Genomic DNA, 62,732 nt, shown 5'->3' on the forward strand with positions numbered 1-62,732 from the left:
GAAAAAACACTGGAAAACAGGATCGACCTGATGAGGAACCCCATGAGATGATGAACAGGTCCTACCTGTTAGAACAACATTTTTAGACTTCATCTTCACCTGCGGACACGTGATAAGACCTAAACATATACATTGATCTACTACCATTAAACCACTAAACTAGTTTTCATGTAATGTTAATGTCGTTACAAAAGGCTATGGCAGTTCGTATTAATACTTTATTAGTTTAACTGAATAGCTATTTCTGATATCTGAAATAAATTGTTTTCTTGGCGAAATGACCATTTTAAATGAAATGACATTCTTCAAATGTAGAATAAATCTTCTGCATGTCTAGAAATTAATTTCAGATCTCGATTTTACTATCGTTAGTGGTCAACATTTGTATTATTTTGACCATGAAGAAGTTTATTTCAGGATATCATAAATAGATTTTCAGTCAAACTGATAAATGTCAGTTATTTTCAGTTTCTTAAATTCAGTTTCTGCTGCAAAACATCTAATTCGGGAAATCAGTTATTGTAGTTCAGTCTATAAAAGTAAGGATCTTATTTTAGTGATCTACAAATGGAACAATTCAATTCTATTCAGTTTATTTCTATAGCTCCAATTCACATCATGTCATCTCAGGTCACTTTCCAGTTCACCAGATCATCCAGTCAGATTGATTCAAAGTTTTCTATCTAAGGAAAACCAGCTGATTGCATCGACTCATTGACTCTTCAGCAATCCCTCACACTAAGCATGCTTGTAGCGACAGTGGAGAGGAAAAACTCCCTTTGAACAGGAAGAAACCTCTAGCAGAACCAGGCTCAGTGTGAGCGGCCATCTGCTGAGGCCCACTGGGGTTCAAGGAGACAGAAGCAGACATACATAGTAGTTGGTTCCACAGAAGAGGAGCCTGATAACTAAAAGATCTGATTCCCATTCTACTTTTAGAAAATCAACTGATGCTGCAATCTGTAATCTGACACTAATATTCTGGGGAATATTCTCAGTCATCCAGGTCATAGTCATTCCGTAAAAGTTTAAAAAACAATCCACTGGACTTTGTTTCCAAGGTTTGAAGATGTTTTGCTTCCCCTCAAGGAAGCTTTCTCAATTAATTTTGAATTGAGAAAGCTTCCTGGAGGGGAAGATCAACATCTTTTTAAACTTTTACGGACACTAATATTCCATGAAGTTCCCCTTTAATGTTTTTAGAAATTATTCTGGGCTCTCTTGTTTCTGATTAATATCTGCAGCTGAAGTTAGATGAACATCAGGCGGTTTGGAGATGGTCTGTTAGCCTTTACTTGTAATATTCAAGTTATATCTGTGACCAAGGTGGGATTTTCTTTCATAGAACGGAAAAGGAAAAGCAATCCAGAAGGAAAGACACATGGCATTCCACAAGGGTCCACCTTAGGGCCCCTCATATTCATTATCTATGTGCATCTACACTCAGACTTTAATACCATCAGTTACCATAGAGACCGATGGACTAAGACCTGAACCTTCAGAGGCTCATAAAGACGAGGTGGACTTTCTATCACCTGAAGAACATCTGCAGGATTAAAGGAATAATGATGGAAAAACTACTTCCTGCTTCGTTCATCTTTAGTAGAATTGATCCCTGCAGCGCCTCCACAGCTCTGCCTCACTAGAACTATAGAAAGTAGATCAGACAGCTGATCCAGACGCTGCTGCCTTCATGGATGGATGATGGATGGATGATTGATGGATGATTGATTGATGGATGATGGATGGATGATGGATGATTGATGGATGGATGATGGATGGATGGATGGATGATGGTTGGATGATTGATGGATGATTAATTGATGGATGATGGATGGATGGATGATGGATGGATGGATGGATGATGGATGGATGATGGATGGATGATGGATGATTGATGGATGGATGATGGATGGATGATGGATGATTGATGGATGGATGATGGATGGATGGATGATGGATGGATGATTGATGGATGGATGATGGTTGGATGATTGATGGATGATTGATTGATGGATGATGGATGGATGGATGGATGGATGATGGATGGATGGATGGATGGATGATTGATGGATGGATGATGGATGGATGGATGATGGATGTTAAGGGTCTAATTAAAGGAGCTCTCAGACACTTGGGAACAGTTTAATAATCCTTTAATCTGCAGTTGGATTAATTAACATAAAAACCGATTAAACATGAATATAAGAAAACATCACAGTTTGCTTTATGAGATGAATAAATGTAATTGTTGCCGCCGGAGATCACTTAAAAATATGTGAATAGAATAGATGTTAGTCAAGGTTAGTATGAAGGCAAAGAATCAATAACTAACAGATTATGATCAATCATGATCAATTCCAGGAGTTAAAACTAGAAAAGAATATTTGGTTACATTATTTTTAGCATTTATGACCAATTTGAGTATAAATGCCCTGATTATAATTAAAGATCCATAATAACAGCATAAAACAATAAAAAGGCAAATCCTGGAAGCATAAACATCTTGTTTTCCTCTCTATGTTTTGTACTCAGCTGACTTTTCATGCTGTCTCTAAAGGAATGAAAGATTTTTTCCAAGCACTAAGCTCACTTAGCTGATTGCTCCTTCCTGTGTTTCCAAAAAGGCCAAAGTAAATAACCCAGTCCTTCTTTTCACTGTAGACAAGCCATGATCTGCTTATCTGTTCTCCATTTTTCATTTGGATGAAATAATAGCTGCATGAATCATGACAGCAGACAAGATAGAGGAGAGCAGGAGGCGGGGTTACCAATCTACTCGCTCTGGAGAGCAGAGTTCGCTGCTTTTAGATGTTGTCTCCAAAGTCTCCAGCAGCAGAAAAAAGTCTCTAGATTTGGCGCTAGGAGCTTTTTAGAAATCAAAGTGCTAGAGGGGTCTGAAAAGTGGCTAAATATAGCGACTAAAGCGCTAAGTTGGCAACACTGCTCTTTGCATGGTTTGTTTTCAAATGGTTTGCTGCTGTCTGTTTGGACCTTTCTGAACATGTGCAGCAAATGGACTGATCCAATATGGTGGACACTGAGGGGGGGGCTGAGACACACTTAATATTATCAGCGTTCTGATGGCATTTTAGCCAAAGCATTTTTATCAAAAACATAATTATATAAGGAATACTTGTATAAACCATACATGTAAACAGAGTTTTATTGGGCCCCAGGGAACTTAACTGTTTTTCATTTTTTATTTAAATGTCTGGGTTTGTGTTGGTGTGCAGGGTTATGTGTCCTGTGTTGGACAGGAGACATAAAACCCAAGTTCATTAGTCTCATTAAGCCCCGCCCCCTGAAAGCCTGCACGGATTAGCGGATCTAGATAAAAATTTCCAGATGATCTGCTTCCCTTTCTGTCATCATGGACTCTGATAATTCACATTAAAGATCAGAATAAAACAAGCTGGAGTTTGAAGGAAAAACAAACAATTAGTGGATTTCTTTTTTCTATCAGTCATCATGTCTGACTGCGGTCCTACAGCGCCCCCTGTGGTCAGGTCAGTGCAGGTGTTACTGCAGCAGGCAGTTACACTTGACGCCCTTCTCTGGAGGCATGTTTTTGAAGACCTGCACAGCCTGTTTGTTGATCAGCGTCCAGACGTCTTCGAAGGAGATGTTCTCGCTGCTCGTGACGCCCATCTGCTGCAGGACGTGACCCAGACCCTCCTCGCTCTCCACCGTCTGCACACAGGAAGCACAGTCAGGCCACACATCTGGAAGCACTCAGAGCAGGAAGTGATGTCACACACTCAAACATCCCAGGAATTCAGATCCAGGCTGCAGGGAGGAGGCAGAGTCACCATGACGGTGGAGTACCAGACAGCTCCCCCTCCTGGCAGCAGGTGGAACTTTGATTTAAGCTTCTTTGGATCGAAACTAAATCAGATTTTTTTTAATCTATATGTTTAATTCATAATCTCCCTACAAGCTTTTTTGTTTTTACTTGATTTGTTTCCTTAAAGCTCAGCTGCAGACTGACTATCTTTAAAACTAGCAGAACATAAAAATACAGGAAGATGAGTTGGATTAAAACTTTAGAATTAATGACTAAGCATGAAATTAATCATCATTAAATAAATACATCATCTGTAAGTATAAGAAATATCTATGGCAGTTTTAGGATCTTAATTTTTTACGATATAAAGTCATACATTCCCATGCAGTCTTTGTCATTTTCTTTAACTTTAATTTCTTAAATTCCTATTTTTTCATTTCCTGCCTGCTTCCATTTCTTCCCCTCAGTAATATTTACTGATGTCCTCTAGGTGGTGCTGTTTACAAAACAACGCCAATAAAAATGGAAGACAGAAACTTCACAGAAATGTTATGACTTTTCTGTTCCTTTTAGTAGTTTTGCAAGTTTATTTATTTTTTTATTGACCATTCCATGTTTTGTTTTTTTAACTGAGAGACCCATCAGCAGCGTAAAGGCAGCACCACTGGGACAATTTTAGGAAATTCTGGGAAATTGTTTCCAGAATCGTTTCCCGAAGCAAAATTAGAATCAATGAGAAAATTTAAGATTAATTCAGACGCTTTCTGAAGAACAACAAACTAAAAACACAACTTTATCGTCTTTGAGGTGAATTAAAGAGTGGTGATAAATAGGTGCTGTGGGGAAACGTAGGAAATCGAGGTGAGGTGCGCTCTGATTGGAGGATCCTTGGTGATGTCATCAGTACCTTGGCAATGAGCGGCATCTGTTTGGAGGCAAAGGTCTGGAACTGGGTGGCGTTCATGGTGGGTCCATCGTCTGCAGCTTTGTAGAACTCTGTGACCATGGTGTTGATGGCCAGCTCCAGCTCAGAGTACTGAAACACAGCAGCCGAGGTTAGGCAAGGCAAGGCAAGTTTATTTATAAAGCACAACAAACATTGTTTAAAGGGCTCCACATGAATTAAGCCGGGGCTGCAACTAACGATTATTTCGCAAATCGATTAATCTCTCGATTATTTTTTAGATAAATCTATTAATAGTCGGATAGCAAACGGTTTTTAGCTAAATTAAACCAAGTGAAAATAAAACTTTTACACTTGAGGAGTTCTGGATAGAGAGGATTGACAGACTGAAATCATTTTTATCTTAAATGCAAAATATGATATTTTTTCTTTTTTCACAATCTTGGCATAATTCCTGCTCTAAGTGGGACGTCTGTCAGTTAAAGGCTTGTTTAAGAGTCTCTATACTGAAGTTAACGATGAATTGATTATTCAATTAGTTGACAATTATTAAAAGAACAGATTAATCCGATTAATCGTTTCATCCGTAAATTAAACAAACAGTCCTGTTTCTCTGACTGTGACTAACTGGATGTGCTCTCTTCATCCTCTGACATGGGAGCTGGCTCGGAGCTCGTCTGCCTGGCTGTGTGTTAAGCTGAATTCATGCCCCACCCTCCTCTGACTGAGCATAGGGGAGTGTTTCCCAACCTGAAGACGGGTGAAGATAATTAAGGGATCAGTTGGGAGATGTTCACTCACTAAGCAGCAATGAGCACTATGAGGGTGCCTGGGTGAATGCACTGCAGGAAAGTTTGTTCCAAGGAGAAGGAGCCGGTGAGCCACAGATTATGTGAATATTTAGATCGAAATGTTAAATTACAAGAAAAGTAAAAAAAAAAAGAGGAATCATTTAAAATGTATTTGACAAAATAAATTAACACTAGAATGTTAAAATGTATCACTCAATAATTCTTTGAATATGTTTGATTTGGGGTTTAAATCTTATATATTGTTTCAGGAACTAATTTGTTATTTAAAGGATGTTAATCATTGTGTTTTCTGTTTATGTTTAAAGATTTTTCACCTACTAATACTGCTACGACTATTGTTGATTGAACTTTCAAATAAAAGAGAAAAAGGGAAAGAATCAACTTTGGTGTTCTGAGTGAAATCCTGTGAAATCTCTGGAAGCAAGCTGCCTTTTCAAGTGGGGGAAACCTGCAGTTTAAATACCAAACAAAAAAATGTGAACCACTTGGCTGTGTGTTTCCTGGACGGGGGGGCGCCTGTGGAGCTGGTTGACAGTTGCCTTTTGTATCTATGCTTCTTTTTCTATGTCTGCTTCTGTCTCCTTGAACCCCAGTGGGCCTCAGCAGATGGCCGCTCACACTGAGCCTGGTTCTGCTGGAGGTTTCTTCCTGTTAAAAGGGAGTTTTTCCTCTCCACTGTCGCTACAAGCATGCTTAGTGTGAGGGATTGCTGAAGAGTCAATGAGTCTGAGAACTGAATAGAATTGAAAAATAGAATCAGGGACCTATAAATGTATCTATCAGTTCTCAGAGTTTCAGCAATAATTTTCTTTTCTATTTCAAACCTCTTTCACTTAATATTCTGAAGATTTTTTAACTTTTTTTTTTATTGTTTGTAATCATTACTGAGCTTGAAGAGGAGAAGATGAACCCGGATGTCTGCAGCCGTTCTGGGCTGTGTCCACCTCAGCTTTGCTCTCCTCCACGCTCCAGCTCCATCCTGCTACCAGGCATGAGCTGAGCGAGACCCAGTCTTCTGCACATGGTCCTACTTCTGTCCAGAGCTGATCCTGAGGACCAGAGCTGGGAATCCATGGCAACAGATTCACAGACACCTACACTAACCCTACCAAGGACTGTTTGGGTTCTGGAGGAAGATGTTCTGCCTCATTAAGCTGCTGCTGATTCTCCTGCTTTGTTTCAGCCTTTTGATGCCGTCTGACCAGAACGTTAAAAAAAAAAGGTCTGCAAAGCACGGTGGTGGCGGCATCATGCAGTAATTGGGGTGGGTGTTGCGGAAAATAGTTCGAATGAACTGAAAAAATGATATTACAGCTCCAGTGAGCCCAGCAGATCTAAACTGGTTCTGGAAAGAATAAAACAGGCCGAGATGAAAGCTGGTCCCACATCAGCTGGAGGATGAAGGGTTTGGCTGAAAACTATAAAAAAATGAAAGTATTTCAGAATTCAAGATAAACTCAAAGGTCCAGAAAGCCATGAAGTTTCCACCCAACAGAAAAACTTTCTGTGCACAGATGCTGCAGTGAGGAGCTGCTCTCCTCTGGGAATCTCAGACTCTCCCAGAAACCTGGAATCTTTGGAATTCCAGCATCACGGTGAGTGAAGGTGTTTTTCCCTGTCAGGAAGGCTGACTCTGGATCAGTTTAGACTCCTCTGCTGCTCTAACCGGGTTTGCTCTGAATGATCTCAGATCTTAGGATCCAGCCTGATCAGCAGCTTCTCAGTTCAGTTAATCATGAACCTTCTTCACGCAGTCGGCCAATCAGAGACACCGACTGCAGTTTTATTTGCTTTTATTTAGAGAGTGAAGAATTAATCATCAACTCGTCAGTTTGAGCTTCTCTTTCAAGACGGCTGAAACTTTATGGGACCAATCTTCATGTTTATCTTCTTCCCGGCTGCATTTCTGAACCCCCCTCTGCCTGTTATCTCCACAGCTTTTAATCCAGTCGGCCATCTTTCTGTCTCAGCGCAGGAAGCCGGAGTTCTGACCGGCAGAGACGGGCTCCCTGGAGTCCGAGGGGCCCACTCTGAGCAGTTTGGGTCTGTTTTGCTGAAACAGCTGAATGAGATCAGGCTCTGCGAGGAGCTGTTTGTGAAAGAGGGCGGCGGCTGCAGAAATCTGCATGATCTCAGAGGATCTGCAGACACATCAGAACAATCCAGTCTGCTCTGAGTTTGCAGCTCAGATTTTAACATTTTTTAACTTTATAATCATTGTTTGTAGGACATCAAATGACCTGAGTTGATCATTGTCCACCAGGTTTCCTCCAAACTTTGTAAAGATGTCTTAAAGACGTTTAAACTTCATAGTTTTCCAGCTAACTGTAAAAACATGAAATCAAATCTGGTTCCCACCCTGGAGGAAAATGTATGATGCTATTCCCATCAGGTCTGCAGCATTCGGGACAAGATCTACAAAAAACAAGCTGCACTAATATAGTGACGATCTGAAAATCTCCATCATAAAACCAGCAAATATGTGAAGGCAGGGAGACTAGCATGTTTCGCACAAAAGACGAGGTAGAACTAATGACTTTTTGATCAACTCTGTGAGGTCGGATGTGCCTATCTGTCCCGTCAGGCAAAGGATTATGGGAATTCCAAAAGCTCCTAGCTGCAAGTAGGAAAGTCCCTATGCTAAAGGACTTATGATAGGAAGCATCCTGTTTCATCCTCCTACAGTAGCAGCCATTCAAAATGGCCCTTCACAGCTGAATTAAATTCTATTCAGTTTATTTCTATAGCTCCAATTCACATCATGTCATCTCAGGTCACTTTCCAGTTCACCAGATCATCCAGTCAGATTGATTCAAAGTTTTCTATCTAAGGAAAACCAGCTGATTGCATCGACTCATTGACTCTTCAGCAATCCCCCACACTAAGCATGCTTGTAGCGACAGTGGGGAGGAAAAACTCCCTTTGAACAGGAAGAAACGTCCAGCAGAACCAGGCTCAGTGTGAGCGGCCATCTGCTGAGGCCCACTGGGGTTCAAGGAGAGGGTTTGAATTTTTGCATGTGTGACTGATTTTCAAAACAGAAGACCCTGGTCCTTCTCTTTCAGCCACAGTTTGCTGCTGAGTCTGACTTCCTGTTTGGTGCTATGAAAGAGGGAGGGGCTTGCAGCAGCACTCACTGCTCGCTGAAGACAGGAAACTCAGAGCGATCGATGCTTTTCACCCCGTCTCTAAAGGCCGAAATGTACTCAGGCGTTGGGTTGTTGCGCCGGTCTGTGTGCGCCGTACGTGAGCCCATAAAAGCACCGTACCCTTTTATATGCTGGTAAGCATATTTGAGGAAGAGAATGTTCAGATTTTGGACAAAGAAGACAGGTGGTTTGAGAGGGGTGTGACGGAAGCCATCTATGTTAAGAAAGAAAAACCAACCTTAAGCAGGGGGGGGACTCTGGTTTCAGCATTCAAAAACCAGCAATTGAGGCCCCGTCCACACGAAGTCAAAACGAACACGAAACGCTAATATTTTCCAGAACGTTTGTCGTAAAGACGGAGACGTAAAATAAATGTGATCGTCCACACGAATGCATGAAAACGCTGCAAAATGTATGCCAGGCCTGTAAGTGGCGCTGTGGTGTCAAAGCAAAAATAGGCGACGAAATGTTGGGCGTGCGCACTAATATTTATACATGGTTGCCCTGCGGGTCCATTTTCGTGGTTCAGTCAAATTCAGGTGCTGAACTATGTGGTCGATATTGCTCTGTTCTTCCTGGAGATATTCCAGAAGAAGAAGATTCTGTTGTAAGCCCGACAGCAGGGTGAGTAGCATGAGCAGCAACCATTCAACACAGTACGGCGCCATTGTTGTTGTGATACTGTGTCGCGCATGCGTGTTTAGAGGCGACGCTATGACGTATGCGTGTAAGAAAAAAAAATGCGGTTAGAGCTTAAAGATAGAAACGCGAAAACGGCGTTTCAAAATCTTCCCACTCTGAAGGCTGAATAAAAAAAAAGATTGTTTACAGACCCCGAAACGCCGGCTTCGTATGGATGAGAGGCTGGTTTGGTGAAAAATTTGTGCGTTTAGGCCAGGGTTTGATTTCGTGTGGACGGGGCCTGAGTTAACACAAGACATCCCACAGATACGAGAATTTCCGTCAGCCTGCAGCCCCCGCAGTACTTATCAACTCATGAATCCTTTTCAGATGTAAATGCCCCATTAGCGCTGTGGCTGGAGAACCTTCCACCCCCTTCAGTTTCGGTTTTAGCTCAAGCCTCTCTCTTTGAGACTGTTTTACCTGAAAGCAGGAGGGGAAAAAATATTTGTGATTAAATATAACTAGGTCTACATCATCAGCGTCGCCAGCGGCGCAATGATTTCAGCGCAGCCACCAGCACAGCTATCAGACGATAACTGATCTGTATGAAAATAGCTGCGTGAGCTGGAACGCTGTTGAAAGCAACAATATTTATACAATAATGAGCATTATTTATTTGGGGGGAAATATAACTCAAGGAATCTCTCCTCTCCCTCCGCTGCAGACATGCAGACAGCATCGTGAAAATTCACAGATTCGGCTTTTCCGGATTAATAACTCGTCAGCGGATTATTTATTCTACAAAACAGACACCAGAGAAAGCCATACAGTGAGCCACAACCGTAGTTTCCTCAAAACGAGTCTCCTATCACGCTGGAAGAATTACATTGGATCCTATGGGGAGCTCACTGCTCCAAAAATACTCAGTTTGCAAGTTGCAAAATAATCAGAGAGAAATATTCAAAAGCGTCGCCAAGGAGAATTGGATTATTATAACATTGATTGGATTTGAAAATAATACTTTTCTGAGGAATTTCCAAAAGCCTAAATGACAAATGACACCTCTATTTTATTATTAGAATAAGAATAAAATGAGCAACGACTACACCATAGATCATTGTGCTGCCTTCAAACTTGTAGGATACATAGATAACCTCATCTAGTTTACAATACAACTGTTACTTTGGGAAAATGTGCTAAACTCTGTATTTTTAGATTTTTCATTGTTATTATAAGAATATTAAAGCCAATAATTACTTATGACTTAGACAGATTTATTTTTGTCATTTTGTAAACACAGGTGTAAACAAAAATAAATTTCATTTAGAACCGCTCTATAGAATTTAATATTTTAAAGTGCAGCTTTTAAAAAAATCCTGAGGTGCTAAACCTAGCGGGTTCCTATTGGATCAGTGAAGGTTGAAGCAGTGGGCGTTGGTGCCCCCCTGCCCCCAGCCCCAGTTTTCTGGCTCCGCCACTGATCCTTTCATCCAGGAATCCTTTAAAAAGTCTCTTTCTAAAGGGAAACATGAAGGTTCACAAGTTCAGCTTGATTTTTTTAAACAGAAACTATTCCTGTTTGTTAGAATGAAAATAAAAAAATATCTTTTCATTCGGTTGAAACTTTAACATTTATAAATGTTTTTCAGGTTTATTCTCAGCTGTTGCTTTTTCAGTCTCATTTCTTTACATTTTTATGGAGTCGATCTGCATAAATACTTGGAGACAAATGAGCGAAGAGTTTCAGCTGATCGCTGCAATTTAAATCTTTTTCCCTCAAAAATTTAAACTATAAACGTTTGTAAAGATCTCCCGCAGATAAATCCTCTAGTATTTGGTTCCTGTCTGACAGCTGAAGCTCCACAGGTTCACGGATCGTTACCAGCAGAGAGTAGCGGCTGTAGACCGGCCGGTGGGTCTGCAGCCCGGCAGGAGGGTCTGCAGCCCGGCAGGAGGGTCTGCAGCCCGGCAGGAGGGTCTGCAGCCCGGCAGGAGGGTCTGCAGCCCGGCAGGAGGGTCTGCAGCCCGGCAGGAGGGTCTGCAGCCCGGCAGGAGTCTCTTACCTTGATCGCCATCTGCGCAGGTCCGATCAGCCGAGAAAAGGCGAGAAAAGATCCTCGAGAGAAGCAGCAGCTGCAGCTTCCTGTTTCGGTCCTCCTCCCACTCAGGACAAACGCCCCAGCTGCTCCACAGACGCACCCAAACTGGGAGCAGACCAGTCTGAAGCTGGACCTCTGAGCGAGCAGAGGCTACTTTAGGCTCGCTCTGTTCTGATCTCTGCAGTGAAAAGTTTTCACCCCCTGAGATTCTGTTTAGATTCCAGATCAACTCAAAGTGTCTCTGAAAGAATATAAATTTACATCCGTTTTTAGGAATTTAGATCCGTACTTTGACTAGACCATTCCGATTCAACGCCTCCACTGTTCTCCTGCTACAAGGTCTCAGCTCAACTGACCTGACTTAGCTCCATTCCTCTTCACCATCACCTCTATCACAAAGCATGATACTGCCGCCACCGTGTTGTAGTTTAATTCTATTCAGTTTATTTCTATAGCTCCAATTCACATCATGTCATCTCAGGTCACTTTCCAGATCATCCAGTCAAATTGATTCAAAGTTTTCTAAGGAAAACCAGCTGATTGCATCGACTCATTGACTCTTCAGCAATCCCTCACACTAAGCATGCTTGTAGCGACAGTGGAGAGGAAAAACTCCCTTTGAACAGGAAGAAACCTCCAGCAGAACCAGGCTCAGTGTGAGCGGCCATCTGCTGAGGCCCACTGGGGTTCAAGGAGACAGAAGCAGACATAGAAAAAGAAGCATAGATACAAAAGGCAACTGTCAACCAGCTCCACAGGCGGCCCCGTCCAGGAAACACACAGCCAGGCAGACGAGCTCCGAGCCAGCTCCCATGTCAGAGGATGAAGAGAGCACATCCAGTTAGTCACAGTCAGAGAAACAGGACTACACTGGAAAACAGGCCGATCTCCAACATCTAGAAACAAAGGTGTTGATGGCAGCAGCACAGCTGATATTTCTCTCCAGGATGGAGTCACAGCCAAACAGGAACAGACCAGATGAAGCTACTATGAGAAAAAGCAGAGAGAGCAGAACGTTAGAGATTGAACTAACAGATTCTGCAGAGTGGGAGAATAGAGATAGAATGAAGCAGAATGATGAAAAAGGGGTCCCTATGTCCTCCAGCAGTCTAAGCCTATAGCAGCAGAACTATAGAGATAGATCAGGATAACCTGAGCCACTCTAACTAGAAGCTTTATCAACCGTTTGGCATTTTAGCCAAAGGATTTTTATCAAAAACATAATTAATGTGCAGAAATAAGGAATAGTTGTATTAACCATACATGTAAACAGAGTTTTATGGGGTCCCCAGGAACTTGTTGATAAGGCTGGAAGCGGATGGGAAGGATCAGCAGATTAGAGTTTATAATAAAGTGATGTTTGTTATAAAAGTATCAGACATGATTCAGCTGAAGGATTAAACTCTGAACAGAATAATCCTTTTTTTAATGAGTGACAAAAAGAACAGAGAGAGAATTGATTTATTTATATGCAATTTGTTTTAGAGTATAAAAATCTGGATATCCAGATTAAATGAGATATCAAACTGAGCAGGAAGATTGAAAGAGAAATGTGCATAAAGCACATTAATAATTCTGCATGAAAACATAAAACAGCAGAGATGTAAAGAATGAACTGGGCTTCCTGGGAGCAGTGATGCTTCTAAGGCTGCTGGGAGGAAGGATCTGTGATGGCGCAGCAGTGCTTCATCCTGGAGGAACGCTGCATCTCCTGAAGCTCTGATACAGCCGACCCTGGACCGAGGAGTCCTGCTGCTGCAGCAGATCTATACTGGCTCAGGTAGAGAAGAACCCAAACACACAGGACAGCAGCCTGGATTTCATGGAGTCCTGGACTTCAGGGACTCCTGGACTTCATGGAGTCCCGACCTCATGGACTCCTGGACTTTCATGGAGCCCTGACCTTTATGGAGTCATAGACTTCCTGGAGTCCTGACCTTCATGGACTCCTGGACTTCCTGAAGTCCTGGACTTCCTGGAGTCCTGACCTTCATGAAGTCCCAGACTTCGTGGAGACCTGACCTTCATGGAGTCCCAGACTTCATGGAGACCTGACTTTCATGGAATCCTGGACTTCCTGGAGTCCTGACCTTCATGAAGTCCCAGACTTCATGGAGACCTGACCTTGATGGACTCCCCGATCTCATGGAGACCTGACCTCATGGACTCCTGGACTTTCATGGAGTCCTGACCTTCATGGAGTCCCAGATTTCCTTGAGTCCTGACTTTCATGGAATCCTGGACTTCCTGGAGTCCTGACCTTCATGAAGTCCCAGACTTCATGGAGACCTGACCTTCATGGAGTCCCAGACTTCATGGAGACCTGACTTTCATGGAATCCTGGACTTCCTGGAGTCCTGACCTTCATGAAGTCCCAGACTTCATGGAGACCTGACCTTGATGGACTCCCAGATCTCATGGAGTCCTGACTTTCATGGAGTCCCGGACTTCCTGGAGTCTTGAGCTTCATGGAATCCTGGACTTCCTGGAGTCCTGACCTACATGGAATCCTGGACTTCATGGAGTCCTGACCTACATGGAATCCTGGACTTTCTGGAGTCCTGACCTTCATGGAGTCCCAGATTTCCTTGAGTCCTGACTTTCATGGAATCCTGGACTTCCTGGAGTCCTGACCTTCATGAAGTCCCAGACTTCATGGAGACCTGACCTTCATGGAGTCCCAGACTTCATGGAGACCTGACTTTCATGGAATCCTGGACTTCCTGGAGTCCTGACCTTCATGAAGTCCCAGACTTCATGGAGACCTGACCTTCATGGAGTCCCGGACTTCCTGGAGTCTTGAGCTTCATGGAATCCTGGACTTCCTGGAGTCCTGACCTACATGGAATCCTGGACTTCCTGGAGTCCTGACCTACATGGAATCCTGGACTTCCTGGAGTCCTGACCTACATGGAATCCTGGACTTTCTGGAGTCCTGACCTTCATGGAGTCCCAGATTTCCTTGAGTCCTGACTTTCATGGAATCCTGGACTTCCTGGAGTCCTGACCTACATGGAATCCTGGACTTTCTGGAGTCCTGACCTTCATGGAGTCCCAGATTTCCTTGAGTCCTGACTTTCATGGAATCCTGGACTTCCTGGAGTCCTGACCTTCATGAAGTCCCAGACTTCATGGAGACCTGACCTTCATGGAGTCCCAGACTTCATGGAGACCTGACTTTCATGGAATCCTGGACTTCCTGGAGTCCTGACCTTCATGGAGTCCCAGATTTCCTTGAGTCCTGACTTTCATGGAATCCTGGACTTCCTGGAGTCCTGACCTTCATGAAGTCCCAGACTTCATGGAGACCTGACCTTGATGGACTCCCAGATCTCATGGAGTCCTGACTTTCATGGAGTCCCGGACTTCCTGGAGTCTTGAGCTTCATGGAATCCTGGACTTCCTGGAGTCCTGACCTACATGGAATCCTGGACTTCCTGGAGTCCTGACCTACATGGAATCCTGGACTTCCTGGAGTCCTGACCTACATGGAATCCTGGACTTTCTGGAGTCCTGACCTTCATGGAGTCCCAGATTTCCTTGAGTCCTGACTTTCATGGAATCCTGGACTTCCTGGAGTCCTGACCTTCATGAAGTCCCAGACTTCATGGAGACCTGACTTTCATGGAATCCTGGACTTCCTGGAGTCCTGACCTTCATGGAGTCCCAGATTTCCTTGAGTCCTGACTTTCATGGAATCCTGGACTTCCTGGAGTCCTGACCTTCATGAAGTCCCAGACTTCATGGAGGCCTGACCTTGATGGACTCCCAGATCTCATGGAGTCCTGACTTTCATGGAGTCCCAGACTTCCTGGAGTCCTGATCTTCCCTGATGATGAAGAAGCTGCAGGACAACCATCAGAGGTTTTCTGCTCATCTGATCAGATTTCTTATTTCTAAAGCAAAGCAGGAAACATCAGATAAAAAGGGATGACTTCACAGACTCCAGCGCTTCAGGGGTACGGAGTCATCAGAACCTCTTCCTCCCATGTCAGCACCACCGCTGCTGGCTCCAGGTTCTTCTCAGAGACCCATGGTCTGGTGCAGCTCAGACCGAAGGAAGAAACCTGGGGCCGTTTTCAGCTGTTGGCTCAAACACTGGGATCAGAACCCCTCCTCTCTCTGCAGAGCGTGACTGAACTCCTCAGAGTTCATCTTTCTTCACTTTTCCAGATGTTCTGTGTTGTTTGTAATGCCTGCTGTCACACATCCAGAGGTTAGGAACACAGAACCAGAGAGCCCAAACTTTTACATTTAAATCATCTTGTTCCATCTGCAAAGTGTCTAGATTCTTCCTAAATTCAAGAAAAAACACATTTATTTGAAGATAAAAATGACTTAGATTTACATTTTTTACATTTCCCAAATCCTCCTGATGAACTGTTCCCTAATCAGAGGTTCTGAATCTGCCCCTCAGCCGGTAATGGAGGGCTGGTTATCCTCGCAGCAGTGTGTCACAGTTAGCTTGTCGCAGGTATGATGCAGATATTTTGATTTTATGCTTTGCTTTTGCTTTTTTATTTTGAAGCGTGGTGTGCGCTGTTATTCCACGCCACAACACCAGAGGGACAGTCAAGAACTAGCTGGGATTGTGGGTGTCTGTGTGTCGGTTTGACAAGCTTGTTCGCCGTCTACAACCCCTCATCCAAGGCGGCGTGCAAACCAACAGAACGTCGCACAGAGCTCCAAACTAGCGTCCTGCACGGTGTCCGAGGCGTGCCAGACGTTGAGGTCGGCGCTACAGCCAGAGTTTCTGCCATTAGGAACCAAACAGGAAAAACGCACAGTGTAGAGCGGATGTAGAACTGACCAATCAGAGGCCTCCTGTCTGCGGTCACCTACAGTTTTGGAGAGGTGCACCAGAGTGTCTGCGGAGGGGGGGCATAAATGCGTTGACTGCAACACGCACGCAGACCTCCTGGTTTCTGAGCATAAACCAGACTTAATGCATGACAGCAACGTAAACTGATCAGGGTCGCCGTCGGCGGCCTGAGGAACTCTGAGGACGTTTGGGAAACCTGGTTCCTCTACAGGTTCTAGAGACATGGAGCTTCAATCAAGGTTTAACTGATTTTATTATCATCAGGGACAAACTGTTTTCAGCTTCAGACATTTCAGTAGGTCATGGAAGGTCCTGGAAGGTCCTGGAGCCGCCTGTTGGTCTCCATGATGATCTGCAGTGTGAGCGCAGACCTCAGCCAGCTCCATCTCCTGGTGGTAGAAGGTTTGCTCTGAGAGGGCGGAGTGAAAGGAGGCGCCGCTGTCAGAACTAGAGGAGCTGGTCTGGCTCCTTTGGGTCCCGTTTGCTTCACTGACAGCAGAAAGGGTGGGAAACCAGATGTTCGGATCTTTAAACGCCTCCAGAACAGAAGAACCTTAAAGATGTTGGAGTTCTACCTGAGCCCAGAGTCAGAGCGAGAGCTACCAACCCTGATGCGATCGCTCGGTACCATCGGGTCGCTGCTGCCAGAAGGTTCCTTACGGTCCCGGTCAGCCAGGGGGGGCGGGTTCTGGGCGGCGGAGCAAAGATCCAGCTGCTCATCGTCACTGGAGTCTCTGAGAGGAACAAGAAGAGGAAGTTCTGTCAGAACCTGAAGTTCTGACCCAGCCGTGGCTCCAGAGCCCGATCAGACGGTTCTGAATCTTTGGTTCTGGACTTTTTCCATGTGTTCAGCTGGAACCCGTCTGAAACATGCAGGTCCTTTAAGTTCTGCATCCAGAAGGATCTGCTTTTGGGTCACATGACGTCCAGAGCGGATCAGAGCCTCTGTTGGGTTTCTGGTTCTGAGGGAAACTCACAGCTCCTCCTCCACGTCTTCCAGGAAGGTCAGAGGTCGCGTGCAGACGATGCAGACGTTCCCCAGGCTGAGGAAACATGGCCGACAGAACACGCCTGCAACGTGGAACAGAGAGCAGGTCAGACTGCAGCAGATCGGATCTATAATCTATATTTCTATGTTTTTTAGGGAACATGAGGCATTAAAGTGTAATAATTGTTAAAGAGGCATCACAGATTAACCTGACGATGCTGCCACCTGTGGCCAACACACAGAACTGCAGCCTCTTCTGCTCGTCGCTCCTACTTTTTTAAAGTTTAACTTTTTTCAGCCTATGTGGAGTTACCGTCGCTTTCTGAGTTAAGCTGGATGCCGGTCTCTTCTGAGTACCCAGAAAATCCACCTGGATCATAACGCTTCGTTTGTTTGCTAGGTTTGATCGTTCAACATGGACGCCCTGGAATGCAGGGTTGCAAGCTTAGCGCCTTTGTCGCTAAATTTAGCGCCTTTTCAGCCTCCCTCTCTCTCTCTCTCCCTCTGCTGTCGTCCCTCAGGCTACCTGAGCTGCAGCTAGGTTGGCCAGATGTCCTGCTTTAGGCTAGACAGTCTGGATTTTCATTGCATTGTCAGGCGTCCGGCACCGCATCCAGCTAAACGTATATTTTTCTTCTTTTATGAGCCAAGAAGCTTGAAGGGCAGGTTTTTTCCATTTCTGCTGGGCTGCAGCCAAATATCCAATCATAGAATGTAAAAAAATACATAGACTATCTGGTCTAACAGATGATTGGCAAAAAAAGCTGGTCTACACCCCCCACCCGTGTCTGGTGACAACATCATAATAGGTTGGTGCTGATGATGTCACCAGAGCGAGGAACTAGAAGAACGGAACCGACCCAACTGGAGGAGGAAACTAAACCAGCTCACAGTAGAAAAACCGACATTCTTTGGTTTCAGGTTCTGAAGAACCTGGGCTCATATTGATCCAATGACGGATCCGCTGGGTCGGGCCTCTTCTGAGGTTCTAACCCGTTTTAACGGACCAATAAGACCACGGCTGCTGTTTGCTACCTGAACACCGCCGGACGTTACAGACAATGGTGTCATCGTCCTTCTTCCTCACAGCCTCGCCGCAGCCCAGACAGGTGAGAGAAGAGGTCCGGTCCAGTAGGCGGGACAAAAAGCGTCCTCCTGGTGTCCTGATGAAAGCAGATCAGATGAGAGACAGAAAGTGAAGCGATGGTTCATGACCAGCAGGGGGCCTCAAGGAGACAAACGCTTCATTAGAAAAATGAAAGATAGGTGTGCTAATTGCCATCATGTTCAGGGAACGACGCAGCTAAGCCCTAACCACCGAGGAGTGGTGGCCTAGTGGTTAGGGCAGGGGTGGGCAATTCCAGTTCCTGAGGGCCGATATCCTGCAACTTTTAGATGTGCCTTTGGTTGGACACACCTGAATCTAGTAATTAGATGATTGAGAGGACTCTGGAGGAACTAACTGCATGCTGAGGAGGTAACGCAGCCATTTGATTCAGGTGTGTTGGACCAGTGATGGATTTAAAAGTTGCAGGATACATGTTTAGCCGCATGTCGTCATTCAACCGCTGGTTGTCTAGGTGGTGTCCTGAAAACAACGTGGGCTACATTAATAATTGGCAATCCTTTTGGGGAAAGCCTGGTCTGATTCGGAGAGACGGCATCCATCCCACTTTGGATGGTGCAGCTCTTCTTTCTAGGAATCTGGCCACATTTATTAGTCCTCCAAAACCCTGACCCCCCAGGGTGCAGACCAGGAAGCAGAGTTGTAGTTTAACAGACCTCTCTGCAGCTTCTCTACTGTTACCCACTCTTTACTCCATCCAGACAGTTTTCTTGCCCACGACCAAAATCTAATAAATTAGCAAATATTCCCAAAGGAGGAAATCATGATAATCTAATTAAAATTCAAATAACTCCAATTGGGGGAAAAGTTAAAACGATTAAATGCGGTCTGTTTAACATAAGATCGCTTTCCTCTAAAAGTCTGCTAGTTAATGACTTGATTTGTGATAATCACATTGACTTGTTTTGCCTTACAGAAACCTGGCTGCAGCAAGAGGATTATGTGAGCATAAACGAGGCAACTCCTTCAAGCTATTTAAATTTTCACATCCCCAGAAGTTCTGGGCGAGGAGGAGGAGTAGCAACAATCTTCCAGTCTGACTTACTGATTACTCCCAAAACAGTTAATACCTACAACTCTTTTGAACATTTAACCCTTAATTTCCCTGATCCAAATTTCAAGGCAAGAAAACCTCTTCTTTTTGTAACTTTGTATCGTCCACCAGGTCCTTACTCTGAATTTTTAGATGAGTTTTCAGAGTTCCTTTCTGATTTGGTATTAAATACTGACAGGGTCATCATAGTGGGAGATTTTAACATCCATGCTGACATTGAAGGCGATAGCTTAAGAGCAGCCTTTAATGCTATCTTAGACACTATTGGCTTTGTTCAAAGTGTGAATAGTCCCACACATTCTCATCTTCATACTTTGGATCTTGTGCTGACATACGGCATAGAATGTGAAGAAATAACAGGATTTCCTCACAACCCTGTCCTCTCTGACCACTTTTTAATAACTTTTAACAGAGTTCTCCTCCCCCTAAGAGAAGGTTTGACTTTAACATATCCTTAGCAGATAGTGCAGTTATAAATTTTAAAGAATCTGTTTCAGTTTCTCTCTCCTCTGTGTCGCTGAGCAGTGCTGCAGAGGGCAAAAGTTCAGCTTATTCCCCTTCACAGGTGGCTGATTTTGTTGATGGGGTTGCTAGTTCTCTGCACATTGCCTTAGACAATGCAACACCTTTGAAAAGGAAAACCTTTAAAAATAGAAAGCTGGCTCCCTGGTTTAATGCAGAGCTGCGTACTCTGAACCAAAATGGTAGGAAACTCGAGAGAAAATGGTGCGCTACATGCCTACGGAAATCCTACCTAGTAGAATTTCCAAAATTTATAGTAAAGGCATAAAATATTTGATTGTTTTAAAGTAGAGCAGTTTGATGGTTGGGTGGTGACACTGAGGTACCTCTTCATCAGCGCCTGAATGAAGCCTTCGCCGCCTCCATCTCGGTCCGCTAGGTGTCTGATCGCAGACCTCCACAGGGCTCGCCCCACTGACCTCCGCTCCTTCAGGATCTTCTGCTGGAGGAACCGGATCCTTTCCTGCAGAACAAAATTAAGGACAAATCACCTGGGGGGTTTCAGGTTCCACTTTCCTCCAAACTCATTCGGGTCTTTGTGTTCTGGTCTTGCAGTGTTTTGGATAACATTCATCAAGGCCTGAGAGCAGCAGAACCACACCCAGCTCTACAGCTGGATGCATGAAAACAGTCAAATCAAACTGGGTGTGATTAGGAGATAAAGAACATGTTGGAACTGGGGCTGGGCGATATGAAGGAAATCTAATATGACCATATATTTGGGATACAGGATATATATCATGATATGTTTTTATTACCCTCAAAAACAACAGAGTGCATAAACTTAAACTATTATACTCATTCAAACGTTTGGTTTAAATTCAAAATATTTTGTTTTAACCAGATCAAAGCTTTTCTACCACATTCTGTCTTTGGGTGTCAGTATTAGACCTTGAACAAGATCCCAGCAACCAAACAGGAAACAAAGCAAAAACACACTATACTAAATAAAATGCAAAAGAAAAAAAAGTTTTTTTTTGTGCATAATAAAAAAATGCAGAATGAAAAAAAAGACAAGGCCAACGCAATTGGCTTCACAGCTGATTTATTTAACGTTTTAATTGGTGTGCGGAGAGACGCTGACATGCAGAGTATAAAACTTTCTTCATTTTGCAACGGATTACTTTTCAGGTGGTGGAATACATTAGTACTGCTGCCTTTTGCAGCGAAGGTTTTTCATCTTTTAACGTCCTCGGCGTGAAATCCAAACCGCTGCCGTATATCGCTCAGCTGAAACACCTCATGTCACCATATTTAGTTTGCCGGTTGCTGTAGTCTGTGAGAAAATAATCCTGTTTGGAGGAGGGATTTATGATGCATTCAAGGTGTGTGGGGAAAAATAAAATAGATGCAGATGGCTTAAAGTCGTCATGCGAATTTGTACTTGATGGCTGCGATAGTCATTGTATCTATTGTGCATGAGAAAACTCCAGATACATTGATTATATTCGATATATCACCCATGCTGGAACATCAAGCGGCCTGCCGTCCCACAGGAAACATCTACAGGTTCCACCAAAGGAAGCACCAAAAGTCAACTTTCATGATCAGTAAAAAGTCAGAACCAGAATTTTAATATAATTGCGGGAAAGAAAAGAAGAAACTCAAATTAAGGAAGTTTTAAACTTTATTTGATGTGAGGATGGAGCAACAGATGGATCAGAGGTTCCTCTGCAGTAATCAGGACGCTGCTCCAGGATCCAGACCCACCAGCAGGTCTGGACCCACCAGCAGGTCTGGACCCACCAGCAGGTCTGGACCCACCAGCAGCTCGGCCCCCTGACCGCTAACATCCACATTAATGTGGATGTTCAGAAGATCTCTGATTAGACAGTGAATGTGTGAAAAAGTTTTTGGTTTTTCTCGCATTGTTGTACAGTAGCAGCCATTCATAATGGCCCTTCCCAGTCAAACGCCAGCAAAATGGCAGCTCACTTCCCTGCAACTCCCAGACAAATATTGAAGTCTGAAAAGGAATTGAAGGGGACCAGCCAAGGGCCCATGAAGGAATGAAGGGAAAGCGACTTTTCCAACCGTTGCATTTCCCAATTCTCCCAGTGGTGCCCGACTTTACAGGAGTGAATAAAGTGAATGTGATTGGTCGATTATCAAGGGGGCGGGATTGTTGTAGCGGAAGGCTCACAAGCAAGTTTGGTTGTAGCCGGTTTGTGGGAAGCATCTTGCTAACCAGTTAGCATCTTAGTGCTAGCAGGTTCCCAATGGGAAATTCCATTGGGACCAAGTAGCACTAAATTGGTGACTTAGAAACGACGCTGTCAAGGAACGCTATGGACAGCGGAAACATGCAAGAGGAGGAGAGTTTAGTGTCGGAGGTCGTGGATGAGTCTCCTCCGTCATCCATTTTTTATTTAGAGGAGGAAAGCGGGGACGAAGATGTTGTGGAAGAGGACGCCAGGGCGGCAGAAGCTTGGTTTGGTGTAGAAGGCTTCCAGCCGTACATGTTTGAGCCCTTTCCTCGCAACGCTGCCAGTTCTGTTAGCTCTACGCCTGCCGAAGACACAGACGTCCATCCCCGTGAACACTGGGACGCAACTCAATGGGAAAGGAAAGGATTCTGGTTTCAACCGTTGCGTATATTAACCTTTGGACAATGTGGTCTGAAGAGTAGCCAGAATGATTTAACATTTAAATATGATTTCCCTACAACTTCAATAGCTACTCCTGTACAGCGAGGAAGAGGAGGCCCGGCCTTCATGTCTTTGAAGGAGCAGATGAATCCAGACATGGAGTCTCACCGGTTTCTGACTTTAACTAAAACCCAGCAGCCCGTTTGGAGTCCAGCTCCTGATCAGATTCAGCCTGCAGCTTGGATCTCTCACCAGGGCAGAACGTTTCCTGCTGCCGTCTCTGGAATGTTTCGGAACGTGTCAGGATGTTCTGGAGAGTCGGAGGTCCCCTTCAGGTCTCGCCTTTGGCGTGTTCAGACCCGCCTCTGCTTCCTCCTCGCAAACCTTCCCTCTGCAGATTCCTCCCATGCTTCCCTGCTCTGCGACCTTTCACCCACAGCAGCTGATCTTCCTCTCCTGCCTCTGTTCAGGAGACAGAACGCCTCGAAAACAAAGATGAAAGGGAAAATACCTGCTTCAGGTGTCTGCTGCTGACTCATTCTGCAGCAGAGGCTTAGATCTAAAAAAAAAAAACCCAAAAAACAAACCCCAGTAGGTCGGAAATGTCTCCATCTCCTGAAAGTAGAGAAGAACGAGGAGAAGCAGCTCAACAATGTGATGCTGCAGATAAACAAACCCTGATTAGAGAGAGAGAGAGTGAGAGAGAAATCGCCACGGAAACAAAAACAACAAAGTTAAAGGAATATTTACACAGAACTATTATATAAAAAAAGAAATGCTGGTGAAGATTCTCAGTCATCCAGGTCATAGTTATTCCAAAAAAGTAAAAAAAAAAACAGTGGCTGCTGGATAAAACCTGGAACTAAACGCTATTTCTGACATTTTGATTTGAAAAAGCTTCCTGGATGGAAGAGAAACGTCTTTGGAAGTCCGGTGGATTGATTTGAACGTTTTTGGAAAAATTATATTAGGTTAATGTCTTTGTTAGATTCAGTAAGAAAATTAATAAAGGGAAATTAAATGCTGCAGTAACTTCTAGGTTATTTTTTAAACAGGTGTTGTAGCTGTTGATGCTGCAGGGAGGAAGGATCTCCTGTAGAGGTCTGTCTTGCACCGGATCTGGAGAATCCTCTGACTGAAGACACTCTTTTGGTGTTTAACAATCTGATGAAGAGGATGCTCACTGTTGTCCATCTTTTTCTTCACTTTATGAAGAATCCTTCTCTGTGAAATCCTCTCCAGAGGTTCTAAAGGAGTTGCTAGAACAGAGCCGGTGTTCTGTCAGATGAGCATACCTGGTCAGACAGCATACTCATTACCCGTTTATCCCTTTAGTTTATCTCTTTAGTTCATCTTTTTAGTTTTGTATGAAAAATAGACTTTAAACTACCTCAAAGGAGGTCTATCACTTCAGTCATTTACAAAAAAACTATTTAATTACTGACTTTTTGGTGTTTTTTGAAGCGTATGTTGATCTGACCTTAAATTATTATTTTTTGTACATGACTAAAGGGATTCACGTCAGTTGAGGTAGTTAAAAGTCTATGTTTTGTACAAAACTAAAGGGATAAATGTAAATCTGACGTCTGGTGTATGTGTATGCTGGTCTGATGGAGTATGCTGATCTGACAGAACACTGGCCTTCTTTATCAGCTGGATGAGCTTCTTTCAGGGGTTACCTCTGATGATGATGATGATGATGATGATGGGGAAGAGATCAGACTCTCCACAGCCGACTGATTACGGTTTAAACTTTATTTGATGTGAGGATGGAGCAGCTGCAGGATCAGTTGGACTTAAGTTTTTTCTAGAAAAGGGTTTTTAAATTCATTGATTGTAAATCTGAAGATTTTCTAAGTTTTTTAGCAGATTTCTCCCTTTCTGCTGACTTCTGTTGGGGAATCAGAAAACGATGCATTTCAGGCCGACTCATTCACACACAGAAGCAGTTACATCTCTTCACGCCTCCCCTGTGACTCTTTGGCGCCCCCCAGTGGAAGCGCGCCTCACCTATTGAAAACCACTGCTCTAGAAGTCCAGTCTGCTCTGTCCCTTCACAGAGACGGTTACCATCTGTGTCTCCAGTCCGGTTTGGTGTCCAGGGAAACACCAAGGGATTTCTACTCCTCCTCCACTTCTTCTCCCAGGATGTTAACAGGATTCATCTTGTTCCTGTTTCTTCTGAAATCTCCAATCATCTCCTTGTTTTGTTGACCTTCAGGATCAGATGATTGTTTCCACAAAGTGGTTGACCAGCTCTCTGTACTCAGCTTCTGACTGCATCGAGTGACAATGACTGAGTCATCCCAGTATTTCTGCAGATGACAGGACTCTGTCTGGTCCTGGAAGTCAGAGGAGAACAGAGGAAAAAGGAAAGGAGAGAGGACCGTCCCCTGAGGTGCTCCTGTGGTGCTGGATCAGCCAGCTGAGCCTTCAGTCTAACATACTGTGGTCTGTCTGTCAGGTGGTCTTTGATCCAGGTGGCTGGCTGTTGATGCCGCCACCTGAGTCTTCTGGAGTTAAAGTCAGTCATGCTGAATGTTGTTAAATGGAGAAATCAAAGACCATGATCCTCACAGTGCTGCCTGCCTTATCTACATCACAGTGGGTTTGTTGAAGCAGGTGGATGATGACATCATCAACTCCATCTCCATGGCGATAAATGGTAACCCAGCAGAAGTCTCAGACGTCCCTCCTCCAGCTGATCCCTGAGGCGACACCAGGTCAGCTGAGAGACATCGTCCCTCCAGCGTGTCCTGGTCCTTCCACCGGGCCTCCTCCCAATGGGGCGTGCCTGGAACACCTCCAGAGGGAGGCGACCAGGAGGCATCAGGAGCAGATGCCCGATCCTCCTCAGCTGGCTCCTTTCCACGTGGAGGAGCAGCGACTCTACTCCCTGCTCCTCCACGGTGACTGAGCTCCTCATCCGATCTGGAAGGGTGCGCCTAGCCACCCTGCTAAGGAAGTTCATTTCGGCCGCTGGTATTAACGATCTTATCTTCGGGTCATTATCCAGATCTCATGACCATAGCTGAGGGTGGAACGTAGATCCATCTGTAAATCCAGAGCTTTGCCCCTCGACTCAGGTCCCTCTTCACCACGACAGTCCAATGCAGCGACCGCATCACTGCCGACGCTGCACCGATCCGACTATCGATCTCACGCTCCATCTGTCCCTCACTCCTGAACAAGACCCCGAGAAACTAGAAACATTTAATTAAGTAAAAATTTTAGTTTTGGTGAGGGAACCCTGAGGAACCCCAGTCTGGATAAAAACCGGAACAAGAGCAGCAAATAAACTCAGCAGGGCGCTGCTCTAAATACAGATAATCTTAGATCATCTTAATTCAGGGGGAGTGGCGGCCGTGTTTAGTGGAATCCTGAGGTTCTGAGTTTGAGCCTCACTCCCACAGACTGCCACTCTGTTTCCCTGGCAAAGACCCTTAACCCACCACTGCTCCCCGGGCGCCGCACAATGGCAGCCCACTGATCCCCGAGGGGAGGGGTTAAATGCAGGGGTACATTTCTCCAATTTGAGACCAATAAAGTTCAATTATTATTATTATTAATCAGCTGCTGTGACTCTGACCCCTGTGGATGAGTGGGTTTGTGTGTTTTTCTCTACCTGCTCTCGCTCTGGATAATAAGATGCACAGATGACGTGTCTGAGGCGCTGCACGAATCCTCCGGTCAGAGAGACAATCAGAGCCAGACCCAACAGGAAACCTGCCGCACCAAACAGAACAGAACCAGCAGGAAACATCATCAGAAGGGAACTTCCTTTAGCTTTCTCTGCTAAGGGTTCCTTCAGCGCCGCAGGTCTGCAGACAATCTGACTCTCAAGTTTCCCTCTGCAGACATCTGAGGGAAACCTGCAGCTCCTGATTACCTCCTGTTCACCTGTACCAGACTGAAGGTTATTTCTAGTCCAGAATGGGTCTGCAGCGTGTCGGTAACCAGCATTCCTACATTCCTGGAAAGCATTTCCACATCTGGACCCGCTTATGTTTGAAGGACGTTGTTCATTTCATCAGAAACTCCTCAGAGAATATATTTTTTAACCTTTCTTTTTTGGATAAACGTGATAAAGTGAAAGCAGAGGTTGACAGTACCGAGCAGCAGGCTGGTGCTGTATCTGGGCTCCGACGGCTCCATCAGACACTTCCTGCTGATCACCGTGATGTTTCCTCGCTGCAGGATGTCAAACGAAGCCACCAGGTCCCTAAAGATGTCCGAGGCGTAGCCCGACCCGTTTACCTGGATCACCACCTGGGCAGGAACTGATGGTAGCAGACCGTTAACTAATTTCCCTCTGAGATTATTAAAGTATTGCTGATTCTGGTTACTATGGCGACACGACCACACCACTTCCCTGTGGGGCTGGAGGCCTCACCTCTGGCGACCACATCCATCTTCACCTGGTGGTGCACCTGATCCAGGATCCAGAACACGAGGAAGTCCAGCCCGACAAGCAGGCCGCCGATGGTCAGGTGTTTAAGGACGGAGGCCACGCCCACCAGCACGGCCCGCCGCTCCTTGTACGACAGGCGAAATGACACTGCAGGAGAAAAGCAGAACTTTACTGAAAATGTTTTAAATCTTTGGAAAAGTTCTAGTTCATTTAGAACGAAAGAGGAGCAGCTCTGACGTGATGTGATGTAGGTCCTGGCCTCTCTGCGTGTGAGCGGCAGCACCGAAGCCCCGCCCACTGATGCCACCTGCTGGTCCAGTTCTTTGAACTGGGCGTTGATGTAAATGTTGTCAAAATGGAGGTCCTTGAGGTACCTGCGTCTGTACATCACCGCCCTGCATACAGCATCACAGACAAAGAGTCACAGACATAGACTCATACACACACACATAGTGCCTGTGACTCCCTCTGTGCCACAGACAGAGTCACAGACACAGAGTCACAGACACAGAGTCACAGACACAGGATTAAAGAGAGTCACCGACACTGTGTTACAGATGCAGAGTCACAGTTACAGAGTCAAATAGACAAAGAGTCACAGACAGAGTCACAGACACAGACTCATACACACACACACATAGTGCCTGTGACTCTGTCTGTGGCACAGACAGAGTCACAGGAACAGGATTAAACAGAGTCACAGACACAGAGTCACAGACACTGTCTTACAGACGCAGAGTCACAGTTACAGAGTCAAATAGACAAAGAGTCACAGACAGAGTCACAGACACAGACTCATACACACACACACATAGTGCCTGTGACTCTGTCTGTGGCACAGACAGAGTCACAGGAACAGGATTAAACAGAGTCACAGACACAGAGTCACAGACACTGTCTTACAGACGCAGAGTCACAGTTACAGAGTCAAATAGACAAAGAGTCACAGACAGAGTCACAGACTCATACACACACACATAGTGCCTGTGACTCTGTCTGTGGCACAGACAGAGTCACAGGAACAGGATTAAACAGAGTCACAGACACAGAGTCACAGTTACAGAGTCAAATGGACAAAGAGTCAGAGACAGAGTCACAGACACACACAGGCTCACAGACATAGGCACAACAAATTAAGCAGTGCAGAAATAAATAAGTTATCAAAAATAAAGCTGAAAATTATAATAATATTAAATAAAAGTAATCATTTTAAAAATGAATAAAGCTAATTGAAATACACTATATTGCCAAAAGTATTTGCTCACCTGCCTTGACTCACATATGAGCTTAAGTGACATCCCGTTCCTAATCCATAGGGTTCAATATGACGTCGGTCCACCCTTTGCAGCTAGAACAGCTTCAACTCTTCTGGGAAGGCTGTCCACAAGGTTTAGGAGTGTGTTTATGGGAATTTTTGACCATTCTTCCAGAAGCGCATTTATGAGGTCGCACACTGATGTTGGACGAGAAGGCCTGGCTCTCAGTCTCCGCTCTAATTCATCCCAAAGGTGTTCTATCGGGTTGAGGTCAGGACTCTGTGCAGGCCAGTCAAGTTCATCCACACCAGACTCTGTCATCCATGTCTTTATGGACCTTGCTTTGTGCACTGGTGCACAGTCATGTTGGAAGAGGAAGGGGCCAGCTCCAAACTGTTCCCACAAAGTTGGGAGCATGGAATTGTCCAAAATGTCTTGGTATGCTGAAGCATTCAGAGTTCCTTTCACTGGAACTAAGGGGCCAAGCCCAGCTCCTGAAAAACAACCCCACACCATAATCCCCCCTCCACCAAACTTTACACTTGGCACAATGCAGTCAGACAAGTACCGTTCTCCTGGCAACCGCCAAACCCAGACCCGTCCATCAGATTGCCAGATGGAGAAGCGCGATTCGTCACTCCAGAGAACGCGTCTCCACTGCTCTAGAGTCCAGTGGCGGCGTGCTTTACACCACCGCATCCGACGCTTTGCATTGCACTTGGTGATGTATGGCTTGGATGCAGCTGCTCGACCATGGAAACCCATTCCATGAAGCTCTCTGCGCACTGTTCTTGAGCTAATCTGAAGGCCACATGAAGTTTGGAGGTCTGTAGTGATTGACTCTGCAGAAAGTTGGCGACCTCTTCGCACTATGCGCGTCAGCATCCGCTGACCCCGCTCCGTCAGTTTACGTGGCCTACCACTTCGTGGCTGAGTTGCTGTCGTTCCCAAACACTTCCATTTTCTTATAATACAGCTGACAGTTGACTGTGGAATATTTAGGAGCGAGGAAATTTCACGACTGGATTTGTTGCACAGGTGGCATCCTATCACAGTTCCACGCTGGAATTCACTGAGCTCCTGAGAGCGACCCATTCTTTCACAAATGTTTGTAAAAACAGTCTGCATGCCTAGGTGCTTGAATTTATACACCTGTGGCCATGGAAGTGATTGGAACACCTGATTCCAATAATTTGGATGGGTGAGCAAATACTTTTGGCAATATAGTGTATATTAAGACCTTTAATTGTCATTGTAAAATGTATCACTGCCTACACCTATTTATCTGATGTTTTTTCCATTTAATTGTCTGCCAATATATTTATGGAGCTTTATTTATTTCTTCTAATAATGTCAGAGTTGGTTCATACCAACGTTCTGCTAAATGAACCCTGAAGAGTTCAGGCGGCTGCAGCTGCTGCTCACCTCACGAAGGACCAGCCCAGCAGAACCAGGCTCCAGTACGTCAGAGGTCCACTCAGCTTCTGAAAAATCAGCAAGTCCAAGGAAATCTCCTCCATGATCTCCTGGGACGCCTGCTGCAGAGAGCGGCTGCTGTTGGCTTCCAGGTCGGAGCTCATGGAGGCAGAAATGTTGAAGTCAAACTCCCGCATCATCTTTTTGAACGCAGCGACTGTGGCTGAAAGAGGTCAAAGTCCGAGCGGTTAACCCGCGGCAGAGACGGCAGCAGCAATGGGAGAACGTAACTCACGCTCTGCCAGACGCTGCTTCAGGTGGGCGGCCACGTAGGATGGGATGACACAGAAGAGCTCCCCAGCTGAAAGAGACGCCATTGGTTAAAGTCCAGCGCCGCTTTCCGTTCAGCAGCCTCATAGTCAGGAGACTCAGAGCCAATCAGGAGAGGCGGCAGGTGGACGATGATATGAGTCTGATTCTAATGCTTCACTCTTAGAAACGACTGGACTACGGCCTGGAGATCATCTAAAGACAAGATGTTCGTGAACGCACCACGAGCGAGGTTGCAGAGTGGCAGGAAGCCGTCCACGATGTCACACAGGAAGCTGAACTCCCCGAGCAGGTCGCTGCAGTCGCCCCGGGCCTGGGCAAACACGTCCCGACACTTCCTGTATGGAGCGCCCATCTTGTCGTTACAGATGTCTCCGATGTCCACCAGGAAGTGGAGGACGTTCTTCAGGGTGCGAGCTGCAAGGTCAAAGGTCACTTTAATTCATACAAGCAAATAAGATGATTTTATACTTTGAGTCAAAACTAGACATTTAAGAGTGAAAATGACTGAAGAAGAAGAAGCCTGCAGACTACTGATGGAACAGGAAAACCTTTCTATTTTAGAATAAAGACAAACAAAGGCCTGACCAACATGGCGGACGCTGTCTGTCAGGGCATTGATGAAGTTCTGGACTCTTCCTGCGAGGGCGTAGGCGTTGCTGCTGATCTCTCTGATTTCCTCCAACGCGGCTGCAGAGGAAGCAAACCTTTGAGCTTGGATCATTTCCTGGTTCTCTGCTTATGCCGATGCAGAATATTAATAAACATAGAAACAACCGACATGTGAGGATTAGCGGAACCGTATGGAGGGAATTTTCTGCCAAAACGTTGCATAAAAAAAAAAAGCATGTCTCGTACGCGAGGAGAGGCTGATTTATACGCTAGCAGAGATCATTTTATACTCAGTGACAATTTATCATTTATATTTAGAGTGCAACGTTAGAGTCCGGTTTGGAAAAATTATTCTTTTGTGTTTGCAACATTTAAGGACAGTTTGAAAAAAATTTGTTTTGTGTGTGTGACTTTTGAGGAGAACACAAGTTTTATTTGTGAAGAATAAAATTAATCTGAGTGCAACATGTTTATTTTTGAGTGATAAAATCTGTTTGTGTGAAACATGCTTTTTTTATATGCAACATTTTTGCAGAAAATTAACTCCGTACACCGTTTGATCTGCTCTGAGGTTTTATGCCTAAAATGATTTCATGACATTTTTACCGTTTCTGTTTATGTTCAGAATTGAAGGAGGTGGGTGTGGCTTACAGTAGAGAGGTGTGGCCGCTCTCTGCATCAGCTCCTTCGTCTGATTGGCTGCCAGCTCGCCGCCGCACAGCAGGCTGGAGGCGGCCCGTTCGGTGTTTTCCAGTGTGTTCTTCAGAGGTCCGGACAGCAGAACCGAAACATACAGGAGCAGGATGAAGTTCCGGCCGCAGGCTGGACCGGACCCAGGTTAAAAGGTCAGAGCTACAAATGTTTCATCACAACAATAAGAAAAACAACCCAGAGAATGTGCAAGCTGGAGCAGAATAAAAATATATAGTTTATGAATAATTGTTTACTTAATTGTGACGGGTCCAAAAACATATTAAATTCTGGTTATGATACTAAAATCAACATAAAAGGATTCTGCAGGTTGGGGTTTGAGCTCAAGTGATGCCAGAAGCTATTAGCACCCAGATAGAGCTAAGAAACTGCTTCTTCTCTCCTTTCTCATAGTCATTTAAATAAATAAAATATTTAGAGTATTGCTGAGGACCGAGGGAAGCAAAGGGTTTCAGAAGGAACATGAAGGTTACTGCTTTCCGTTTAAAGTGATTCTTCAAAAAACTTCTCATTAAAGGAAAAGTCGCTCACATTCAGAATCCAAACTTCTGAAAGTTCTTTAAATCTGAAATGATTCCATCCTGTTCAATAAATGATCAGTGTTTTTAATTCAGAGTAATTTTCATGTGAATGTGCTTTACTGGAGGCATCCATGTTTGTCAAAGAACACTACTGCCACCTACTGGTTAGTGACGTCACGATGCGGTATCGGCTGTTGATCAAGTCCCAGTGCTGTATCTGGTGTTTGTCACAACGCGCTATTATCCAAGTCATCTTGAAAACATTCTTCTTCCAAATGTTGGCTACATATTACGGGTTTTTTCTCTGGCCAGAAGTTCGATGGCAAATCCTCCCTCTTCAAGTTGCCGATCCAACGACCAACCCGTCCGTGGAGGATCAGGAATCAGAAAGGTGGAATAACTCTTTTTTTCACTTTTACCCGATGTATTCCAGCATCCAGCTGCCATGCACGTGGGCATTGTCAGTTTCACTATAGCTCTGGTGAATTTCAATGGTGAAGTCCTCTGGAAATCTTCAATAATTGTTGTTGATTGCAGATGTGTCTAGTAGTTCCCATTGATTTAGCTTGGAAAGCGGGGAGAATGGCGCTAGGCTTACCGCACCGTGACGTCACTGCTGGAAGATGGCAGGAGGGAGGGGCTACTATATTTGGGCAAAAATGGCCGCTCCCAGACTCAGAGATTGTGACAAAAATTATGTTTTTATATTTTCTAATTAATGCTAAATTCATTATATCACTGCGAACGTATTAGTTTAGTTATAAATAATGATCCGTTGATTATTCCTCGCTGACCGGACTTTTCCTTTAATAAAGGTTATGACAGTAATTGATGATATGTTTATAAAAGTTTAATCATTTTCAGTTTTTTTTTTTTTTTTTACAGATTTATTTTCAGGTTTTGAATTCAAAATACTTTTTCGTTTTTTTTTTTGTAACACTTTATATTTCAAATATTTTTGGGGAGACAGAATTTTATGTCATAAATCCTGACAGTTCAACAGGTTTTATCCTCTACACTGCTGGGCGGTCTGTGTGCAGAAATGCCGTCTTTAATGTCCACATGGAGCAGGCTGTACAAGGAAATTAGAAAAAAATCTGAAAAAATAAAGTCATAACTTATTTTTTGTTTTAGAAGTTTTTCTGCAGAGTCCCTATTTTGAAAAAAAAATTTCTTCAAATTTCCTTTTTTTTTTTTACGTGATTTTTGCTCTTGATAATATTATACAATGTCTCTCCATAATCGTCAGGCTGCCCAAGTGCCTCGCCGTTAGACCCAGGTGAGCATCTCTGACTTACCTGAGAACATGGAGGGCAGCATGACCATGATGCTGGCCCGGACACCTGCTGACAACCCCATCCCGAACCCCACCAGCCCGGCCAAAACCACTGTGGAGTAGACACAGAACCACAGCTGTTGTTTCTGCAGCATGAGGCGCATGAGTCCATAAAGAGACGCCAGCAGAAGACCAGAGAGAAACGCCACCAGGCTGCGACCCGCTCTGACCAGGTGGACCCGGAGTTTCCTCTTTCTGCGAGGGCGAGAAGGCCAACCTGACCTGAAGAAGAAAAAGATGTCATGTCATGTCAGCTAAATGGATGATGGTTGTTCTTTTCTCCTGGTTTTATGGTCCGATAATCGGGGGGAGGATCACAATTAGGCAATACTAGGTAGTATCCTGGGGCCCCAAGTTCCTGGGGGCCCCATAAAACATGTATTTTTAATACAACTATTCCTTATTTCTGCACATGTTTTTGATAAAAATCCTTTGGCTAAAATGCCATCAGAACGCTGATAATATTAAGTGTGTCTCAGCCCCCCCCTTCAGTGTCCACCATATTGGATCAGTCCATCTGCTGCACATGTTCAGAAAGGTCCAAACAGACAGCAGCAAACCATTTGAAAACAAACCATGCAAAGAGCAGTGTTGCCAACTTAGCGCTTTAGTCGCTATATTTAGCCACTTTTCAGACCCCTCTAGCACTTTGATTTCTAAAAAGCTCCTAGCGCCAAATCTAGAGACTTTTTTCTGCTACTGGAGACTTTGGAGACAACATCTAAAAGCAGCGAACTCTGCTCTCCAGAGCGAGTAGATTGGTAACCCCGCCTCCTGCTCTCCTCTATCTTGTCTGCTGTCATGATTCATGCAGCTATTATTTCATCCAAATGAAAAATGGAGAACAGATAAGCAGATCATGGCTTGTCTACAGTGAAAAGAAGGACTGGGTTATTTACTTTGGCCTTTTTGGAAACACAGGAAGGAGCAATCAGCTAAGTGAGCTTAGTGCTTGGAAAAAATCTTTCATTCCTTTAGAGACAGCATGAAAAGTCAGCTGAGTACAAAACATAGAGAGGAAAACAAGAAGAAAGGGGACAAGAAGAGAGGGACACAACCTAGAACAGATCATGGATGTCTATTCTATGAACATTTCTATATCTGTTGATGTGTGTCTTCTCCATCAGAGGGCCCCCTCCCTGTCTTTGCCTTGGGCCCTATATTTCCTAAATCAGTCCCTGCATTGCCACTCCTCTGTAGGCCTGTTGATTTCTCCTTTAAAAGGAGCTGCTTGCATTTGTAAAACAAAGCATCACTTTGTTTCTTTGGTCACCTGTCAGAGCTATCAGTCAACGGTCCAAGAAATATCTGAAAGAGACTGAGCTTCCAAAGAGCAAAGGCCAGAGAACGAGAAATAAACCTTAATTAATCAGGATCAAATGAAAGAAGAAATGTAACAGAGTTCTTCTGCATGTAAGATAGATATTAGATATTTATTTTTCACTGAATGGTCAAATCTAAGTGTTAGCTTTATGCTAACTAACGGTTTAAGCCATAGAAATAATATAAGAGGTAGAGCCTGCATCGATCTATGAGCTGACGTGATTCGGTGGCGCCATCTTAGGGAGGTCGATAGCTCTGCTCAGTGTAATGTGTTCAGCAGGAACAGAAAAATTTTTAATCAACTTTAACTTTCTGAATGTTGAACTAATTGTCACAGGTTTGTTTTTTGGCTGAAAAAAAACAAAATGGTTCAGTTTATTAAAATATTCTTAGTTGGTTTAAGAGTAACAAAGTATTCTGATTGATGCAAAGCACAGCCACTCATATATTTCATAATTATTTTATTACTATATACAGAAAGATATTTATACAGGTATGCACAAATATAGATACACATATCTCTCACTCTATGTATGATATATATATAAAACTTTACTGTAAAAATATTGTAAAATACTTTAAAAATGTCCATAGAAGTATATTGATTAAGAATTCTTTAAATGAACAGTATTTATATTTGTAAAAAACACTGTACAGTACAGTATTTTATTTATTACATGTATTTATATTTTATGTGAATGTTATTGTTACCCATGTTTTAGCTGATTTGTTTTTTATTATAGCGTTTTAGGTTTTACTTATTTCTTTTTTTTTTCTTTACAGCAAGCTTTGTACGACTTTATTCTGGAAATAGAAAGAATAAAACCTTTAGCCTGGCCCTAATAGTCAGTCGTAGCTGTGGTTGTTTTGTGGATTGAATAGTTTTTTTTTTAACACTGTCCCTTATTCTATTATTTTGTACACTTTTTAATGTCCACATTTGTGCGACCACTTTTGCTGTAACCTTGTGCTGCTGTAACAATAAAGAGAGTTTCTAATCTATGTAGTGTATATCTGCTGTTCATTCAGTAATGTCTCCAAAGCTCTGATGACTTCATGAAGTTCTCCCTCTGCTGTGATGTCATCAGTCTGTTGATTTAAATTAAAACTTCTGCTTCTGTTCTGCTGAAAGCAGCAGGTTAGGGGAGAAGGATGACCTCCCCAAGATGGCGCCCCTAATTCCTGCGCTGCGACAGTTAATGTGGGGTCTAGTCTTCCATTTATGGTGTAAGCATCCTCTCATTAATGTTTAACTACTCTATTCAGCTCTTAGTTTAATGAAAATGCTTGAAGCTTTTCTGTCTCTATTCTCAGCAACATTTAGCTTCTAAATGACAGGAGGCTAACTGTTAGCTTTATGCTATCTACCTGACAGGAGGCTAACTGTTAGCTTTATGCTATCTACCTGACAGGAGGCTAACTGTTAGCTTTATGCTATCTACCTGACAGGAGGCTAACTGTTAGCTTTATGCTATCTACCTGGCCAGGTGTCCTCTGAGGGTCTGTGTGGTCCCGCCCCTCACCACCTGGACTCTGATGTCACCCTTCAGCGGGTGTAGTCTGTCCTCCTCCAGTCTCATCGTCTGATATCCCGCGTCTCCAGCTGAGGTCGGTTACCATGGAGATCAGGCAGTTAGAGCCGTTAGAGCTTCACCATCAGCCCTTCTCTGACCTGGTCCATCCAGCTGTTTCCTCCAGATGTTTGCGCTGCATCGAGCTGTCCGCCGGTTCTCCGGGCTCTGGGCGGAGAACCCGGCGGCTCTCCGGGTCCTCAGAGGTCTGCTTGGCGCGGTGAGCGGCGCAGGTAAATCCTTCATTCATCACCTGCTGATCAGCTGCAGGCTGGAAAAACATCAAGCTTATTTTGTTCCAAAACTATTTGTGCATTCTAAGTGTGAATTTGAAGTTGTAGAGGGAGTTAAATTAAAAGTTTTGTATTTGAAGAATTAAAATCAAAAATCGGAAGTACAATTTTTTTTTTTACACCTGTTGAAATGTTAAGTACAAGAACACAAATTCTGTTCTACAAGTTGCGCATCAAAAATGTTTTACATTATCAGTTTTGCACCAAATTACGAAAAAAAAAATTAACTGATTTTTTAAATTTTTTTTCAGTTTAACATGGGAATAAAGTCAGAATTCTGACTTTAATCTCAGAATTCTGAGAAAAAAGCTGGAATTCTGAGATTAAAGTCAGAATTCTGACTTTTTTCTTGAGAAAAAAGTCAGAATTCTGACTTTTTTCCCATACTATACTGAAATAAAATTTAAAAAATCAGTTAACTTTTTTTTTTTCAGTGGCCCTAATCCTCTTTCGTACCAAATGGTCCAGAACTATCGCTGCAAAACCATTTGTGCATTGTAACTTTGGTGTTTTGTAATTGTAGATTTTTTTCAATCAGTCACAATTACAAAAAAATTTACACATCTTCAAATTCTTGAGTACACAGATTGTGTTCTATGAGTTGCACATCAGAAATGTCTGTCATTCAGTTTTGCTACAGTTGATCTAAAACAAATGGTGCAAAACATTCAAAAACGTGTATTAAAACCTTCAAAATAAATTGATATACATATAATATATATACTTTTGACACAAATTTCACACTGTTAAAAACGATCTGTGACTTGTATGTGGTACCCTTGATCAGACAACAGGGGGCGCTATTTGTCGGTCAGTCTGTACCAACCGGAAACACATCTATGGCTTACTGCCATGTTGTCTTACATATTATGGAAGCAAATCGTTACCATATTTCAAATGAAAAGGCATTTTCAGAAATGCTTTTTCATTTGAAGAATGTGGCTGCATTATTTGACTCATAAATGAAATTAGTAATCAATCATCCTGTTTGCATTTTCATTTTCTTCTTCAACACTGCTCATCCTTTTACTTAACTAAAATGAATTATTTCGTCCCATATTGCCAATTCTGGCAATATGGGACGAAATATCAAATTGTTTTTTTTTTTCCTCAGTGTTGTTTCTGGGAATTGCTCACAACCTCCCCCTGACCTTTGACCTGAAGCTGGCTGTAGGATTTATATTTACTGGTGAGGAAACGTCAGACTCACATTCGTTCTTCGGGCATCATCATCATCATCAACGTCAGGTGAACACAGGTGTTTGGGTTTCAGGTGTGTGTCTCGTAGGTGGAGCCTTGTCCTCATCCTTCAGGTGCACCGTGCTTCTCACATTACCCAGCATCCTCGGCTCCCGTGGCCGCTCCTACCTGGTGGTACTGATTGTGATGGTTCTGTACAGAGGTAATAACACTCAAACTCTCTGTTTATAGCAGGGATCATTTTTTCCAGGCAGCGAGACTTTCAGCATTATTTTAAAGTGGTCTGGATCAATGTTCTCCAGACTTTCTAAGTGGCTTTTTAAATATGAATTTAATTGGAAAAAGACGTTTTATGTTCCGACATGAGCAGCAAACAGATCAATTCAATTTTTTTATTTCTATAGCGCCAATTCACATCATGTCATCTCAGGTCACTTTATAGATCCGGATCAACCAGATCATCCAGTCAGATTGATTCAAAGTTTTCTATCTAAGGAAAACCAGCTGATTGCATCGACTCATTGACTCCAAGGCAAGCCCTGATGAAAAAGGGGTCCCTATGTCCTCCAGCAGTCTAAGCCTATAGCAGCAGAACTATAGAGATAGCTCAGGATAACCTGAGCCACTCTAACTAGAAGCTTTATCAAAAAGGAAAGTTTTAAGCCTAGCCTTAAAAGTAGACAGGGTGTCTGCCTCACGGACTAAAACTGGTAGTTGGTTCCACAGGAGAGGAGCCTGAGAACTAAAAGATCTGCCTCCCATTCTACTTTTAGAAATTCTAGGAACCACTAGTAAACCTGCAGATTGAGAGCGAAGTGCTCTGTTAGGAACATAAGGAACAATCAGATCTCTGATATAAGATGGAGCTTGGCCATTTAAGGCTTTATATGTGAGAAGGAGGATTTTAAATTCTATTCTGGATTTAACAGGAAGCCAATGAAGAGAAGCCAGGATAGGAGAGATATGATCTCTCTTTTTCATTTTCAGGTCACAGTAGCCTTAACTCTGCAGGTTCCCATCCAGTCTCATCCAGACCTCATTAGAAACAAAAACAGAAAATAAAAGTCTGTAATGACTTTTGAAAAGCTAACCCTGTTACCCACCTCGCTGTCACAGGTCCGATCTCCAACATCCAGCGAAACGTCGAGGCGGCGGCTCTGACTCTGAGCTGTAATCTGGACCTGCAGGTTCATCACAGCAGGATGCTGTGGAGGCACGCCACCAAGCCATTTGTTCAGGTCGTGCAGGAGCTGATGGTGAGGAGGAGGACACGTATTTTGTCATTTTGACTTATTTAGTTAGCCTGATAAACCAGACTAAATGTGAGATTAAATGTGTAATTTAGTCTGGCCCCGATGAATGAGACATCGGAAGATTGTTGGATGAGAACAACCAGTTGTCTTTCAAACCATGTCTGTGCCTATTGGCCAACGCTCTGACCAATGAGAGCCACTGACTGTGATGTTGGAAGAGAGACAGAAAGCTGGTGGGGGAGTGGAAACAAACAGCCTGTCGGTAAAACGGCGAATACGTCCTTCTTAAAAATGAATGAGCGTAGAGCCTCTTCCTGCTCACGTTTCCACGAAAACCCAAAGTCTAATCCTTCCAGAACGGATTCCAAAGCTGAGCCAAACCAGAACTGTTCAATAGTAGCTGCCATCTTCCTTGTTGCGTTTTCTCCAGCGTCGCGCAACTTTGTCTTCCTCTAAACCCCGCCCACTTTGCATCCAGACATTCAAAACACATCTCTGCGTTGTGATTGACCCGCCAGTTCTAGGGCCTGGGGCGTTGATCGAGGCTAGGCCACTTGCAGGAAAACAAATGTTTTGGCCTCTGTAGAATTTTGGAGTCTTTGTTTTTATCCTTGTATCAAAAATGGTATCGAGTATCGAATATTTTCCTTAGTATCGGTATCGAGTTGAAAAGTTTAGTATCGTGACAACCCTACAACAAATTAGCAGATAAATTGCTGCCGCATGTGTAGCACCAAACACGCATGTTAGTCTGCTTTTTGTGGACGGGAAGCAGTTCTTTTGAGTGAACTGAATCACTTGGTTCAGTTCATTAAATGATTTATTGAAAAGATTTATTCACCAGATCAGTTTCTGCAATAATCGTTTTGATTTTACGTTAAAAATGGCTTCAATCACATGGTGTGTTTATACAGTCTAATGAAATTTCCCTAGCGACGTCGTTTTAGGAAAAATATCAGTTATTTTCTCTCCGTAGATAAAAGTTCAATTCTCAGGAAAAAAATTGTCAGTTCTCTGGAATCAGAAAACATTGGAGCTTGTCTCCTTCCTATCTCCTCTTTCTATCATCTTTTGTCCTTTTTTTTTCTTTTTCTTTTTCCTTCTTCTTCTTCTGTTTTTCTGCTCTACCTACATTGCAGTGTCCATATGAACTGTAAAACTCCCTGCATGATTATAATAAAGCTATTTATATGCATGTAACAAGTGGAGCAGTATGGCAATTGCGATACCGCTACACTTGTGAAAGTAAAATCTGTTGGGCTCCTAAAGAAAAAAAGAAAGAAGAAAGAGAAAAAAAACCAAAAAAACATTGGAGCTTTTTTTTTACTGGGTTTAACGAAGCAACATTCTCGCCTAAAAACATCGTAAATGTTTATGTTGGGTCTTTTATTTTATTATATTTATTTTATTTATTTCGAGAACAAAGTTGTAATATTATGAAAACAAAGTCGTAAAATTATGTGAATAAAGTTGTAAAATTATAAGAATAAAGCCACCAATCAGTTCACTTTGACATCCTGCACAATTTGGTGCTAAAAGATTTCCTGATTTGTCAAAACGATGCTAAAGTATAACTTCACACGATGCTCCACATTCCTCATTTTAGGGAAGAAAAAGCTTCTTGTCATAAAATACAACTTTATTCTCGCAATTTTATGACTTAATTCTTTTAATATTATGACTTTATTCCCATAATATTACGACTTTATTCTCGTAATTTTGCAACTATATTTTTGAAATTTTACGACTTTATTCTCGAAATAGAAGGAAAAAAATCTCTAGCCTGGCCCTAATGCTCGGTCGTAGTCTTCTAAATTAAAATATGAATTTTTTCTTTCACTACAATTTGCGAAGCCAACTGTCCAAGCTGACCAATCCGAGCTGACCTGCAATGACTCATGGGAAACGGAGGATCATAGGATGCTTGGCGCTGGAGCAAACATGTCATGAACATGTTTATCTGCAGCTTTATATTACAGTGAGACAACTGGAGGATTTTACCAATTCATGGTCAAAGAGGCAATTTCATGCATTTAGTGAAACAAAAAGCTCAACCAGACATGGTGAATAATCAGAAACACAGATTACAATCATAAACCTTTGGTGGTAAATTAAGCACGCTGGCAGAAGACGGAAAAGCTAAAGATAGTCGAACAGGAGTGAGAGGAAAGATGATGGCTGAACACAGAAACACAGGAAGGGCTGGATGCAAGGAATGAGGTTGACTAGGAGAGCGGCGGGTGCATCTGCTCACTCTAATTAATAAAGTAGAGCAGCCGGTGATCTGCATGACATTTCCCTCAGATGTTAGACTTCCTTTACTCGTTATACGGCGTCTACCTGCCGCAGCTGCAGACTGATGACGGTTCTACTTCTGGATCTGCTTCTCAGGATGATAAAGCAGAGTTTGAGTCCGAGTCTCTGAACATCAGCAGGAAGTTCCAGAATATCCGAGATGAAGTCCTTCTCCAGTACGGATACGACCAGTTCCAACCCAAACCCGCCGGTGGAGGAAATGGAACGCAAGAGCAGTTCACCGCCAAGACTAAGATGCAGTGTGACAGTGAGTCCAACCTGCAGGTCAGGCTCTAGGATTTTAGTTCTATTGGTTTGTACGGAGACGCCGATCGGCGGAGGTTCCACGAATCGCAGGAGATGCTGAAACCAGGGTGAGATGCAGGAAGATGTTCTGCTGTGGTTCCTCTGAAAGGAAACTTCCAGAAGGGAATGTTTTATAAAAATTACTTAATACGTTATCACTGGAAATGCTTTAAGACTCTTTTAGGGTTTTATTTCTTTCTCCTGAAATAATTTACAATCCTCAGGTGTTTAACCTGTAGTCTCTTCTTTTTTTTTCCTTTCTGTGAACCAGAGTTTGAACCAACGAGGTTCTGGTCAGCAGATCTGATATACCGGATCTAATATATCAGATCTGTTATACCAGATCCGTTATATCAGATCTGATATATCGGATTTGTCATATCAGAACTAAAGACTTTATTTCATTTCTGTCTTTCAGCTTTACCTCCTTTTCTGATGAATCAGTTCAGTTTATATGAAACTAAATTAGAGCCAGTGTCAAAAAATAATATAAAACAAACAAAAACAAAAATTTAAAACTGAAAAGAAGCCTTTAAAATTTCAGACTCGAATTTATTTATTTATTTTGTTTTAACCCGCTGTTGCATTCAGGTACTGTGGGAAGTAAAAACCTCCTTAAAGCATTGTTGCCTTTCTATTCTTTTCTACCAGTTTCTTCAAAGAACTGGCTTCACTGATATTAGCTAATTATGACTAAAATACTTAGAGCAGCAGCAGCGATGCTCATAAATTTGACTTTTTTCTGTTTTGTTGAATAAATGTTTCTGAACCAACTTATGGCCTCAGTTTGGCTCCATAAGGTGAGATCTCTGCCTGGTGTGCAGGTGTGGTGAACGGGGGCATCCAGCGCTGTGCTGATTGGTTCGCCCGGAAGTGGGAGGAGTGTATGGAGGCTGTTCCTGTTCCCGTCATCAACCACATCCTCTGTGTTTCCATGAAATTCGACTTCCTGTGTGACATCATGAGAAGTGAGTCTCTGTTCTTCTACTAATATGAAAAGTAAACTCTTGGTCTGACTGAGGTTTGTAGTGAATTAAAAGTGGTAAATGGTAAATGGCATGTACTTACATAGCGCCTTTATTCAAGTTAGGAGACTTGACCAAAGCGCTTTACGCTACATTCATTCACCCATTCACGCACACACTCACACACTGATGGTGGCAAGCTACATTGTAGCCACAGCTGCCCTGGGGCTCACTGACAGAAGCGAGGCTGTCGTACACTGGCGCCACCGGGCCCTCTGACCACCATCAGTAGACAATGCAGGTGAAGTGTCTTGCCCAAGGACACAACGACAATGAAAGTCGGAGTCGGGGCTTGAACTGTCAACCCTCCGATTACAGGGCAAACTCCTACATCCAACGCCACTGTCGCCCTAAAAGTGAAAGTTGGACCATACCATGTGTCTGGGGAAAACACATGATCTATAGCCGCTGAACCTGTAGAACCAGCTTCATGGTTATTAGTCTTTCGCATCACATCCCAGTTTGGACCCAGCTTCGGCTGTCAGACATATAGGCAGTATAAGAGAGTTTTTCCTCTCCACTGTCGCTACAAGCATGCTTAGTGTGAGGGATTGCTGAAGAGTCAATGAGTCGATGCAATCAGCTGGTTTTCCTTAGATAGAAAACTTTGAATCAATCTGACTGGATGATCTGGTGAACTGGAAAGTGACCTGAGATGACATGATGTGAATTGGAGCTATAGAAATAAAGTGAATAGAATTTAACCTTTTAACATCCGCCTCATTTTGTGAAATTCTCGCCTATTTTGCATACCCAAATGGAAAAGGAAATAATTTAGTAAATGTGAGTCCAAATTACATTTCTGCTGATCTGTTGCTTTCCTTCAGATCTCCTGCTGCTGTCTTAGTTCTAGAGATAGGAGGTTTCCTCCTTCAGTCCTCCCAAACAGTCACGCTTGGTTCAGAGTCCTGATCTTTGACCTTTGACCTGCTAACCCGTAGACGCTGAGCTGCAGCTATCAGCTTTCTGCTCTGGCATTGGGTGGAATCGTTCTAAAAAGATCAGTCTGAGATGTTCTCCTTCTGCACGACAAAGGACTCCTGATGAGTTGAGATGACCTTTGAACCTTTCCCAGGTTGACGATTCTCAGAAACGCAGTCTCCCTCCCAACCCGCCGAATACTGACGCTTGGTCCAGCCGCCTGCCCGTCACATACTGACACAACGGGTTTACTCTCCTGCATTTCTCAAGGTGCAGGTTGAGGCAGGAGCCTGCAAAACTTTTTTTCATGAACAGCAAAAACAAAGTAAAAATATTAAAACTAACTGATCCCTAACCCCGACTGTAAACCTAAAGCAAGCTCTAGGATTCCTGTTAGCATGCAAAAAATTTAAAGTCATAGGGAAGTCATTTTTAAATGTGAAATCAGTGTGGCTTAACCATGTATATAAATGTTCTCTTTATCAGATCATATTGTCCCAAAATTTAGAAAATTTCTATTTAAAAAAAAATCCTGTCTTAAACTCTATGTTTTTTCCGTTATCTTCTGCAGGCCAGTTAGTTCTACGTCAGCCTGAACACCTAAATTCAGCCAATCATATATCAACGCTCATCTGTCAATCAAATGTTTTCAGTCATAGCATCTTGATTCATGTGTCGCAGCTAATATATGCAACGGTTGAAATCAGAATCCTTTCCTTTCCCATTGAGTTGCGTCCCAGTGTTCACGGGGATGGACGTCTGTGTCTTCGGCAGGCGTAGAGCTAACAGAACTGGCAGCGTAGCGAGGCAAGGGCTCAAACATGTACGGCTGGAAGCCTTCTACACCAAACCAAGCTTCTGCCGCCCTGGCGTCCTTTTCCACAACATCTTCGTCCCCGCTTTCCTCCTCTAAATAAAAAATGGATGACGGAGGAGACTCATCCACGACCTCCGACACTAAACTCTCCTCCTCTTGCATGTTTCCGCTGTCCATAGCGTTCCTTGACAGCGTCGTTTCTAAGTCACCAATTTAGTGCTACTTGGTCCCAATGGAATTTCCCATTGGGAACCTGCTAGCACTAAGATGCTAACTGGTTAGCATCTTAGTGCTAGCAGGTTCCCAATGGAATTTCCCATTGGGAACCTGCTAGCACTAAGATGCTAACTGGTTAGCAAGATGCTTCCCACAAACCGGCCACAACCAAACATGCTTGCGAACCTTCCGCCATAACAATCCCGCCCCCTTGATAATCGACCAATCACATTCACTTTATTCACTCGGGTAAAGTCGGGCACCACTGGGAGAATTTGGAAATGCAACGGTTGGAACAGCCGCTTCCCTACGACTTCAAAATTTTTTTTATCGTGAGTCACATGATGTAATGTCCACTGCCTGTCACTCACCCAGGGCGTCATTATATGAGGAGGGGGGCAGCTCTGATGCGTCAGTATGTGATGCTTTGACCAATCTTTGATCAGCAGCATCTGGTTCCTGTTTAGCACAATGAACCCAGAGGAAGCTGCCATGGAGTTTCTCCACCACTCTGTTTAATAAACGATTTGATGCCACCTCCCTCTACGTCTCCATGTGTTGCTAATAGACTGCCGGTTGTTCTGCTCGGCCTCTTTCTTCCTCTCTCTCAGTAATGACCCCCTGGTGTCGGGAGCAGATTCCTGTGGAGGGAAACTTCGGTCAGCTGTTTGATCAGCTCAACATCTCAGTGGACCGGCTCTCCAGAGAGTTCAGCACGGAGGTGGTCCTTCTGGTATGAGCATGGCCGCCATCAGCTGACCTCCACACGACCCCCAGATCTGACGATCTGTCATCTGCAGGAGGAGAACCAGCAGCCGGTGCTGGACGGGGTTCTGTTGGACCAGGCCTTCACTCAGGCAGTCAAACAGTCCTTCCTGAGTCTGACAAGGACCATGGAACAAGTGATGAACGTCCTGCAGCTGCTGCTGTCCTTCACCTTCATCACTGTGTTCATCCAGTAAGATTCACACGTTCATCAGCAGAGTGACCCGTTAGATTCACACCTTCATCAGCAGAGTGACCCGTTAGATTCACACCTTCATCAGCAGAGTGACCCGTTAGATTCACACCTTCATCAGCAGTGACCCGTTAGATTCACACCTTCATCAGCAGTGACCCGTTAGATTCACACCTTCATCAGCAGTGACCCGTTAGATTCACACCTTCATCAGCAGAGTGACCCGTTAGATTCACACCTTCATCAGCAGTGACCCGTTAGATTCACACCTTCACCAGCAGTGACCCGTTAGATTCACACCTTCATCAGCAGTGACCCGTTAGATTCACACCTTCATCAGCAGAGTGACCCGTTAGATTCACACCTTCATCAGCAGAGTGACCTGTTAGATTCACACCTTCATCAGCAGAGTGACCCGTTAGATTCACACCTTCATCAGCAGAGTGACCCGTTAGATTCACACCTTCACCAGCAGTGACCCGTTAGATTCACACCTTCATCAGCAGTGACCCGTTAGATTCACACCTTCATCAGCAGAGTGACCCGTTAGATTCACACCTTCATCAGCAGAGTGACCCGTTAGATTCACACCTTCATCAGCAGTGACCCGTTAGATTCACACCTTCATCAGCAGAGTGACCCGTTAGATTCACACCTTCATCAGCAGTGACCCGTTAGATTCACACCTTCACCAGCAGTGACCCATTAGATTCACACCTTCATCAGCAGTGACCCGTTAGATTCACACCTTCATCAGCAGAGTGACCCGTTAGATTCACACCTTCATCAGCAGAGTGACCCGTTAGATTCACACCTTCATCAGCAGAGTGACCCATTAGATTCACACCTTCATCAGCAGTGACCCGTTAGATTCACACCTTCATCAGAAGTGACCCGTTAGATTCACACCTTCATCAGCAGAGTGACCCGTTAGATTCACACCTTCATCAGCAGTGACCCATTAAATTCACACCTTCATCAGCAGTGACCCGTTAGATTCACACCTTCATCAGCAGTGACCCGTTAGATTCACATCTTCATCAGCAGTGACCCGTTAGATTCACACCTTCATCAGCAGAGTGACCCGTTAGATTCACACCTTCATCAGCAGATTGACCCGTTAGATTCACACCTTCATGAGCAGTGACCCGTTAGATTCACACCTTCATCAGCAGTGACCCGTTAGATTCACACCTTCATCAGCAGAGTGACCCATTAGATTCACACCTTCATCAGCAGAGTGACCCGTTAGATTCACACCTTCATCAGCAGAGTGACCCGTTAGATTCACACCTTCATCAGCAGAGTGACCCATTAGATTCACACCTTCATCAGCAGTGACCCGTTAGATTCACACCGTCATCAGCAGTGACCCGTTAGATTCACACCTTCATCAGCAGTGACCCGTTAGATTCACACCTTCATCAGCAGAGTGACCCGTTAGATTCACACCTTCATCAGCAGTGACCCGTTAGATTCACACCTTCATCAGCAGTGACCCGTTAGATTCACACCTTCATCAGCAGTGACTCGTTAGATTCACACCTTCATCAGCAGTGACCCGTTAGATTCACACCTTCATCAGCAGAGTGACCCATTAGATTCACACCTTCATCAGCAGAGTGACCCATTAAATTCACACCTTCATCAGCAGAGTGACCCGTTAGATTCACACCTTCATCAGTAGAGTGACCCGTTAGATTCACACCTTCATCAGCAGTGACCCGTTAGATTCACACCTTCATCAGCAGAGTGACCCGTTAGATTCACACCTTCATCAGCAGTGACCCGTTAGATTCACACCTTCACCAGCAGTGACCCATTAGATTCACACCTTCATCAGCAGTGACCCGTTAGATTCACACCTTCATCAGCAGAGTGACCCGTTAGATTCACACCTTCATCAGCAGAGTGACCCGTTAGATTCACACCTTCATCAGCAGAGTGACCCATTAGATTCACACCTTCATCAGCAGTGACCCGTTAGATTCACACCTTCATCAGAAGTGACCCGTTAGATTCACACCTTCATCAGCAGAGTGACCCGTTAGATTCACACCTTCATCAGCAGTGACCCATTAAATTCACACCTTCATCAGCAGTGACCCGTTAGATTCACACCTTCATCAGCAGTGACCCGTTAGATTCACATCTTCATCAGCAGTGACCCGTTAGATTCACACCTTCATCAGCAGAGTGACCCGTTAGATTCACACCTTCATCAGCAGATTGACCCGTTAGATTCACACCTTCATGAGCAGTGACCCGTTAGATTCACACCTTCATCAGCAGTGACCCGTTAGATTCACACCTTCATCAGCAGAGTGACCCATTAGATTCACACCTTCATCAGCAGAGTGACCCGTTAGATTCACACCTTCATCAGCAGAGTGACCCGTTAGATTCACACCTTCATCAGCAGAGTGACCCGTTAGATTCACACCTTCATCAGCAGTGACCCATTAGATTCACACCTTCATCAGCAGTGACCCGTTAGATTCACACCTTCATCAGCAGTGACTCGTTAGATTCACACCTTCATCAGCAGTGACCCGTTAGATTCACACCTTCATCAGCAGAGTGACCCATTAGATTCACACCTTCATCAGCAGAGTGACCCATTAGATTCACACCTTCATCAGCAGAGTGACCCGTTAGATTCACACCTTCATCAGTAGAGTGACCCGTTAGATTCACACCTTCATCAGCAGTGACCCGTTAGATTCACACCTTCATCAGCAGAGTGACCCGTTAGATTCACACCTTCATCAGCAGTGACCCGTTAGATTCACACCTTCATCAGCAGAGTGACCCGTTAGATTCACACCTTCATCAGCAGAGTGACCCGTTAGATTCACACCTTCATCAGCAGAGTGACCCGTTAGATTCACACCTTCATCAGCAGAGTGACCCGTTAGATTCACACCTTCATCAGCAGTGACCCGTTAGATTCACACCTTCATCAGCTGAGTGACCCGTTAGATTCACACCTTCATCAGCAGTGACCCGTTAGATTCACACCTTCATCAGCAGTGACCCGTTAGATTCACACCTTCATCAGCAGAGTGACCCATTAGATTCACACCTTCATCAGCAGAGTGACCCGTTAGATTCACACCTTCATCAGCAGAGTGACCCGTTAGATTCACACCTTCATCAGCAGTGACCCGTTAGATTCACACCTTCATCAGCAGTGACCCGTTAGATTCACACCTTCATCAGCAGAGTGACCCGTTAGATTCACACCTTCATCAGCAGTGACCCGTTAGATTCACACCTTCATCAGCAGTGACCCGTTAGATTCACACCTTCATCAGCAGTGACCCGTTAGATTCACACCTTCATCAGCAGTGACCCGTTAGATTCACACCTTCATCAGCAGAGTGACCCGTTAGATTCACACCTTCATCAGCAGAGTGACCCGTTAGATTCACACCTTCATCAGCAGAGTGACCCGTTAGATTCACACCTTCATCAGCAGAGTGACCCGTTAGATTCACACCTTCATCAGCAGTGACCCGTTAGATTCACACCTTCATCAGCAGTGACCCGTTAGATTCACACCTTCATCAGCAGAGTGACCCGTTAGATTCACACCTTCATCAGCAGAGTGACCCATTAGATTCACACCTTCATCAGCAGAGTGACCCGTTAGATTCACACCTTCATCAGCAGAGTGACCCGTTAGATTCACACCTTCATCAGCAGTGACCCGTTAGATTCACACCTTCATCAGCAGTGACCCGTTAGATTCACACCTTCATCAGCAGAGTGACCCGTTAGATTCACACCTTCATCAGCAGTGACCCGTTAGATTCACACCTTCATCAGCAGTGACCCGTTAGATTCACACCTTCATCAGCAGTGACCCGTTAGATTCACACCTTCATCAGCAGTGACCCGTTAGATTCACACCTTCATCAGCAGAGTGACCCGTTAGATTCACACCTTCATCAGCAGAGTGACCCGTTAGATTCACACCTTCATCAGCAGTGACCCGTTAGATTCACACCTTCACCAGCAGTGACCCGTTAGATTCACACCTTCATCAGCAGTGACCCGTTAGATTCACACCTTCATCAGCAGAGTGACCCGTTAGATTCACACCTTCATCAGCAGAGTGACCTGTTAGATTCACACCTTCATCAGCAGAGTGACCCGTTAGATTCACACCTTCATCAGCAGTGACCCGTTAGATTCACACCTTCACCAGCAGTGACCCGTTAGATTCACACCTTCATCAGCAGTGACCCGTTAGATTCACACCTTCATCAGCAGAGTGACCCGTTAGATTCACACCTTCATCAGCAGAGTGACCCGTTAGATTCACACCTTCATCAGCACTGACCCGTTAGATTCACACCTTCATCAGCAGAGTGACCCGTTAGATTCACACCTTCATCAGCAGTGACCCGTTAGATTCACACCTTCATCAGCAGTGACCCGTTAGATTCACACCTTCATCAGCAGTGACCCGTTAGATTCACACCTTCATCAGCAGAGTGACCCGTTAGATTCACACCTTCATCAGCAGCGTGACCCGTTAGATTCACACCTTCATCAGCAGTGACCCGTTAGATTCACACCTTCATCAGCAGTGACCCGTTAGATTCACACCTTCATCAGCAGTGACCCGTTAGATTCACACCTTCATCAGCAGAGTGACCCGTTAGATTCACACCTTCATCAGCAGCGTGACCCATTAGATTCACACCTTCATCAGCAGTGACCCGTTAGATTCACACCTTCATCAGCAGTGACCCGTTAGATTCACACCTTCATCAGCAGAGTGACCCGTTAGATTCACACCTTCATCAGCAGTGACCCATTAAATTCACACCTTCATCAGCAGTGACCCGTTAGATTCACACCTTCATCAGCAGTGACCCGTTAGATTCACATCTTCATCAGCAGTGACCCGTTAGATTCACACCTTCATCAGCAGAGTGACCCATTAGATTCACACCTTCATCAGCAGCGTGACCCGTTAGATTCACACCTTCATCAGCAGATTGACCCGTTAGATTCACACCTTCATGAGCAGTGACCCGTTAGATTCACACCTTCATCAGCAGAGTGACCCGTTAGATTCACACCTTCATCAGCAGTGACCCGTTAGATTCACACCTTCATCAGCAGTGACCCGTTAGATTCACACCTTCATCAGCAGAGTGACCCGTTAGATTCACACCTTCATCAGCAGTGACCCGTTAGATTCACACCTTCATCAGCAGTGACCCGTTAGATTCACACCTTCATCAGCAGAGTGACCCGTTAGATTCACACCTTCATCAGCAGAGTGACCCGTTAGATTCACACCTTCATCAGCAGAGTGACCCGTTAGATTCACACCTTCATCAGCAGAGTGACCCGTTAGATTCACACCTTCTTCAGCAGTGACCCGTTAGATTCACACCTTCATCAGCAGAGTGACCTGTTAGATTCACACCTTCATCAGCAGAGTGACCCGTTAGATTCACACCTTCATCAGCAGAGTGACCTGTTAGATTCACACCTTCATCAGCAGAGTGACCCGTTAGATTCACACCTTCATCAGCAGTGACCCATTTGGGTCTATTTTGTTTTTTTCCCCTCCTCCTCCTCCTCCTCCTCCTCCTCCTCCTCCTCCTCCTCCTCCTCCTCCTCCTCCTCCTCCTCCTCCTCCTCCTCCTCCTCCTCCTCCTCCTCCTCCTCCTCCTCCTCCTCCTCAGGGCTTTCCAGTACTTCCGCTACTACAGGAGAAACATCAGCTTTGACAACGTCTACATCAGCTCCTACTTCCGAAGGATCGATGACCGCAGGAGACAGGCGGTACTCTCACTCTCCTCCTCTTCGTCATCATCATTGAGATGAAGATTCTCAGAGTAACTGCTGCTTTTCTTCTTCTTTCCTTTTAGGGGAAACACTTCCTGCTGCCTCTGAGAAAATCAGAGACCAGCAAGTTCATATTCCCCCTGAGTCCAAGGATCTACCCTGAGGAGCTGAAACAAGTGGTGAGTTCAACACCTGGAGGCAGATGATCTAAGCCTAAGGCAGGTGTTCTGGTTCTGCCCACCTGGATTTAAAGGTGCAGTAGGAGATCTTTTCTGACGCATTTTTTACCTGCCTTACCGGGCAGGCGGGGGGAAGTAGATGTTAGCGTTTTTCAGGTCTGTGCTACAAACTGCAGGCAGCAGGAAAGCCAACATATTCTGCCGGCAGGTTTCTACATTCTAAGTTAATTTAGGCGTTAATAAACTGTTTCAGAGGAGTGATCATAGCGCTCTGCATCAGCAGTGCTGCGTCTGACTCCCTGCCAGCTCCCAGATCAGCGCCGCGTCGCACGTTCATGTGTTTTGAAGGCGTGGTTCCGGGGGAGGGGCTAAAAGGAGACGCTGGTTGTGTATGTTCAAAATATAGTTTTTCAGTTTTTTCGAAGATCTCCTACAGCACCTTTAAAACAGCAAGATTCACTGCTGTAAGCAGTGAATCAAGCAGAATCCCTCTGCAGCCAATTTTTCCTTTTATCTCCCAAAATGTCCATTTTTACAACACCTTTTTATTTTTGAAATAAAATGTTTGTTTTCAAGACTTCATCATGTGGTATTTCTAAGCTAAGCCTCTAGTTAGTTCAGTGTTTAGATCAATGTCTGCAGATGGCAGGTGGTCTTCAGGTTTTGACCGTCTCACTGCTGTCCATCATCCTGCTGGGCGTCGACTTTGCTCTGGTCCACGTTCTGGACATCATCAGCAGACACACGTTTACGCAGTTCAACGTGACGAGTAAACGCACCGCCACTCAGCTCGGACCTTTAAACTCTTTAAAGTCCGAGAAGGTTAATACAGAAGGGACCTGGAAGCTTTCCATTCCTCACTGACACATGGCTCCGCCCCCCTCTCTGCAGGTAGTCACCACATGGACATCAAAGTGGGTGGAGACACCATGATGGCCCGCCTCCTGCGGACCGTGATCTCTGGGTTCAACAGTTCATCCGACCTGAACATCAATAGCGACAACCAAGGTGAGCTCCAGGTCTTTGTGGGCGGCGCCATCAGAAGGAGGCCTCTAGAGGGCAGCATAACCGTTAAATCACCACTAGAGTCTAGAGTCTGTCAAAATATCACCTTTTGTAAGTGAAAGTCGGGTCTCCTGTCCTGAAGAACCTGACAGCTGCTCAGAGTTTAGAGTCTTTTCTGTTCAGTCCAACTTTCTGCTAAACCTACAGCTCCATATTTTCACAGTTTCTCATTTTATACGTTTTATTATTCAATTGCTGCTAGATAATAGTGAAAACCATGGGCCATGGTTAAATGATATTTAAATCTAGAATATGTTTTCTTCAGACAGACAGACAGAGAGACAGACAGACAGATTTTTTTCTCTGTTTACACTTTTTAAAACATTTTCTAATTTCTACTTTGCTGAATCAGACTGAAGCTAAAAGGAACTGGATCATCGTAAAGTGAATCAGATCTGAACTGGTTCTGGATTAAATAAATAACCCTGCAGGGTGTTGGACAGACTTTAAACCAACAGAGGGCGACATTTCCCTCCATCTGCAGACTATAGAGAACAGAATCATGAACTTTCTCTCTCTGTCTCTCTCTCTCTCTCTCTCTCTCTCTCACTGTCTCTCTCTCAGCATGCATGTCTCCCCCCTCCTCCCTCCCCACTGCAGTATATGTGAGCTGTGTGGGTTGTGTCCTGCTGGTGGCGCTGTTCAGCCTCGTTCAAGTCTACACCAACCGGCTCAGACGGGTCATCGCAGCCTTCTACCACCCTAAGGTACGCAGACAGACAGACAGACAGACAGACAGATTCTATGTTACAGCTTCAGCAGAGTGATGTTGATAATTACATAAAGAAGCTTTTTCACATTTTCTCACCCTCCAAAAACAGGATATAGCAATAACTGAATTTTCTTTAAACAGTTGAAATGTTCCTTGTCTTTTACATCAAAAAATCAGGCCAAACTGGTTTGTTGTAACTTCCTGCACCGTTGGACCTGAGGTTCAGCTTGTTTTATGTGTGTTTGTTTGCAGCATGTGAGCTGCAGTAAATCTGATCTGAGAACAGATTAGAGTAAGAGCTTTATAACAGCAGAGCTGTTTAAGTGGACTTACTGCGCTGCTGGGGAGCTGCTGGGGAGCAGAGAGGTGATGAATGGAGGCAGTGATCGGGTCGGACAGCTCCTCTCCAGGTTCACGCCGTCAGACCTGCTGAGGAGCAACAGGAAGCTGATCAGATCAACAGCTTCCTGTTGGTTTCATCCTGCAGAGGAATAAAAGCTAGAACTTGAATAAGGTGAAGTTGGGGAGATGATGCCATCAGCGTTTTTCTCACCCTCGGATCCAGATCCTGTTGGACCTCAGGGAACTAGGATGGAGCAGGATGAGGATGGCAGCAGTCTTAGCAGAAACTCCCAGATTTGCTCTCCCTGGACAAAATCCAGCAAAGAGACATATTCAGTTCTATTCAGTTTATTTCTATCCTGCCAAACCACAACACATGTCATCACAGGTCACTTTCCAGTTCACCAGATCATCCAGTCAGTTTGATTCAAAGTTTCTATCTGTGGAAAAACAGTTGATAGCATTGACTTGAAGGCAAGTCCTGATGAAAAAGGGGTCCCTATGTCCTCCAGCAGTCTAAGCCTATAGCAGCAGAACTATAGAGATAGATCAGGATAACCTGAGCCACTCTAACTAGAAGCTTTATCAAAAAGGAAAGTTTTAAGCCTAGCCTTAAAAGTAGACAGGGTGTCTGCCTCACGGACTAAAACTGGTAGTTGGTTCCACAGGAGAGGAGCCTGATAACTAAAAGATCTGCCTCCCATTCTACTTTTAGAAATTCTAGGAACCACTAGTAAACCTGCAGATTGAGAGCGAAGTGCTCTGTTAGGAACATAAGGAACAATCAGATCTCTGATATCAGATGGAGCTTGGCCATTTAAGGCTTTATATGTGAGAAGGAGGATTTTAAAATCTAGACATAGTCCCTCCATGGGGTCCTGGTCCTCCTCCTGGTGGGACGTCCCTGGAACCATCAGAGGGAGGCGTCCATCTGATAAAGGCCCCGTCCACACGAAGCCGAACCCTGGCCTAAACGCACAAATTTTTCACCAAACCAGCCTCTCATCCATACGAAGCCGGCGTTTCGGGGGTCTGTAAACGATCTTTTTTTTATTCAGCCTTCAGAGTGGGAAGATTCTGAAACGCCGTTTTCGCGTTTCCATCTTTACGCTCTAACAGCTTTTTTTTTTCTTACACGCATGCGTCATAGCGTCGCCTCTAAACACGCATGGGCGACACAGTATCACAACAACAATGGCGCCGTACTGTGTTGAATGGTTGCTGCTCATGCTACTCACCCTGCTGTCGGGCTTACAACAGAATCTTCTTCTTCTGGAATATCTCCAGGAAGAACAGAGCAATATCGACCACATAGTTCAGCACCTGAATTTGACTGAACCACCAAAATGGACCCGCAGGGCAACCATGAATAAATATTAGTGCGCATGCCCAACATTTCGTCGCCTATTTTTGCTTTGGCACCACAGCGCCACTTACAGGCCTGGCATACATTTTGCAGCGTTTTCATGCATTCGTGTGGACGATCACATTTATTTTACGTCTCCGTCTTTACGACAAACGTTCTGGAAAATATCAGCGTTTCGTGTTCGTTTTGACTTCGTGTGGACGGGGCCAAAGATGTCAGATCCTCCTCAGCTGACTCCTCTGGATGTGGAGGAGAAGCAGCTCTACTCTGAGCCTCCCCCTGATGACCCAGCTCCTCCCCCTCTCTCTGAGGGAGAGCCCAGCCTCCCTGCAGAGGAAGTTTGGATCCAGGATCTGGTTCTTTGGGTCCTGATCCAGATTAATGACCATAGGTGAGGGTAGGAACGTAGACCGACCATTAAATCAGAGCTTTGCCTTTTCTCTCAGCTCTCTCTGAAGCACAGCGTCTGCATTCTAGCAGCAGAACTGGTCCGTCTGTCGATCTCCCCTCAATGATGAACAGAGTCCCCGCAGTCGGTTTAGGCATCCGTGGATCGGGTCCCTGAGGCCTCTGACTGCTGCCCAATCCTCTCTGCACTGGTTCCCCCTGCAGGAGGTGGGCCCCCCAGTCATGTCCCGCACGGATTAGCCCCCCCTCCATGAACCGTCACTTTAACATGGCGTCACCAGATGTTCTGTAACCTGTTGGGTAACCAACGTTTTTTATGGGCCGCCATTGGGTCTCGCTTCACCAGAACTTTCTGTTCATGTCTCCATCTGCAGTAAAAACTGGACTTTCAGTTGAACTTTTTGCTAATGAACCATTAGGTACTGATCCAGCGGGTGGTGGTTCTGGTTCTACAGAGCAGAGAAGGTGGAGCAGCAACCAATAAGACAAAAGGAGTGGAGAGGGAGGAAGAGGAGGGAGAGAGTTGAGGAAGACCTCAGAGACACTAAAGACAGAAATCTAGATCAGTCTCTGTTCTTGTCTCTGTCTCTCAGAGGGAGAAGAAGCGCATCTTGTTTCTCTACAACCTGCAGCTCCACCGACGGCTTTCCTTACCTGACAAGGAGAAGACCATCGATAGAGGACAGAGGAACAGGACGGTGAGCGTGACGTCCCCCTTCAGTCCAAACCTGCTCCAGGAACCCATCAGATCTCAACAATGTTCCTCTTTTGGTGCCACAGAGAGAAAAACATGTTTTTTATTTTAACCCTGCTCTCCACCTGCAGGTGTTTGAGCGCCTGACCGCGTGGAGGCGCCGTCTCTTTCTTCACCGCCACCCAGAAGAGTCGGACATGGAGGAGACTCGTTATGCCTGCAGTTAGACCGAGGTTCAGACAAACCCAGAGACCCTGTCAGCGTCCGTCCTTCAGTCTAATAAAGTTCCTTAAGGCAACAGTGAAACCATCGTGTCCATTAAAACACAAGCTTCTCCTTACTGAGACCTAGCCTCCATGTTGGAAACGGAAAAGCAAACGTGAGCTCATGTGGTAAAAAGCAACAGAAATAAATGTCAACTTTATTTATACAGCACTTCATCACAAAGAGGTTCCAATAAAGTGCTGACGCCATAAAGCATTAGAATAATGGCTCTTAGTGGTTTACAAAGCTAGAAGGAAACTGCACTGTCAGTCTGTGCCTGCAGGTCAGAGTTCAGGGTTTAAAACGCACAGATTCATTCACAGGTTTTTAAAGGTAAAGTCGGTCAGAGAGGATTAATCAATGGATCATTATTTACCTAAAACTAATACGTTTGCAGTGATTCAATGAATTTAGTGTTAATCAGTAAAAAAATAAAGCAATAATTTTCATGGCGATCTCTGAGTCTGGGAGCGGCCATTTTTGCCCAAATATAGTAGCCCCTCCCTCCTGCCATCTTCCAGCAGTGACGTCACGGTGCGGTAAGCCTAGCGCCATTCTCCCCGCTTTCCAAGCTAAATCAATGGGAACTACTAGACACATCTGCAATCAACAACAATTATTGAAGATTTCCAGAGGACTTCACCATTGAAATTCACCAGAGCTATAGTGAAACTGACGATGCCCACGTGCATGGCAGCTGGATGCTGGAATACATCGGGTAAAAGTGAAAAAAAGAGTTATTCCACCTTTCTGATTCCTGATCCTCCACGGACGGGTTGGTCGTTGGATCGCCAACTTGAAGAGGGAGGATTTGCCATCGAACTTCTGGCCAGAGAAAAAACCCGTAATATGTAGCCAACATTTGGAAGAAGAATGTTTTCAAGATGACTTGGATAATAGCGCGTTGTGACAAACACCAGATACAGCACTGGGACTTGATCAACAGCCGATACCGCACCGTGACAATGTCACTAACCAGTAGGTGGCAGTAGTGTTCTTTGACAAACATGGATGCCTCCAGTAAAGCACATTCACATGAAAATTACTCTGAATTAAAAACACTGATCATTTATTGAACAGGATGGAATCATTTCAGATTTAAAGAACTTTCAGAAGTTTGGATTCTAAATATGAGCGACTTTTCCTTTAAATATGGAGCTAAATCAGTGACAGCTTGGATTGACGATAAATGAGAAAAATTTTATAAATTCCCACAAAAAATGATAAAGGTCAAAAAATAAAGAACGTTTAGCTGCAGCATCTTTTTAATGAGATGGGTTCCCTGCAGAGCTCCTGCAGCTATGATGTCACTACCTGTTGGCATTAGCTCTGTGTCTGGGGGGGCGGGGGGGGGGCAAACTGAAGGCTTCTTAAGGGCCCTTCACTGATTTAGCTCTATGCTGACCTGAGCTTCTGTTCTTCTCTTGTAATATAATCCACATTTAGCTTAATCTGATACTGAACCAACTGGATGATGTCATTTATCCAGACAAAAGATATTATCCTTCCCTGTGGTTGAGCAGCAGATCTTGAACAGGAGTTCTATATTAGTTTACCACAGGTAGATGATGAAGAGTACTGGAAAAACTGAGGGACCTTAAAGGAGCCCTCAGGTAATGCAGACTGGTCTGGACCAGTCTTGGTCTCCAGACCTCTTTTTGATGGTCTTGGTGACTCAGGCAGTCTTTCCTCGACGTTTAAATTTTATTTCAAGACCAGTCAAGCCCAAGGTGTGGAAATGTCCTTCAGTTTATCTGTTAATATTTTAAATTTTATTTATGATGTACAATTAAATGACTAAAATCTAAACAAATCACACAATCAGAAGTCTCTAGAAAGCAGTTGGATCACAGCCTGTGTGGAAAGACAACATATTAGAAACTGGGAATTAAAAAAATCAATGTGCCATGAGATGTAGGCGTCAAATAAATGATACTGATGTTCAAAATATTGTTTTTTTACTTTATAATAATGGCCTAAAAGTAAACTCTTATTTTTCCTTTATAGCCATGTGCTAAACATGTCATCTGTTCTCTCCGCCTTACAAATAAAAGTCATTCTCAGTCAATTCAATTCAGTTTATTTCTGTAGCGCCAATTTACAACACATATCATCCTAAGGCACTTTACAGTTCATCAACCGGTCAGATTGATTAATGTCTGTAAGGTGATCTACAGCTGACTGTAATGATACGCTGGGATTATACACCCTCCATGTTGGTCTCCACTTGGTCCCTAAAAGACTTGGTCTTGACTTGGTTCTGGGAAGGTAGTTAGGTCGGGTTTGGTTTGTGTTGGTCTCTTTCCAGGTTCATCAAATCCCTTTCAGTGCTGTATTTTCTGCTCTTTAAGAACCATGGACAGGGCCTGTTTTGCCTCCATGCTTGTCTTGCATCTCTTTGTCCATCTGTATAATTCCCCTAAATCTACCTTAAATGTTTAGAACCTCCTCTTGAAGTCAATCTTGACTTAATCTTTAAACCTCATTGTCCGTTTTTTATTTCTCTTTGTGGTTCTGCTAGGCCAGGTAGCAATGTTTAGTTGGTCTCTGTATTCAGTTGGTCTCCTCTATGTTTAGCTTGTCTCTTTGTTTAGTTGGTCAGTGTTTGGTTGGTCTCTGTCTTTAGCTGGTCTCTATGTTTAGCTTGTCTCTTTGTTTAGTTGGTCAGTGTTTGGTTGGTCTCTGTTTAGTTAGTCTCTATGTTTAGTTGGTCTCTTTGTGTTTAGTAGGTCTGTATTTAGCTGGTCTTTGTGTTTATTTGGTCTGTGTTTAGTTGGTCTGTGTTTAGTTGGTCTGTGTTTAGTTGGTCTGTATTTAGTTGGTCTTTGTGTTTAGTTGGTCTGTTCAGTTGGTCTCTGTTTATTTGGTCTCTGTGTGTTTGGTTGGTCTGTGTTTAGCTGGTCTGTATTTAGCTGGTCTTTGTGTTTAGTTGGTCTGTTCAGTTGGTCTCTGTGTGTTTGGTTGGTCTGTGTTTAGCTGGTCTGTATTTAGCTGGTCTCTGTGTTTAGTTGGTCTGTGTTTAGTTGGTCTGTGTTTAGTTGGTCTGTATTTAGTTGGTCTCTGTGTTTAGTTGGTCTGTGTTCAGTTGGTCTCTGTGTTTAGTTGGTCTGTGTTTAGTTGGTCTGTGTTTAGTTGGTCTGTATTTAGTTGGTCTCTGTGTTTAGTTGGTCTGTGTTCAGTTGGTCTCTGTGTTTAGTTGGTCTCTGTGTTTAGTTGGTCTGTGTTCAGTTGGTCTCTGTGTTTAGTTGGTCTGTGTTTAGTTGGTCTGTGTTTAGTTGGTCTGTATTTAGTTGGTCTGTATTTAGTTGGTCTCTGTGTTTAGTTGGTCTGTGTCCAGTTGGTCTCTGTGTTTAGTTGGTCTCTGTGTTTAGTTGGTCTGTGTTCAGTTGGTCTCTGTGTTTAGTTGGTCTCTGTGTTTAGTTGGTCTGTGTTTAGTTGGTCTGTGTTCAGTTGGTCTCTGTGTTTAGTTGGTCTCTGTGTTTAGTTGGTCTCTGTGTTTAGTTGGTCTGTGTTCAGTTGGTCTCTGTGTTTAGTTGGTCTCTGTGTTTAGTTGGTCTGTGTTCAGTTGGTCTCTGTGTTTAGTTGGTCTGTGTTTAGTTGGTCTGTATTTAGTTGGTCTCTGTGTTTAGTTGGTCTGTGTTCAGTTGGTCTCTGTGTTTAGTTGGTCTGTGTTTAGTTGGTCTGTGTTTAGTTGGTCTGTATTTAGTTGGTCTCTGTGTTTAGTTGGTCTGTGTTCAGTTGGTCTCTGTGTTTAGTTGGTCTCTGTGTTTAGTTGGTCTGTGTTTAGTTGGTCTGTATTTAGTTGGTCTCTGTGTTTAGTTGGTCTGTGTTCAGTTGGTCTCTGTGTTTAGTTGGTCTCTGTGTTTAGTTGGTCTGTGTTTAGTTGGTCTGTGTTTAGTTGGTCTTTGTGTTTGGTTGGTCTGTGTTTAGCTGGTCTCTGTGTTTAGTTGGTCTCTGTGTTTAGTTGGTCTGTGTTCAGTTGGTCTCTGTGTTTAGTTGGTCTGTGTTTAGTTGGTCTGTGTTTAGTTGGTCTGTATTTAGTTGGTCTCTGTGTTTAGTTGGTCTGTGTTTAGTTGGTCTTTGTGTTTGGTTGGTCTGTGTTTAGCTGGTCTCTGTGTTTAGTTGGTCTGTGTTTAGCTGGTCTCTGTGTTTAGTTGGTCTCTGTGTTTAGTTGGTCTGTGTTTAGTTGGTCTTTGTGTTTGGTTGGTCTGTGTTTAGCTGGTCTCTGTGTTTAGTTGGTCTGTGTTTAGTTGGTCTGTGTTTAGTTGGTCTGTATTTAGTTGGTCTCTGTGTTTAGTTGGTCTGTGTTCAGTTGGTCTCTGTGTTTAGTTGGTCTCTGTGTTTAGTTGGTCTGTGTTTAGTTGGTCTGTGTTTAGTTGGTCTTTGTGTTTGGTTGGTCTGTGTTTAGCTGGTCTCTGTGTTTAGTTGGTCTCTGTGTTTAGTTGGTCTGTGTTCAGTTGGTCTCTGTGTTTAGTTGGTCTGTGTTTAGTTGGTCTGTGTTTAGTTGGTCTGTATTTAGTTGGTCTCTGTGTTTAGTTGGTCTGTGTTTAGTTGGTCTTTGTGTTTGGTTGGTCTGTGTTTAGCTGGTCTCTGTGTTTAGTTGGTCTGTGTTTAGCTGGTCTCTGTGTTTAGTTGGTCTCTGTGTTTAGTAGTTTAAAATGCTCAGGAGTTTATGGACATGTCAGCAGTTTTTCATGGTTGTGAAACTGACAGCCGTTCAGAAGTCTGCAGAACTGCTGACAGCGTCTCTACGCTGCCTGTTTTTGATGGTATGATGTGATTCCCTCTGCATGTACATCTACGTTATGTAAGCCGCTGATCCTCTGTGGCACGTGTAGCGCTGGCTTCATTCAAGCCTTAAATCTGATCTGTGCGCCGCACCAAGCTGACTCTGGATCAGTTTCTCCCTCTGAACCCCCTCTGACCTCAGCCACTGCTAATCCGCCTGAAAGCTCTAATTATTCTGCAGTCAGTCAGCCGCTCATTGGATCAAAGTGTCTTAAAACTCAATTCAAACCTGCAGATATTCAGCACTCCTTCATGCAGCTTGAAGCTTTTAGGCAGGAATCTGATATTTGGGCTCCGCAGCTCATTGCATGTTTCCAGGCTGACGGCTTGATTACGTCTTAATCTGGGATCTGGATTCCTTCCATCACTTTACCTGCTGAAGCTCTGATCCACAGCAGGGAAACAAGAAATCCCTCAAACATCAGCAGAACCAAGCCTCTGTTAACAAACATGGAGGATTAAAAAGTGAAACTACATAATAAAGTTTAAAGACACTTTTCCTAAACGAAGACATATATACATTATAAAACGTTTGATCATAAAATAGTTGTTTTACATTTAAAAACAAACCAATGTGTTGTTTGGTATCTGGTGATGGGAGCAATGGAGTAAACTTAGCACCTGATCCTAAATGATTGCAGAGATGAAAGGCTCTGATCTCACTCAGGAAACGCCTTCTGTTTCCATGGTGACATGCTCCTCAACATGGCCTCCACTGAAGTTTGGAGGTTTGGGTTTCATGGAAGTTTTTCTGGTGGGCGTTTGCCGACAACATGCAACGCTTTGATGAGCTGAACACGTGTTTAAATACTGGATCCTGCTGTTTTTCAAAATAAAAGGATTTGCATGTTCTTAATTGGATAACTTCTTCAGCTTTACATGTTGGTGATTTATTTGTAAATATAATTAGGTAAGTGTTCTTTTATGTTTGTTTACATTTTATCTGTATGTTTAATTCAATTCGGTCAGTTTATTTCTATAGCTCCAATTCACATCATGTCATCTCAGGTCACTTTCCAGTTTACCAGATCATCCAGTCAGATTGATTCAAAGTTTTCTTTCTAAGGAAAACCAGCTGATTGCATCGACTCATTGACTCTTCAGCAATCCCTCACACTAAGCATGCTTGTAGCGACAGTGGAGAGGAAAACTTGGAAGAAACCTCCAGCAGAACCAGGCTCAGTGTGAGCGGCCATCTGCTGAGGCCCACTGGGGTTCAAGGAGACAGAAGCAGACATAGAAAAAGAAGCATAGATACAAAAGGCAACTGTCAACCAGCTCCACAGGCGGCCCCGTCCAGGAAACACACAGCCAGGCAGACGAGCTCCGAGCCAGCTCCCATGTCAGAGGATGAAGAGAGCACATCCAGTTAGTCACAGTCAGAGAAACAGGACTACACTGGAAAACAGGCCACTCTCCAACATCTAGAAACAAAGGTGTTGATGGCAGCAGCACAGCTGATACTGTATTTCTCAGATTCTGCAGAGTGGGAGAATAGAGATAGAATGAAGCAGAATGATGAAAAAGGGGTCCCTATGTCCTCCAGCAGTCTAAGCCTATAGCAGCAGAACTATAGAGATAGATCAGGATAACCTGAGCCACTCTAACTAGAAGCTTTATCAAAAAGGAAAGTTTTAAGCCTAGCCTTAAAAGTAGACAGGGTGTCTGCCTCACGGACTAAAACTGGTAGTTGGTGCCACAGGAGAGGAGCCTGATAACATGTTTACATTTGATCACTGCTGCACTTTAAAAATGTAAAATGTCTTGAGAGCTGCACTGAACGAAAATTCTTTTTTTTTTTATACAAAATGACAATAAAGTACAAAATGACAATAAAGTCAGTCTAAGTCTAAT

General features: G+C 44.1%; 2 protein-coding genes across 2 annotated transcripts; one reads left to right on the forward strand and one right to left on the reverse strand.

The window, feature by feature from the left end:
- Window positions 1-16,431: 16,431 nt before the first annotated feature.
- Window positions 16,432-36,212, reverse strand: dcst2 (DC-STAMP domain containing 2). The gene is made up of 16 exons (XM_038272575.1): window positions 35,871-36,212; window positions 33,031-33,290; window positions 31,152-31,322; window positions 30,477-30,578; window positions 30,111-30,305; window positions 29,854-29,919; window positions 29,568-29,781; window positions 27,124-27,281; window positions 26,869-27,033; window positions 26,588-26,755; window positions 26,101-26,201; window positions 20,214-20,350; window positions 18,221-18,348; window positions 17,175-17,268; window positions 16,773-16,931; window positions 16,432-16,686 (listed from the first exon to the last, which is right to left on the reverse strand). The coding sequence occupies exons 1-16, from the start codon at window positions 35,969-35,971 to the stop codon at window positions 16,458-16,460; spliced, it is 2,448 nt and encodes an 815-aa protein (XP_038128503.1). The 5' UTR covers window positions 35,972-36,212; the 3' UTR covers window positions 16,432-16,457.
- Window positions 35,535-56,132, forward strand: dcst1 (DC-STAMP domain containing 1). The gene is made up of 16 exons (XM_038272576.1): window positions 35,535-35,592; window positions 35,879-36,195; window positions 37,370-37,444; window positions 37,529-37,657; window positions 38,572-38,711; window positions 41,100-41,271; window positions 42,134-42,277; window positions 44,900-45,021; window positions 45,089-45,246; window positions 50,958-51,057; window positions 51,144-51,239; window positions 51,882-52,008; window positions 52,131-52,247; window positions 52,869-53,011; window positions 55,726-55,830; window positions 55,958-56,132. Exons 2-16 carry the CDS (start codon window positions 36,090-36,092, stop codon window positions 56,051-56,053), a joined length of 1,830 nt encoding a protein of 609 aa, XP_038128504.1. The 5' UTR covers window positions 35,535-35,592; window positions 35,879-36,089; the 3' UTR covers window positions 56,054-56,132.
- The last annotated feature ends 6,600 nt before the right edge of the window (window positions 56,133-62,732 follow it).

This window comes from Cyprinodon tularosa, unplaced genomic scaffold (assembly GCF_016077235.1).
Source record: "Cyprinodon tularosa strain WSP-4 unplaced genomic scaffold, ASM1607723v1 ctg839, whole genome shotgun sequence".
Taxonomy (NCBI): Eukaryota; Metazoa; Chordata; class Actinopteri; order Cyprinodontiformes; family Cyprinodontidae; genus Cyprinodon; species Cyprinodon tularosa.

Bases quoted from the DNA above. Each gene is read 5' to 3' on its own strand.
- dcst2 (XM_038272575.1), bottom strand. From the start codon at position 35,971: ATGAGACTGGAGGAGGACAGACTACACCCGCTGAAGGGTGACATCAGA. The intron at 26,756-26,868 runs GTGAGGCCTCCA...TGCTACCATCAG, and splicing joins GATGGATGTGGTCGCCAGAG to TTCCTGCCCAGGTGGTGATC. The intron at 16,687-16,772 runs GTAGAACTCCAA...TTCTGCTGTCAG, and splicing joins CGCTCTGACTCTGGGCTCAG to TGAAGCAAACGGGACCCAAA.
- dcst1 (XM_038272576.1), top strand. From the start codon at position 36,090: ATGTTTGCGCTGCATCGAGCTGTCCGCCGGTTCTCCGGGCTCTGGGCG. The intron at 42,278-44,899 runs GTGAGTCTCTGT...CCTCTCTCTCAG, and splicing joins CCTGTGTGACATCATGAGAA to TAATGACCCCCTGGTGTCGG. The intron at 55,831-55,957 runs GTGAGCGTGACG...CTCCACCTGCAG, and splicing joins GAGGACAGAGGAACAGGACG to GTGTTTGAGCGCCTGACCGC.